This window comes from Bufo bufo, chromosome 6 (genome assembly GCF_905171765.1).
Source record: "Bufo bufo chromosome 6, aBufBuf1.1, whole genome shotgun sequence".
Classification (NCBI taxonomy): Eukaryota; Metazoa; Chordata; class Amphibia; order Anura; family Bufonidae; genus Bufo; species Bufo bufo.
Window position 1 is genome coordinate 425,770,005 of NC_053394.1, and position 72,089 is coordinate 425,842,093.

Here is a 72,089-nt window from a genome sequence, read left to right on the forward strand (position 1 = left end):
AAGGCCTCGATGGTAAGGTGGGTCTTTTTGCTGATGACACAAAGATTTGTAACAGGGTTGATGTTCCTGGAGGGATACACCAAATGGAAAACAATTTAGGAAAACTAAAGGAATGGTCAAAAATCTGGCAACTAAAATTTTATGTTGATAAGTGCAAGATAATGCACCTGGGGTGTAAAAACCCAAGAGCAGAATATAAAATCAGTGATACAGTCCTAACCTCAGTATCTGAGGAAAGGGATTTAGGGGTCATCATTTCAGAAGACTTTAAGGTAGGCAGACCATGTCATAGAGCAGCAGGAAATGCTAGCAGAAGGCATTACCAGTAGAAAGAGGGAGGTGCTCATGCCGCTCTACAGAGCACTAGTGAGACCTCATTTGGAGTATTGTGCTCAGTACTGGAGACCATATCTCCAGAAGGATATTGATACTTTGGAGAGAGGTCAGAGAAGAGCTACTAAACTGGTACATGGATTGTAGGATAAAACTTACCAGGAAAGATTAAAGGACCTTAACATGTATAGCTTGGAAGAAAGACGAGACAGAGGGGATATGATAGAAACTTTTAAATGCATAAAGGGAATCAACATGGTAAAAGAAGAAAAACTGCTACAAGAGGACATCGTTTTTAAATTAGAGGGGCAAAGGTTTAAAAGTAATATCAGGAAGTATTACTTTACTGAGAGAGTAGTGGATGCATGGAATAGCCTTCCTGCAGAAGTGGTAGCTGCAAATACAGTGAAGGAGTTTAAGCATGCATGGGATAGGCATAAGGCCATCCTTCATATAAGATAGGGCCAAGAGCTATTCATAGTATTCAGTATATTGGGCAGACTAGATGGGCCAAATGGTTCTTATCTGCCGACACATTCTATGTTTCTATGTTTTCCCACGAGGTGGATGCTTGTCTTGTCCGGTAGGTGAAGGAAGATGTCCTCTGGCTCCTGATGCAGACGATTGATGGTCCAAATGTGTGGTCTTTACCTCGCTCTCTCAGGTATGCAGCTGCAAAACTTCACTTTAGAGTTCCCTGTAACTCTGTGTCAGGAACAGTCAGTGTTCAGAGCATAATCAGCCAGGCTCTGTGTCTCCTCACCAGTCTCTGCTTGCCCTTCTCACATGGCAAACAGACCCTCTCTCCTTCTCAGGGGACACACACGTGCTGTCTCTGGAGATTCCTGCCCCCCTCCTTCTTCTGAAAAACCAAGAAGACTTTCAGCTGCTTTTGCCAAAGACACAGCAACATCTGGTGGCTGGAAGTAGTTATCACAGTCCATGAAACCTTATTATTGCAAATGTCTGTGAAATGAAAAGTATTCTAGGGGCTGGTCCTTACACAGTTACCATTTGCAGAGGCAATAATTCACTGGATCACAAGTTTTTTTTTAGGAGCCGTTCTATTGCTATGTACACAAAGCAGTTATTGTGCACACTTACCAGTTTGCATTAGAATTGGAGCCATTATTTCAAAGAAGAGGGAAAAATACATGTATTTATTTAAGTATTAAATGAAAGACAAGATACAGGTAGGTCAGACAGGAAAGAATAGAAAGGCAGGAGTGACAAAAGAAAAAAGAGAAAGGAAAAAAAAAGGAGACAACAAAAAAGAGGAGGGTGGAGGAGATAGAAAAAAAGAAAGGCGGGAGAGACAAGAAATAAAGAGAAGGTCAGGGGAGACACGGCAAAAAAAAGAATGGCGGAGGAGATAGGAAAATAGAAAGGCAGGATAGACATGAAAAAAGCGAAAGGTAGGGGAGACCAGAAAAATAGAGAAAGGCAGGGGAGACCAAAGAAACAACAGAAAGGCAGGAAAGACAAGGAAAAAAAAGAGAAAGGCAGGGGAGACAAGAAAAGCGGAAAGACAAGGAGTTATAAAAAAGAGAAGGGAAGGGGTGGCAGGAATGAAAGTGGCAGCAGAGGTAGAAAAAAAGGGAAAGACCTGGAAGACGAGAAAAAAAGAGGAAGGTAGAGGGTTTAGGATAAAGAGAAAGACAGGAGAGATAGGAAGACAAGAAAAAATGCAGGAGAGACAAAAAATGAAGGCAAGGAGACAGAAAAAAAGAGAAAGGCTAGATAGACAAGAAAAAAATCATGAGGCAGAAGAGACAAGAAAAAAAGAAAGACAGGGCCTAGTGGAGAAAATACAAATGTAGGGGAGATGAGTACAGTGATTTGGCCAAGGGGCAAAGAGGAAATGAAAATAGGGCAGGGCTGACAGGAACACAGAAAGGTGAAGGCAAAAAAGGGCTACAGATAGAAGATCGGGGGATACAGCACTATCAATATACAGAAAACACATGACAGGGATATATGGAGGACATCAGAGGGTTAGAAAGTGGATGTAAATATGCTATGTCTACTGAACAGATTTGACTTGGGGCTACTCTTAAAAGAGTTCTTTGGGTTCAGAGCCTGGATATAACCTCTTCTTTACTCATTTACTTTGTATGAGAGGAGCATTTCCTTGCTCCGATGCTCCCCCTTGCCTTTCGATGAATTGCGCAGTGCAAGGTCTTTTTACAGCCGGTGACGTACCAGGCTTCATATCACTATACTCGGCGGAGACTTCAACTGTAGAGCTGCCCTAGGCTGTTTTAGAGGTGGGTACCACTAGTATACAGTAAAATAGCCCTCCCATGCCTCCCTGCATTCCCTGTGCTTACCGCTCACACAGGAATCGCTGCTAGCGGCTGGTTCATTACTTGGCATGCCGGGAGCAGAGGGGGAGAGCTCACTGACAGCGCTGACAATATTTATTTCTATATTTCATCTCTTATAACTGTATTGGCCCCACTATATGAGGGAGCAGTGAGGACAGACGCCCGCCAGCTCACAGCCTGTCTTCCTAGTCAGTGCAGCACTGCAGGATGTCCCTTAGGAGCGGCTGTGAAATCGCTGCTAAGGGACATTTCAGCCAAAGTTTTCTATGAATAAACGTTTTCCCTAAATAAAGTATATTAGAAAAATGTTCCTTATCCCTGTCACACAGTTACAGTTTAAGGGCGTTATCTAAGTTGCTCCGTGGTCTTCGCCCTTCAGCACTTATCTGTCTCATATCTATTATCTATCTATCTATCTAAAATAGCAAAAAGGCAGCACTCATATATCTATCTATACAAAAAAGAAATGAAAGCAGCACAGCAGAAAAAAAAGGTAGATGGTGTGCCAGCGGCTATGGAAACAGTCCTATATCCAAAGACTACGTATAAATAGAAATTCCACGGCACTCCCACAGATTGTAGTTTAAAAAAAGTGTTCTTTAATCACCAACGCGACGTTTCAGTCCTCTCACTGGGACTTTTCTCAAGCAGTGATACATACAAATGGTGCTGGGTACATATATATACAGTGCCTTGCAAAAGTATTCACCCCCTTTTTTCGTATTTTGTTACATTACAGCCTTAAGTTCAATGTTTTGTTAATCTGAATTTTATGTGATGGATCAGAACACAATAGTCTAAGGTGGTGAAGTGAAATGAGAGAAATATATAAATAAAACTATTGTTTAGAAATAGAAAACAGAAAATTGGCATGTGCGTATGTATTCACCCCCTTTGATAGGAAGCCCATAAAAAGCTCTGGTGCAACCAATTACCTTCAGAAGTCACATAATTAGTGAAATGATGTCCACCTATGTGCAATCTAAGTGTCACATGATCTGTCATTACATATACACAGCAGAGGCTGCAACACCTAAGCAAGAGGCATCACTGACCAAACACTGCCATGAAGACCAAGGAACTCTCCAAACAAGTAAGGGACAATGTTGTTGAGAAGTATAAGTCAGGGTTAGGTTATAGAAAAATATCCAAATCTTTGATGATCTGCAGGAGCACCATCTAATCTATCATAACCAAATGGAAAGAACATGGCACAACAGCAAACCTGCCAAGAGACGGCCGCCCACCAAAACTCACGGACCAGGCAAGGAGGGCATTAATCGGAGAGGCAGCACAGAGACCTAAGGTAACCCTGGAGGAGCTGCAGAGTTCCACAGCAGAGACTGGAGGATCTGTACATAGGACGACAATAAGCCGTACGCTCCATAGAGTTGGGCTTTATGGCAGAGTGGCCAGAAGAAAGCCATTACTTTAAGCTAAAAACAAAAAGGCACGTTGTGAGTTTGCGAAAAGGCATGTGGGAGACTCCCAAATGTATGGAGGAAGGTGCTCTGGTCTGATGAGACTAAAATTAAATTTTTCGGCTATCAAAGAAAACGCTATGTCTGGTGCAAACCCAACACATCACATCACCCAAAGAACACCATCCCCACAGTGAGACATGGTGGTGGCAGCATCATGCTGGGGGGACTGGGGAACTGGTCAGAGATGAGGGAAAGATGGATGGTGCTAAATACAAGGATATTCTTGAGCAAAACCTATACCACTCTGTGCGTGATCTGAGGCTAGGACGGAGGTTCACCTTCCAGCAGGACAATGACCCCAAACACACTGCTAAAGCAACACCTGAGTTGTGTAAGGGGAAACATGTAAATGTGTTGGAATGGCCGAGTCAAAGCCCAGATCTGAATCCAATAGAAAATCTGTGGTCAAACTTAAAGATTGCTGTTCACAAGCGCAAACCATCCAACTGGAAGGAGCTGGAGCAGTTTTGCAAGCAGGAATGGGCAAAAATCTACGTGGCATTGATTCCACAAGGTGCTGATAGCATTCTTTAGAAATGTTGGCCCATATTGATAGGATAGCATCTTGCAGTTGATGGAGATTTGAGGGATGCACATCCAGGGCACGAAGCTCCCGTTCCACCACATCCCAAGATGCTCTATTGGGTTGAGATCTGGTGACTGTGGGGGCCATTTTAGTACAGTGAACTCATTGTCATGTTCAAGAAACCAATTTAAAATGATTTGATCTTTGTGACATGGTGCATTATCCTGCTGGAAGTAGCCATCAGAGGATGGATACATGTTCTCATTCTGTTTACGCCAAATTCGGACTCTACCATTTGAATGTCTCAACAGAAATCGAGACTCATCAGACCAGGCAACATTTTTCCAGTCTTTAACAGTCCAATTTTGGTGAGCTCGTGCAAATTGTAGCCTCTTTTTCCTAATTGCAGTGGAGATGAGTGGTACCCGGTGGGGTCTTCTGCTGTTGTAGCCCATCCGCCTCTAGGTTGTGCGTGTTGTGGCTTCACAAATGCTTTGCTGCATACCTCGGTTGTAACGAGTGGTTATTTCAGTCAACGTTGCTCTTCTATCAGCTTGAATCAGTCGGCCCATTCTCCTCTGACCTCTAGCATCCACAAGGCATTTTCGCCCACAGGACTGCCGCATACTGGATGTTTTTCCCTTTTCACACCATTCTTTGTAAACCCTAGAAATGGTTGTGCGTGAAAATCCCAGTAACTGAGCAGATTGTGAAATACTCAGACCGGCCCGTCTGGCACCAACAACCATGCCACGCTCAAAATTGCTTAAATCACCTTTCTTTCCCATTCTGACATTCAGTTTGGAGTTCAGGAGATTGTCTTGACCAGGACCACACCCCTAAATGCATTGAAGCAACTGCCGTGTGATTGGTTGACTAGATAATTGCATTAATGAGAAATAGAACAGGTGTTCCTAATAATTCTTTAGGTGAGTGTATACATATCAATCATCTATCTAATTATCTATCTATCTCATATCTCATATCTATCTCCTATCAATCTATCTATCTATCTATCTATCTATCTATCTATCTATCCATCAATCATCTATCTCTCTATCTATTTATCTACTGTACCTATCTATCTATCTATAGGCCCCTTTGAGCAGACGATTATTGGGAAGGAAGCGTTCCTTTTCCAGCAATCGCCTGCTCGTCAGTGGAGGAGATTGCTGCTATTACACGCAGTGATCTCCTCCATAGTAAGGGGAGCAGTGATCGCTAATGCCATCACCTGTGTCCATACAGAATCATTGTTTGCCGGCAGCAGAGGTTGGTTAGACCGCACAATCTGCTGTCAGCAAACGATTTAGGTGACCGCATGAGCGTTTTGCTCGTTGATCGGGTAATCAGCGGCCCCTTTACTCCATCAGATTGTCACTAAGAGCGTTCCTAGGAATGATCTGCCCGGCCACTGTAAAGGGGCCTTATCTATTGCATATCTATCTATCTACTCATTCTCCATTCACCACCGCCACCTGTATGTAAGCTGCAGGCCCTGTACTTAGTAAACTGCCTGTGACATCACAGTGAGTCAGCTGCTGCTCTACTACGGTACTTACAGCGCTTGCTCGGGCAGGGTGCCTATTGTAGGATAATTGCAGTATACTCGCTGTTTCCTTGGAGACATCAACAATAGGAGGAACTTTCTGCAAACAGCAGCTGCCCTGAGATTGAATCTGTCGCTGATTTATTGAGCAGAATGGGCATCAATCAGTTCCTGGCCATGCGATAATAAATGCCATTCAAAATTTTATTTTTTACTTAAATTCTCGAGCACCTTTTGATCCTTTGGATGGAACATGGAAACCATGGAGATATCAGAGTTCAAGCTGCAATGTGCCCCAGATCTCCGCTGTGAGAACCAGTCCTCACGAATGCCCCTCTGCCATGTGTGTGAGAGGTGTGTGTTGGCCACCAAGCTCGCTGTCACCAAAGAACGGTTTATAAGAGCCGGGCACAGCTCCCAAAGAAAGTTCCTATTTGGGGTCATCCGGAGGTTCAGGAGCCTGGAGCTGCTGCTTTATATGGAGAAAGTGCTGGAGCCTGCTCTGGGCAAGGACTTCACTTACAGCCGGTCCCGGATCAACCCCAGCCTGGCACAGGACTTCAGTACCAGCAGCTCGGATCGGGCACTCAACAAGCACCTGCTGCGCCAGTTTATGACGGAAACCTGGGAATGGTTCAGGAGCGGATCTTATTGGACCAAAGCGAACTATGCCCTGCTTCTGCTGCAGATGTGCGGCTCCCACCTCCTGCAAAGTGCTGCCAACTTAATCCATGTTCTCATTGCCCAGGAGGGGCAGCAAGCAGGTAATTAGCAGGTGCATCTCCTAGAACTGGCATTATACGTTTTCCTATAGGATAGGTCTCACTGTGCGCTACCTGCATGCAAAGATGTAAATGTACGTCCTGTTTTCTGGACTACTTACCACCCATCTCACCCTACGGCTGCATTCACATTGTGTTTTTGCTATACATTTAGCATGCACTTGAGGAAAGCTGCCAAGGTCCATTAGTCAAACAGAATCCAAAGTGTGTCTGTTTTTTGTTCGCTAGGTGTAAGTCTATGGGAATGACTGTACAGACGTGCAATTGTTTGTACTGGCTTTTTTATTCCCACTTGCAGTGGGTCCATGTCTTTTTATTTGCAGTTTTTTTTTTAATCACAGCACGCTCTCGCTATGGAGGCTTTTCACTCATTTGCTAGCGTTTTTGTGCCAAAGATATCCTTTTTTTTTTGTTTGTTTTTTGCCCATGCTTGCAAAAATGCACGTGTCCATACATGTTACACTTTTACATTGTGTTGTTTTGCCAATAGCTTTTTTAAAAATAGAGATCCACGGGGAAATGATATCAGAGGAGGGTACATACTTTCCTTTTAATTTTTTTTTAAATACTAGCTTTTGTAAGTGACTCCTGTAATCGTTATTTTTTTTTTTTAGGCAGTTTTTGCACTTAAATTTATTTATTTATTTGTTTTGGCTGTGTGACAAAATTGTGCTATGTCATCGCATCCTAAATCTTCAATAAGTGTTTCCCACCTCTGGAACCTGCTCATATCTCAAGAATGGGGCCCCAAATTAAATGGAGAGTAAGGCCTCATGCACACGGCCGTTGTTTTGGTCCGCATCCGAGCCGCAGTTTTTGCGGCTTGGATGCGGACCCATTCACTTCAATGGGGTCGCAAAAGATGCGGACAGCACTCCGTGCGCTGTCCGCATCCGTTGCTCCGTTCCGTGGCCCCGCAAAAAAAAAATACAACATGTCCTATTCTTGTCCGCGCTTTGCGCGGACAAGAATAGGCAGTTATAGTAAAGGCTGTCTGTGCCGTTCCGCAAATTGTGGAACGCGCACGGACGCCATCCGTGTTTTGCGGATCCGCGATTTGTGGACTGCAAAAAACGGAAAGGTTGTGTGCATGTAGCCTAAACTGCACATGTGTGGCTTCCTACATTCACTGCTATTAGACTTCCAAAAACAGCAGAGCGCACTCTTAAGTCATAGCAGGGACCTGTTCTTGAGATAAGAGCGGGTTCCAAAGCTGCATCTCCCAGCATGCCCTGACGGCTGCAGTCATGCTGCTAGCTGTACTTTTGCTAAAGCTGGAGAGCCCCATGTTGGAGACCACTTGTGTAGGATACAAGGAGGATACTGAAAAACTTAAAGGGGTATTCCGGTTGTTAAGTTATCCCCTATTAACTGGATGGTTTATAACTATTAGATCGATGGGGGTCCTACTGCTGGGACCTCTACTGATCACAAGAACGGGGACCCCATACCTCTTGGAGCCCTCTGAAATGAACAAAACTGTGGGTTGGGCGCTCCATTCAGCTCAGTGGTAATTCCCGAGACAGCCAAGTACAGCACTCTTTTATTTCTGGGACTGGAGCGGCAATTCACATGCGTGTCCTGCCGCTCTGTTCATTTCAGGGGGCTCCTAGGGGTAAGTGGTCCCCATTCTCCAAAGATGTTATAGCCTGTAACAACCAGAATACCCATGACGAGGGTATTGGTTATCTCCGTTCGTCCCCTGTATACTTCTTTTCCCCTTATTAACCCCTTACCCCCCAATAGATTTCCAACCCGGCGTTCTACCCCCCATCCATCCGTTAAAATTATATAAATAACCATAACCACTTAGTTATCAAAACATAAACATAACCATTACTTCCGGGGAAGGTCCTTGAAGCCCCAAAACTGAGTTGCCCCACCCGGTGAGCCATCTTGCCTCCAGCCGTTGCCCGCCAGCTCGGAGGCACCACTGAATGGCTGACTTTACTTCCGCCACAACTGCTTGCCCACCATGGGAGTCCAGCCCCAACCGTGGAACCCTCCCAATATCCTCACCTGCGAATATCACCAACTTCAAGGACCCACCACCGCCATAGCCGCCGCGACAAAAACTCCCATCTCCCTTGCACCCTGTTTCCACCAACCCCCGATACCAACCCCCTGTATGAAATATACTGGGACTTTCCGATAACTTGAATATTCCCAATAATAGGGTGGGTGGGTGGGAGCTCTCTAACTTCTCCTAAAATGGCTACCTTCTTCCCCACTTTCCCCCTTTTTACCCCTAAATCTCCACCCCTACACTCAAACTGGCCAATCCTACCCCTCCCATGAATTACCTAGCCTATCCCTTCCAACCCCACTGACCTATCCCTACCCCCCCGGGGTCTCACTAAACCAAACCCCCCGTCATGTGGCCTCCGCCAAGGGCTCTGACCACCCCCCCAGTCCGGCCATTACTTTTAATGAGCTGTGTGTTTTCTTACCAATTAAAAAAATGCAGCAAACATGGCACAACTTTATTTGCTTCATAATGCAAACTGTGAACGCAGCCATAGTAGTCGACATGGGAACCCAAAAGGAACTTGATCTAATAGCATGAAATGTGATCAGTCTCCCTACCTGGAAACCATGAGTTTATGCTGCTGTCAGTGCTTGTGGAAATGGCTTTATAAATCTTTAATGTGTTGCTCGGTGAAAACCTTTCCCTTGAGAGACCTGGTCTCACTTGACTTTCACTTGGCTCGACAAGTGTCAAAAATATTAAAGATCCTAGGGGGAGCACCTTACACATATTTATACAGGTAATACTGAGTTCAAAGGGGCTGTATAAATCAGTATGCAGTGAGCTCCCCCTAGTGGCTGCCTGTATTTTATCATGTAACTGTATGGCTGTATGTAAAAGGGATTGGGAGCTCTGTATCCGAAAAAGTCATATCATGAAATTAATCAGACCAGATTTTATTAATTATTTTTGGATTTTTTTTTATTAATTATTAACCCATGCCCTTCCAAGCTGAGCCTTTTCCATATTTGCTCTTCTAGGCACTCAAGAATGGCATGAGGATAAGCTGAAGGAATCCGGTAAAACACGGGACTGCACTCAAGAAGACGACCCATCTCTTATGGTGGTGCCTACTTCCTTCCAGTCAACATCCGGCGTCAGGAAATACAAGGACTTCATTCGCTGCCTACCGGTGCATCTCTCCAAAAAAATTCTAGGTATTTTATGTAATCCAGCAAAAGTAGCACTTCTTCTCCAACACAGGATCGGTTGCCTCCATTACTCCAAGCAGTGAAGTTGCTAGAAATGACTGGGCTCCACAGCAAATTTTTTAATGGGGCCACCCTCCCCCAGGAATTTTTTTTAGCGACCCCTTCCTTTCATGCCGCCCTAGTAAAGATCGCTCTCTCAGACCAGGCCCGGCAGCTGTTCCATCCGTCTATACTGCCACTGTATATAATTTCATTGTGTAATACTGTTGAGGGGGCCCTGACAAAATCTTTTAGTCCTCCTCCTCCTCCTGGATGGGCCCCTTCTGGGTCAGGGCCCCGAAGCAGCCACTTCCCCTATATCTACGCCCCGACTCCAAGATGTTCTGCCTCTTTCCTTCTAGGATACTTGAAGAAGAAGGAACTCTTTAGCTGTGTTTTTGTGTCTCATCACTGGTGCTACCTGACCAAGGACCTTCTCCAGGACCTGGATGCTGAGACACTTGTCAGGAACGAAGCTATGATCCTGCAGGTACGAGAACTACAACCAAGGATGTCTGGGAACTGGAAATCCAATCTTGTTTGATATGTTTGATGATCACTTCTACCGTTTCCTCTAAGCTTCTATTCTCTTGACAACAGGAGATGACAGAGAACATAGTTGTCAGACTTAATATTCTAATCTGGCTGACACCCTATGTGACAGTAGCCAACCCTATTTGCAAGACACTATTTGCTATTGTCCAAATATGTCTGCTTAGGGTCTGTTCACACAGGCCTCTGATATATACCTCCGCCATACAGTGACATATGCTGCCCACAGGCTCCCATGTTGAAAAAACGAATACCGCGCAGTATACATTTTTCGCTGGATGCCTCTGCCTGGCGGATTGGGCAGAAAAAAAAACGCACACAACATATACTAAGCACTCTTGGCCTCCATGAACACATTAGATGTATGTGTCGGCTGCTTTCCTGGCACATATGGTAAAAGGACATTCCAGTGTGAATGTCGCCTAGAGTCTCGTGGGGCCTATGTCATTGTGGCAGGGTCCGGAGATGATTTTATTCTATAGAAGATGCTTTTAGTGATTACATTCCTACTTCTGTAAATTAATAGTTTATTCTTTTCCATTATTATTTTATTTAATACTATTTTTTTCCGACAGGGAACCTCATATAAGGGGGTCAGCATTTCATATGCCAAAATCCAACCAGTTCCGGTACCGAAAGTTGGTGAAGATGGCAGCACTTTACCAAGACTTGAGAAGTACTACCAAGGGACAAAGGTGGGAATGCCTGGGAGGAGGTGGGAACGACGATTAAAAAAGGATGGTCTCTCAGTAGTGTTGAGAGAACTTCTGTTTTAAGTTCGGTGTCTAAAGTTCGGCTTCCGGTTAGCGGAGAATCCCGATATGGATTCCGAATTCCGTTGTGGTCCGTGGTAGCGGAATCAATAATGGCCGATTATTGATTCCGCTACCACGGACCACAACGGAATTCGGAATCCATATCGGGATTCTCCGCTAACCGGAAGCCGAACTTTAGACGCCGAACTTAAAACAGAAGTTCGCTCAACACTATCTCTCAGCAGCACAGAGGATTTTAGGAGAGAGGTGTGGGGGCCAGTTACAGGGGTGCAGAAAAGAAACAGACAGTTGAAGGAGCAGGATCTTGCAGCAGAACAGAGTGGTTCAGGAGAAGAGCCTACTGATCTTGTGCGAGCTGACAGACAGTGGAAGGAATGTTTGTTCACAGAAGTACAGAATATTTCAGGACAGGAACGTCCTAATCTTGTGGAAGGAGCTTTTCCTCGTAGCAGAACAGAGTATTTCAGGAGAGAAATATGCTCAGTTTGTGGAAGGTAACCGTAAGTGGAAGGAGCTTTTGCTCACAGTAGTACAGAGTATTTCAGGAGAGGAATGTGCTGATCCTGTATGGAAGGTAATCGCCAGTGGAATGAGCGTTTGTTCACAGCAGCACAGAGGATTTCAGGAGAGAAAAGTGCTGCTTTTGTGGTAGGGGACAGAGAGTTATGTAGTGGAAGGAGCCAGGGGCGTAACTACCATAGCGGCAGACCACGCGACTGCTATGGGGCCCAGGGCAAGTGGGGGCCCAGTCTTAGTTGGGATTATCTCCTCTTCTACTGGGAAAACTTGGTCAGGACTCTACCCTCTAAAGGAACAACTTTTACCAAATGAAGCAGTGGAAAAATGGCCCAACGGTCATTGAAAAGGGTTTAGGCAGAAACCCATCAGTCCTGTGTGGGGGGCCTGGTTTGATCCTTGCTATGGGGCCCTTACTTCTCTGTAAGGAGCTTTTGTTTACAGAAGTACAGAGTATTTCAGGAGAGGAGTGTGCTGATCTTGTGGGAGGAGACATACTGTGGATGGAGCTTATGTTCCCAGCAGCACAGAGTATTTCAGGAGAGGAGTGTACTGATCTTGTGAGAGATGACAGACAGCGGAAGGAGCTTTTGTTCACAGCAGTACAGAGTATTTCAGGAGAGGAGTGTGCTGACCCTGTGGGAGGCGATACAGTGGATGGAGCTTTTGTTCCCAGCAGCACAGAGTATTTCAGGAGAGGAGTGTGCTGATCTTGTGTGAGGAGACATACTGTGGATGGAGCTTATGTTCCCAGCAGCACAGAGTATTTTTAGGAGAGGAGTGTACTGATCTTGTGAGAGGAGACAGACTGTGGATGGAATTCAGGGGGGGATATACAGCTATATGTTCCTAGAATCCCATTTGATCTCCTGCAGGCCGGAGATTGTCTGGAGGCAGTGTACGCAGAGGTGGAGACCGAAGCCGTGTCCCTGGAGGAGAGGAACCTGTTCTGTGGATCCTACAATGTCCTCATTCTCACAGGACAGTAAGTGGACATATAGATTAGCCCTGGGGTGGGGCAGTATATTTTCTACTACCCTACATTTTTTCTCTACCCTTTAGAGGTGACCCCCACAGAGTGATCCATTTTGATGGGGGGCGGTTGGTGGCTGTTGGCTCGAGAGATCGCAAGGTTAAGCTATACGACATGGCAGACATGGCGCAGATCCCACCGCTGATTCAAGGGCACGCCGGGAGCATCCGTGTGGTGCGGCTGTGTGAGGAAAGAGGCTTCGTTTTCAGCGGAGGGTTTGATCTAAGTATAAGGTATGACAGAGGAACAGAATGACAGCTGTGAGATGCGGCCATGTTGTCCCTAGGCCAATAAGCTGAGAGGGTTGCACGCCATGGATGGTGTTTCTTAGGGAATTTCATAGCTGGTTTGTCATCATAACAGATTCCCTATGAGCCACTAACCACTGGTTTATGCTCCCCGGCCATTTATTCAGTATGAGATCTCCCATCTGTCTCAGAGACACAGGTTGCTGCTGTGTGCCCATGCTTTACACTGCATGTCTGCTCCATCAGACCAAAGCTATAATTGTGACTCCAGCTTAGACTCTGTTTCCATCTTGTCCCTGGCTACATGAGAGGTACACATCGGGGGTATTCCCTTGGCTAACATCAGCCATTGACTACCATTGTATAAAAACCACTACAGGTGGGAGCTCCCCGTACACATCAGACTGCCGTCCGCACCCCGTACACATCAGACTGCCGTCCGCACCCCGTACACATCAGACTGCCGTCCGCACCCTGTACACATCAGACTGCCGTCCGCACCCTGTACACATCAGACTGCCGTCCGCACCCTCCGTCCTCGGCAGGTTCAGCCGACAATGCACTAACGTGTAGGACGGCCTTTAGCTGCATTGTCTTTAAGAGTCTGGGACTAAAATCCTTTAAAACGAAAGAAAGATTCACATCTCCGTAAAAGGACATCTGTTCTGGCAGACTACCGGAGCATAGCCGGATACCACCAGCGGTGTGCGGCGGTATCCGGCTATGCAAGCTACAGTAAGCTCCAATAGTCTCTCCGCTCTCCGCAGATGTGAACATAGGCTTAAAGGGGTTGTCTCACGTGGCATTTATCATGTAGATGCAGTTAACACAAGGCACTTACTAATGTATTGTGATTGTCCATATTGCTTCCATTGCTGGCTGGATTCATATTTCCATCACATTATACACTGCTGGTTTCCATGGCAACGACCACCCTGCAATCCAGCAGTAGTGGTTGTGCTTGCACACAATAGGAAAAGGCGTCAGCCTCTCTGGTGGCCCGGACAGTGAGGGCGCACATAGGCTGGTGCTTTTTCCTATAGTGCGCAAGCACGACCACCGCTGCTGGATTGCGAGCAGTGTATAATGTGATGGAAATATGAATCCAGCCAGCAATGGAAGCAATATGGACAATCACAATACATTAGTAAGTGCCATGTGTTAACTTTCTCTACATAACAAATGTGCTTTGCTAAAATGAACAAACCCCTTTAAAGGGGTTGTCCAGGAATAGAAAAACGTGGCAGCTTTCTTCCAAAAACAGCACCCCTCCTGGTATTGCAGCACAGCTCCATTGGACTCAATGGGTCAGAGCTGCAATACCACAAACAACCTGTTGACAGGGGTGGTGCTGTTTTCGCATGAAAGCAGTCATGTTTTTCTAATCCTGGACAATCTCTTTACCTGCTCCTCTGTCCTTTTCCTATTCTTTACACTGCAGCGCTGCCTGTTCAGATAGAAGCATATGCTCAGCAGGAAGTCCGCATGTTTAGGGCTGATTCCTCTTACAGCAAGTGCAGGGTGATTGTAAAGAATGAGTTAATCAACTTGTTATACTGTCGTTGGCGCTCGTTTGGGCAAGGCATCGGCTCATGTAAAAGGACCCTGGCATATGGGCGCTGTAGTGTGTGCCATGTGAATCCACACCAGTATAGCCCTGTCTGGTGTCTTTCACTTACCTGTGGTCTGACGGGGGATCTGTAGTGACGACGTCTATACTTCTCTGTCTTGCAGGCAGTGGGATCTGCACAGCGGAGTGTGCCTCAGGATCTATCACGGACACATGAAGACCATAACATGCCTGGACGTACAAGACGACGTGCTGGTTTCTGGAGCTAAAGACGGACTGGTAAAAGGTCAGACGGGACCTGGAGTAAAATAATAGCACAAATGAAAATGAGCTTCGGGCGAATAAAATAATACATAATAATAATCATGGGGCATGTCCTCCTCCGATGCATCTAAAACATAAAAAAAACAAAGCAAATTGTCTTGATTCAAAAAAATATAAACTCCTTCCGTTTTGCGTTCACAGCTCCTATGCAGACTTAGGGCTTATGCACACAGCCATTGCCGTTTTTGCAGTCCGCAAAAAACCACGGATGACGTCTGCGTGCATTCCGCATTTTGCGGAGCGGAAGGGCCTGCCCCTAATAGCACAGTCCTAACCTTGTCCGTAATGCGGACAATAATGGGACGTGTTCTGTTTTTTTGTGGAAAGGCCATGCGTACCTACGGACACAGAATACACAAGGGTTGATTTCCGTTTAATTGCGGACCTATTGAAGTGAAAAAAACGGAATGGACACGGAAAAAATGTGTTTGTGTGCATGAGCCCTTATGTGTCCATGGTTACTGACTACAAAGAAGCCCTGTGTGGTCTGACCCTGCCGTCATCTCTACTCCCAACATGAAGACGGCAGAGGGGGTAGACGAAGGGTGAAATCACACTGCATGGAAAATCTGCATGCTGAAGATTTCAAAATTCGCCACTGATTTCACCCCTTCAATGTATAGGGCGAAATCCACACGTAAGATGTGTACATTTTCCTGCAAACCCATAATGGAAAAAGTCTGCCACATGTGGACACATATCTGCTGTCATTAAGGGGTAAAAATCAGCTTGAAAACTGCACGTCAGCGCCATTTTCATCCACATCACTGCATGTGGCCGTGCCCCGCATAGGAGCTGCCGACTCAAAGCAGCAGATTTCTTTTGGTTGCAAAAGTCTACATACCCTTTACATAGTCAGGAGGTATTCGCCTCAGGTCGGCACATCCTTCTGCTGACTGTGGCTTCTTCCGATTTCGCCCACTGATTGATTCCTTTCTTCCTTCTAGTGTGGGACATCACTACCGGGAAATGTCTGCGGACATTTAAACATAAGGAACCGGTTCTGGCTGTAAAAATGAGGGGCCAGTTAGTGGTGAGCGGCTGTGAGAAGGGTCTGGTCAAAATCTGGCACACCGAATCTGCTGCATTACTCAAGGTGGGTGAGAAGATGGTACTCACCCGTCATAACTTCACGCAATAAATTTTTTGCGGATCAGATGCGGACCCATTCATTTTAATGGGGCCGCAAAAGATGTAGACAGCCCACTGTGTCCTGTCCGTATCCGCACGAACATGTCCTATTCTTGTCCGTTTTGCAGACAAGGATAGGACATTTCTAGTTTAAAAATTCAGCAATGACTTTTCTGTTCTGTCTGTAAAGCATCATATAATGCAAAGCTCTGCAACTTTCTAATATACTTTATGTTTCATTCTCAAGATCTCTGTTTGCTGTGAGTGAATGCAGATGTATACTCGTTTACATCGCTGTGGTGTACATTAATTGGGGGCAGACCACGCCGGGGGGAAGAGGGGACCAGCACTGAACTCCTTCCCTTACTGATGTGGAAATCCTGCATTTTCATGCAGCCACCACTAGAGGGAGCTCAAACAAATGATTACAGCTTCTAATTTAGTTAACTGTAACTGCATAAACACCTATACACTAGGCTCCCCCTAGTGGTGGCCTAAGGCAGCCAGCTTTCTAACAGAAGAGAAGCAGATTTATCAGTGTGTTTATGGCAGTTGTCTGCTGAGAAATATGGTGGTCTGAATGAGCGCTATGTACATGAAGCACCTGTTCCACTTTTTCTGACATATAAGGCAGGGTAGGGTAAGGCCAGGTGTGAATTACAATTTTTTTTAATTAAAATTTCTTCTGCTTAAAGGAGTTATGCCATGACTGATGTAAAAAAAAATGAATATCAGACTGTTACGACCTCTGTTGTGTGCGCCGTGACACGGTTGCCGTGCATGCTGTTGTTGCAGCATGTAGGTGGCTCCTCCTTTCCCCTGGGTCCTTCCCTGTCTGGTGCGGAGAGGTTAATTATCTGGCTGGTGTGGATTTAGGTGTGACCTCTTGGCTCTTTATATGTCAGTTGCCCCTCAGCCTTTGTGAGAGCTGGAGTGCTGCTTCTATCCTGGATATACTCTGTCCAGTAGGAGGGCCTCCTAGCTAGACATCAATGTCACCATGATGTCTCCCCTTTGTTCCCTCTGTCCCCTCTGTCCTTTTCCCATCCTCACTTGTTGTATTGTTTGGTGTGGTTGGTGTTTTGGGTGTGTGTTTATGTCTAGTTCGGTGTTCCATGTCTGGTATGTTTGGTGTTGAAATCCAGCATGGTTGCTAGACATTTTCACTGTCTATCTGTCGTCCCTCCGGAAGGGGGTTTCTGGGTTCCCCAGAGGGGGAATCATAAGTCAGTGAGCAGCTCTGCCTGAGGCCGCCATGCTTCCTATCTGCATGGGGGTCCGGTGGTTGTAGTGGCCGGGGCAGGTAAGTGCATGTTGTTTCTGGGTTCTTACCTGCCGATTCACTGGCTGTCCCTTTCCTTGTAGCTAGGTCAGTGGAGAATCCTGTTCATCTGCGTCTGGGATGAACAGGTCGTCTCCTGCCCCTAACCTCATTGCAGGGATCTTCAGGGCGACTCAGGGTCCGAGGTTCCTGTGTATGAGCCCACCTACCATCTGGGTCTGCTCATACGGTTAGGAGTCAGGGCCGGGATAAGTGCGGCATTATAAAGTGACCTGCTCCCTTTTCCTGGTGTCCAGGCTTAGCTGCTTCCCCGTTTTCCTACGCTATACGGTGGGGAATTTTCCCCCACTCCCCACCGTGACACAGACATCATATAGTACATGACAATTTTTTTCTAACAAAGCTAGAACCAGCCCTGTACCTCACATGGATCCAGAGATCTCCACATTCATTGCTCCACTTATTCTAGTAGATTTAGTTCAGGCTGACAGTTCATGGACGTGTCCTCTCTCAGGGGGCATGTCCTTTCTGCTGCAGCTCTTTTCATGTAACTGTCACAGATTTAAACTGAGCATGCGTGCCCACCTCAGTGAGATAGAAAAGAACAAACAGCAGGTGGCGCTATACAGATACATTTTATTGAATAGCTCACAGGCTATACAAAATTTTTAATTACATGCAATTACAAAAGTATTCAGATCCAGGTGCTGGTTTGAAAAATAAGGATTTTTTTTTGGGCACAACCCCTTTAATGACAAAAAATTTTTTTTTATTGCCTAGGACTGATTGACGGACGTTTAGTGGGGAACTGGGTGGGCCCATACTAAGCTTTGCTATGGGGCCCTATGAGATCTATATACATCCAGTGTCTGAACACCTGTCTGGTACGTCCACATGTGACACCCTTATGGATTGCAGTGGGTGAAATCCACAGTGAAAATGCAAAGCATGTGGATGAGATATGTCAAAATCTGATCCCCTATGCTGATGCTGCGGATTTCAGACTGTGTATTGGAGCCCCTTTTGTTTTTGCAATGGACCATGCACTTGTTAAAGCACAACTTAGGTCAGGATGGATGTTTACATTTACTGACAGAAAGCAGAGATCTTACAACAGCTGATGGATTTTTCTACAAAAGTATAAAGAAAGTTGCAGGATTTCCAGTGATTAGAGGTATGTTATGAGTATTTGTCCTTCGTGCCCTCATATTCTGCACTTTTCTATTGATTAGACGTTACCAGGGCACCAGGCAGCTATAAAATGCCTGTCTTTTGACCGGTGGCACTTGGTATCAGGGAGTTCAGATGGATACGCCATTGCCTGGAGCATGATGGGAACGTTTCAGAAACGATTAATGACCTTCAGGCATCCAAAGTAAGTTCGTCTGAGGGTACAAATATTTATCAGAGGGGAAATGCCCACAGCAGCCAGCAGAAAGCGTTCAATTTCCCTACAGCGCCACCATAGGGGAAAAGAAGCATTACACACTTTCAGCTGGCTGTGACTATGGGCTACACATGGTATACAGATGGGGTTACGATACATGCTGTCACAATGTAGACTGGTTCTTGACTGTATTCTTGCAGGGAGGTGATGTGTCTGGAGCTGCTCTACCTCAGGGTCATTACAGGATGCGCTGACGGCAAAATCCGGGTATTTAATTTCCTGAATGGAGACTGCCTCCGAGTGATGAGAGCCAATAGCCGGGCCGACCCGGTGGCTGCACTGTGTATTCATGACAACAGGTAACAACAATGTTCCAGAACAAGGCTAACCTTAACCCTTAGGATACCGGAGGTTTTTTTGTTTTTGCGTTTTTATTTTTCTTCACATTTTATTAAACTTTTTGGGGTAAGAGAAGCAATGAAAAAATGGCAAATTGGCCATGCTGACCCTTTTTTCCATTATGCCATTCGCTGTATTGGAAAAATATTTTTATATTTTAAGTATGGGCAGTTTTTGGATGCGGTGATGCCAATGATGTTTATATTTTTTGTTATTTATATATTCATTTTTTTATTCTACGGAAAGGGGGATGATTAAAACTTTTTTATATATTTTTTTTATATATCTTTTATTTTTTTTTACTTTTTTTATAATTAAGAAGCTCGTATTTGAGCCTACAATTTTTTTTATTTTTTTTATTCTGAACAATCATGGATCTTTTAGATCCATTATTTGTGCAGAATTGCTAATTTCTTATGTTAGCCTCCCACCTGCTGGCCAAAATAAGAATTGCAGCTTCAATACCCTGGGTCTCTTCACAGAGACCCAGCGCATTGAATTCAATTACCGACATCCTCATTGGCCGCAGAGTATGCCGGTAAGAAGCTCGAGCGTCCAGGTTTTTCACCCTTTAGATGCCGTGATCTTACTTGATCACGGCATCTAAAGGCTTTAATGACCGCGATAGGCATCATTGCCGATCACAGTCATTAACCGTGGGTCTCTGCAGTTTGAAACAGCGGAGACCCACCGGCCATGACGCCCACTGCACACACGGGTGGGAACTATGTTTGCACTTCGCTTCTGGTAGCGAAGGAGGGAGTTAAAGGGGCTGCACAGGATTAGGGCTCATGCACACTGCCGTACTTTCTGTCTGCATTAGTTCCACATTTTTTGCGGATCGGATGTGGACCCATTCATTTTAATGGGGCCGCAAAAGATATAGACAGCCCACTGTGTCCTGTCTGTATCCGCACGAACATGTCCTATTCTTGTCCGTTTTGCAAACAAGCATAGGAAATTTCTAGTTTAAAAATAAATGGCGGCATGCACTCGGCCGGGATCCGTGTTTTATGGATCCGCAATTTGGGGACTGCAAAACACTTACGGCCGTGTGCATGAGCCCTTAAACATGGCTGCTTTCTTCCAGAAACAGCACCATACTTGTCCACTGGTCATGCATTGAATTGCAGCTCAGCCCTATCCAATTCAATGGAACTGAGATGCAATACCAGACACAACCCATAGGCTGTATGGCACTGTTTCTGAAAAGAATAAAATAAAATAGCCATGTTTTTGTAATCATGTAAAATCCCTTTAAGATACACACATTAGACCCCGCCCCCCCAGCGGGTTCAGCTGACCAGCTCACATGTATGCGGTTGTGTTGAAGGGTTGGGAATGTTGTATTTCCGCATTCCTGATCCTTTGTTCCCATTTTCCTCTCGCCACTGAAAACACATGCACACTCGGTAGCTCTACACATGCATATAGGAGGTGTATGGCTAACTTTACACATGTTAATCTCTGACCATTTCAAGATCTCTGCTTGCTATTAGTGAATTGCAGCCACTGGCACACTTACCATGAGCATGTCACTGCTGCTATGGGGTAAGAGGGATACAGACATATAAAGGCCACTGTTACAGGGCTGAGATTTAAATTAGACACATGGTTGAGTGAGTAACATCACACTGCCATGTGGTTCCATAGTCTTTCTGTGCTTACATCACAGGTACAATGAATTTGGGGTAGGCAGGTGTTAATATAGTCAATACACTTAGCCACTGGGGCATTCCTCACCCAGACCAGAGCCCTGTAACAGGCACGGTGTAAGTTCACATTCTTAGTACTGTCTTGCAATAAACGCTCATGTAGAGAGGGGAAATGTAGCTTTAAATAAATGAATAAAATGTAACCTTCATTTATTATATAGTAAATTAAAAGCCTATGCAGAAATAAAAGTATCAACAAGGCCTCATGCACACAACCGTATGTATTTTGCTGTCTCTAAATTGCAGATACACAAAATATGGACATCGTCCATGTTGCAACCGCGTTTTCTGCAGACCCACTGACTTCAATGGGTCTGTGGTCTGAATTTTGTGGCCAAGTATAGAACAAGTTTAGCTGTTTGTGGAACGTACACATGGATGCAGAAATCATCCATGGCGGTGTGCAACTAGTCCTATGCTGGATGCTAAATGGAGCACCCACCCTGATAAGGGTGAACTCTGGACCCGATACTGGAACTTCTCCCTTCTCTAACTAGCAAAGCCCTCAACACTATTTTCCTGCTCATTCACGTTTCACCAGTGAACACATCATGGCTGCTTGTATCTAAAGGGAAAAGGCAGTGGCGGTATGCACCGATCACGGCGGTTTTTTAATATCTTCTGTTTCCGCCTCCCATCAGGAAGGTCACACCTACTATCCAATCAGGGGGGAGAATGCACTACAGAAGACAAATAACACCTCCAATTGGTTTGTCTCGAGTGACCTTTCAGAGGGCTAGAGTTGTAATACTATGGAGACCAAGTGCGCGTCTCCTCACCGTTCGCTTTCTTACAGTGTTATTTATGAAACCATCGGAGCCAATGGATCTGCACAAGGTAAGTATCACGAGTTACAACAAAATGCCCACACTGATCGAAGCAGATCCCGATTCAGGGTAGGATACAAATACATATCCTGGTCTGCCCAAATCATTTCTATAGCATTCAATTGTCAGTCCAGGCTGGAGTTGTCACCTGGCTTATACTCCACCGGCATTTTATTTTTTTATTTTACCAGACCATTGACCTGCCATATTTTCTCTGCGCTGCTTGAGAGTCCCTGCTCTGACTCCATACATGGCTTAGGAGTCCCTGCTCTGACTCCATACATGGCTTAGGAGTCCCTGCTCTGACTCCATACATGGCTTAGGAGTCCCTGCTCTGACTCCATACATGGCTTAGGAGTCCCTGCTCTGACTCCATACATGGCTTAGGAGTCCCTGCTCTGACTCCATACAGTATATGGCTTAGGAGTCCCTGCTCTGACTCCATACATGGCTTAGGAGTCCATGCTCTGACTCCATACATGGCTTAGGAGTCCCTGCTCTGACTCCATACATGGCTTAGGAGTCCATGCTCTGACTCCATACATGGCTTAGGAGTCCCTGCTCTGACTCCATACATGGCTTAGGAGTCCCTGCTCTGACTCCATACAGTATATGGCTTAGGAGTCCCTGCTCTGACTCCATACATGGCTTAGGAGTCCATGCTCTGACTCCATACATGGCTTAGGAGTCCCTGCTCTGACTCCATACATGGCTTAGGAGTCCATGCTCTGACTCCATACATGGCTTAGGAGTCCCTGCTCTGACTCCATACATGGCTTAGGAGTCCCTGCTCTGACTCCATACATGGCTTAGGAGTCCCTGCTCTGACTCCATACATGGCTTAGGAGTCCCTGCTCTGACTCCATACATGGCTTAGGAGTCCATGCTCTGACTCCATACATGGCTTAGGAGTCCCTGCTCTGACTCCATACATGGCTTAGGAGTCCCTGCTCTGACTCCATACATGGCTTAGGAGTCCCTGCTCTGACTCCATACATGGCTTAGGAGTCCCTGATATGACTCCATACATAGCTTAGGAGTCCCTGCTCTGACTCCATACATGGCTTAGGAGTCCCTGATCTGACTCCATACATGGCTTAGGAGTCCCTGATCTGACTCCATACATAGCTTAGGAGTCCCTGCTCTGATTACATACATGGCTTAGGAGTCCCTGCTCTGACTCCATACATGGCTTAGGAGTCCCTGATCTGACTCCATACATAGCTTAGGAGTCCCTGCTCTGACTCCATACATGGCTTAGGAGTCCCTGCTCTGACTCCATACATGGCTTAGAAGTCCCTGCTCTGACTCCATACATGGCTTAGGAGTCCCTGCTCTGACTCCATACATGGCTTAGGAATCCCTGCTCTGACTCCATACAGTATATGGCTTAGGAATCCCTGCTCTGACTCCATACAGTATATGGCTTAGGAGTCCCTGCTCTGACTCCATACAGTATATGGCTTTGGAGTCCCTGCTCTGTGTCCATATATGAAGTCAGTACATCTGGGAGTCCTATTTGTAGAAACACTTGTTCGCGATAATCTGCCCAAACGTCGGGCAGTCTAAAAGGGCTTTTAGTCAGTATTTAGCCTGTAACAGGATATGTATTCAAATTAGCTCAACTGCATTCTACAGCGACCCCCCAACCCTATCTAAAGGGCTTTAAAGGTTACAATTGATATATTTATTTAGAGCTACAGTTCTCCTCTTTCTCAATAAATGAGCCTGTGCTAATCTGGGGGGTGGGCGTGGGGCAGGGGGGATGTTGGCTAATGCTGAACTTATTCTTCTCTTTCCTAACATATTCCTGCAGCTACCACTAGAGGGAGCTCAGTGCAAAGAGATGATACTGCTTCCTTTGAATTCAGTGGTAACTGTATAAATTCCTATGCACTGAGCTCCCCCTAGTTTGATGGGAAGCAGGAGACCTGGAGATGCATGGGGGAGATTTATCAATGTTGTCTGGTGTAAATACATTGACAAACATTGTTCAGAGTGAGCCACATATTTTTAAAGTACCTATAACACTTTTTCCAACATAGACATAGGGGAAAGCGGGCAAAAGTGTGACCATTTAAACAAATGAATACTCCTTGAACACAAATCTCCGACAATATCTGTGTTCGCCCCTGACTGCAGCTTTCTGGTTGACACAATCTCTGACTATCTGTCTGGTTCTGGCATCTGACTGTGATGTCTCTACTGTATTATTGACAGACATGTGTCTTCAACACGTTCAAAGATCCAACCTGTCTCCCTAAACTCTAGGATGGTGATCAATGTACTGACGAGCATCATGATCTTCCAGTTTGAGGAGGTCTCATGGGATTACTCACAAGCTTCAGAACGAGTGCATGTCCTGAAAGAAAGGCAGCGGTTCCAAGAAGCCCCCTTCAGGGTGAGACCGTACAGCTACGTGCGTGCTCAGAGAATGAAACGCGTTGGTTCCAGCAATAGGAAAATCTACCAGCAGGAAGAAGATGACAATGATCAGAGGACAAAGAGCCAGCTGTCCCACCATGCTCGAAGCCTGTCTGCAAGAAGTATGAAGAGAGCACATGGTAAGAGAAGAGCTGTACTTCTTATACTGATGTATAAACTAATATATAAAAAACACACATCTATGTCTAATACACATACACCAGCCGTAACCGCCTCCACACAAATCAGTACGTGAATGACGCATACCATTTTTAGTAATCATACTCTACTCTATTCCAGATTTACATATGGACTCCTTAAAACCAGCTACTTGGCCAGAATTAAGAAATTATCGCAGAAGCTTTGCATACATTGATCTGCAACCGGAATTTTACAAAAAGCCTCCATCTGCATGCAGACCCCGCACAACGAGTCCAGAGCTACGTAGTAGAACAGGTTCTGCCTTAAAGAAAAAGGATGATTCTGGTACCTAAAATATTATTATATTTACTCATTCAGATCCACTGGCTTATCCACAGGGGGCAGTATTATAGTAGTTATATTCTTGCACATAGGAGCAGTATTATAGTAGTTATATTCTTGTACATAGGAGCAGTATTATAGTAGTTATATTCGTGTACATAGGAGGCTGTATTATAGTAGTTATATTCTTGTACATAGGAGGCAGTATTATAGTAGTTATATTCTTGTACATAGGAGGCAGTATTATAGTAGTTATATTCTTGTACATAGGAGGCAGTATTATAGTAGTTATATTCTTGTACATAGGAGGCAGTATTATAGTAGTTATATTCTTGTACATAGGAGGCAGTATTATAGTAGTTATATTCTTGTACATAGGATCAGTATTATAGTAGTTATATTCCTGTACATAGGAGCAGTATTATAGTAGTTATATTCTTGTACATGGGAGCAGTATTATAGTAGTTATATTCTTGTACATAGGAGGCAGTATTATAGTAGTTATATCCTTGTATATAGGAGGCAGTATTATAGTAGATATATTCTTGTACATAGGAGCAGTATTATAGTAGTTATATTCTTGTACATAGGAGCAGTATTATAGTAGTTATATTCTTGTACATAGGAGACAGTATTATAGTAGTTATATTCTTGTACATAGGAGCAGTATTATAGTAGTTATATTCTTGTACATAGGAGGCAGTATTATAGTAGTTATATTCTTAATCAATTTTCTTTTTATTGAAGAAAACGCAAATAGTCATGTGACAATTCAATCACTTAAATACCAGGCGCAGCTGGACAAATGCTTATTCACTAAGCGCATCAATTCAAGTGCAGTGGCAACATGACTCAAAAACACAATAACATGTGCATAAAAGTAATTTATATGGAAAAGTAGAGACAAGACATGGGAAGAGGGGAGGGGGAGAGAAGGTAAGGGGGGGGATAATAGATGTCTATCGTATGTTTCGTGTGAATCTAGAAGTTGCGATAAAGCTTCCAAGGGGACCATGTTTTGATAAACTTTGCTCTAGAGTGAGTCTCCCAGTGTGCAAGCTCTTCAAACCGGTAAAGCTGATCCACCTTCTCGGTCCACATCAAGAGGGATGGAGGAGAATCATTTCTCCATAACAATGGAATCAATAGGCGAGCTGCTGTTATGAGCATAGTCGGTAGATTTGACCTTGAGGGGGTCAGCGTGTCATTAGGACACCATAACATTAGGAGTTTTGCGTCTATTCTAACCTGGTTTTTACAGGTCTTATTTATAATAGTTTCGATCTCTATCCAGAAAGGCCGGATCTTTTCACAATTCCACCATATATGAGAAAGAGAACCAACATCTCCTCCGCACCTCCAGCAACGGTCGGGGATATCAGAATTGATCTTATGTAGATATTCTGGTGTTTTATACCATCTTGTGAGCAATTTGTAGGAGTTAGCTTGTATCTTAATGCAACGGTTGAATCCGTGTGAGTGTGTGAGGATAAAAGCTTTCTCAGGTTCTGACAAAGTTATGGATAACTCCTTCTCCCAAGCTGAGAGAAACCATAGATCTGGAGGGGCGGAGGAGAGCAGCTCCTTGTATAATGTGGAGAGAGGCTTCCGCGGGCGTTGGCCTACTGAAATCTTCCCCTCCATCCATGAGGGATCATTTGTGGGTCGTGGGACCTTTGCAATAAGCTTTAGGTCCTTTTTAAAGGCCATTACTGCCAAAAAGGAAGCCTTTTGGACCTTTGGAAGAGCGAAAACATCACTCCAATTTAAAGCACCAGACTCAGATATAATATCTTGTAACCTTAAGCTAGATAGTAGGGCCCAAATTCCTGATGGTGCAGTGGTGGCGGGATGAATATGGGCCTGAAGCAGGTGCAGGGGGATATTCATACTAGGGAACTTAAGGACTGAGGCCTGATATAGTTTGGACCACTCTAACAGTAAGCCCTTCCACAAAGGCGAGGCATAAATGTTATTAGCAGTACTTTTCCGCAAACCCCATAAGACCAGCTTATCTTTATAGGTGTGCATATCACACTCCAATTGGGAGGCAAGATTGAGAGGGCGCCAGGAGAGGAGGCTTAGAGCTCTGCTTAGCATTGACGCTTTATAATAAAGGTATATGTCTGGCAGGCCGAAACCTCCCAATCTTTTCTCCCGAGTGAGGGTGGTGTATGCTATTCTGGGGGACTTACCCGACCATACAAATGCTGAGAAGATTCTGCGGACCTCCACAAAGAAGGAATGGGGTAGCCAAATAGGTAGTGTTTGAATGAAGTAAAGTAGTCTAGGGACAATGAAGGCTTTAATATAATTCTTCCTTCCAATCCACGAAATGAACGGGAGTTTTAGGGATTGCAGGTGTGCTCTAATGGATCTAAGTAAAGGGGCTTGATTAGGCTCGTAAAGGTCCTCAGGATTCGCTGATATATGGGTGCCCAAAAATGGGATTGACTTGGGGGCCCACGTAAATGCCGTGGAGCGTTTGATCATTTCTATGGAAGTGGCTGAGCAGGAAATATTTAGGGCCTGTGACTTACCATAATTGATCTTGAAATTAGAGACCAAACCATATTCCTCAAAAAGAGCTTGGAGCCTGGGAAATGAGGTCGTGGGATTGGACGTGATGACTAAGAGATCGTCTGCGAAGGCAGCTGTCAAGTGAGTATGAGATCCCAAGGTGATCCCTTGTATGTCCGGATCTTGCCTAATTTTAGCCAGCAGTGTCTCCATAACAATAACAAAGAGGGCCGGTGATAGTGGGCAGCCTTGTCTCGTCCCATTGGTAATGGGGAAAGTTGGAATGAGTGTGCCATTGATCCGAATCCTGGCAGAGGGGAGCGAATAGAGTGAGAAGATGGACTGGATGAACTGGTCCGGAAAGCCAAATTTTGACAGTGCCCGAGACATAAAATGCCAGTTGATCCTGTCAAAGGCCTTCTCTGCATCTGTACTGAGAAGGGCTAGCGGTATAGAATTCCGCCGAGCATGTGTGATTAAGTGTATGACGCGGACCGTGTTTTCACTCCCCTGTCTGCCAGTGACGAATCCCACCTGTTCCCTATTAATAATGTCAGGGAGAACCGACTGGATCCGATGGGCCAAAATCTTAGCCCACCATTTCACATCAGTGTTCAAAAGCGAAATAGGGCGGTAGCTCCCGCAGTTTAGGGGGTCCTTATTTTCTTTGTGAATTACTGTGATATGGGCCGATAGCGATTGTGGGGGGAGGGAACCTCCTTGGAGCAAGTAATTACATAGGATGTTAAAATGTGGGATCAGGATGTGCTTAAAGGTTTTGTAGTAGGAGATGGTAAAGCCGTCAGGGCCTGGGCTTTTCCCGGAAGGTATGGAGGAGAGGACCTTGCTGATTTCAGAGTCTGTGATAGGGGACAAGAGTTGGGCCGACTGTGATGGGGTGATAGTAGGCAGCTGGAGGGAGGAGAGAAACTTCTCAGTCGCTTCCCCTATTTGGGCTGGCGAGAGTTGGTTTGGTGGCTCTAAGTTATATAGGTCCCTATAGAAGGCACAAAAGGAATCTGCTATGTCTGGGGTGCTTTTATGTAACGTACCTTTGGCATCCTTTACAGCTGCGATAAAGGAATCGGCTTTCTGTTTTTTAACTAAGGCTGACATTAGCCTATTCCCCTTATCTCCATGGGCATATGACCGAAATTTGGCCCGTAAAAGTAGTTTGGCTGACGTGACATTCAGCAAATTCTTAAGCTTTGTGCGAGCCTCCGACAGGTCCGAGGCACATCTAAGGGCCTGCGAGTTTTTGTGCGTTATTTCTAGCGCTTGTATCTGGGAGAGGAGGGCCGCTACTGCTTGGTTCCGCTGCTTTTTAATATGAGCACCTAGAGCTATCAGCTCACCTCTCAGAACCGCCTTGTGGGTCTCCCAAGTGATGGAGGGGGAGGGCGCGTCCGGGCCTAGGGGGTTAAGTGTGAAAAATTCTGTTATGGTAGAGGACAATTTATGGGAGGGGTCAGAGATAATGGTGTCGTTAATACGCCAATTCCATTCCCTCTTTGGGAGGTCCTGCAGAGAAACACTCAGGAATACCGGGGCATGGTCAGACAGGGTGATGTTTCCTATGTGGGATCGGGTAGCCCTATTAGCATGGGTTTTAGACAGGAATAGATAGTCGAGTCTATGGTAGGAGGATTTAGCAGCTGAGTAGAAGGTGTAATCCTTACTAGAGGGGTTTGTGGTGCGCCAAATATCTATTACACCTAGCCTATGTAAGGCGAGTTTGAGACGTCGTAGCTTCACATGTGTAATGGCGGACTTCCCATTTGAGGAATCTATGGAAGGCTCCAGGGTGACATTGAAGTCGCCGCCTAGAATCACCATACCTTCCTTAAAGGTGGATAACAAGCCAAGGGTCTGAACGAGCCAAGCAACCTGCCCTCTGTTGGGAGCATATACAGTTGCCAGGGTAACAGGTGTGTCAGCGATAGTGCCCTTAACAAACAGGTAACGACCCTCAGGGTCCGAGGAGACGGCAGAGTGCTTGAAGGGGAGCTGTTTGTGGATCGCTATGCTGACACCCCTGCTAGCCGAACTATACGTGCTGTGGAACCATTGGGAAAACCTTTTGGGGGGCAATTTGGGGGTCTTACCCTCTCTGAAGTGGGTTTCCTGGAAGAATGCTATAGACACTTTATCCCTCTGTAAAAGGGCCAGGATTTGGGACCGCTTGCAAGGCTCGTTCATTCCCCGGGCGTTCAGGGAGGATATCACAACGGACGACATTCTGTAAGTGAGAGACAATAATCAGCATCTACATAGACTCTATATGACATCTGACTACAATGGGGAGGGTGAGACACAAGAGGGAAGGAGGGGAGACAAACGGTTAATGAACAAAACAATAGTGCAAACAAAGCTTGTAACAGAAGCTCCACTGAGCACCTGACTGTGAGGCGACCCTTTCTCATCACGGCTACCAGCCGGGGTCTGTCAGGTGGGGGGTCCCGCAGAGCTAAAGAGGGCCAATGACTGACCATCAAAAGGGGAAGGGTGACCCGTAGGTAAAGCCGGGTTAACCCCTGCAAACTAAGGTGAGAGCAGGGAGTGGGAAATGACCAGACCATGGTAATAACCATAAAAGCCTGGAAGAAGAGGGATCAATTACTAAACAATAAACAGACAATAAGGCACAGAGTCCCGTATACTTAGAGTGGAACTGGAACAGAAAACGCAGAGAACCTCTTCACGGTCCTATATTCAGGTCGGAGCTTGAGCAGAATTTTCAGCCCTGGTTTTGGGCCCTTTTCTTGTGCGGACGGAGCGCCATTCACCCGCATGGGGTGGCGGTAAAGGTGGGTCTTCTAGATCCGCCGGCATCCACGAGGGTATCTTGATAGGGGTTAACCCAAGCTGGGACCAGCTAGCCTGTAGATCCGATGGTGAACGGATAGTGATTTGGCGTCCGTTTTTAAGGACTGCAATGCCAAAAGGGTACAGCCATCTGAATGGGGTGGCAGCAGCTTTAAGGGCGTCCAGGAGTGGGCGAAGAATACGCCTTTTAGCCAGTGTGGATGGGGCCAAATCTTGGAAAAACAGGACTGGCGTACCTTCATGCTGTAGCTGCTCCGCTTCTCTGCCGGCTCTCATCAGTGCGGCTGTATCGACATAGCTGAGGAGGCCGCAAATTACATCGCGAGGAGGATCTGTAGCTTTCGGTTTGGGCCTAAGCGCTCGATGTATGCGCTCGATTATTATCCGATCCGATTTTTCGGCACCCAGAATATTCGCAAATATTTCGCGAGCAACTTTATCAAGCGCCTCACTGGCAATCGATTCCGGGAGGCCGCGAATCCTCAGGTTCTTCCTGCGGCTGCGGTTCTCCTGATCCTCAATTCTTAGGAGAGCTTCATTTAGCAGGTCGGTGTGGGATCGGATTACATTGTATGACTTCTCCTCTCTCTGCAGAGCAGCTTCCTGTGTGCTCTCCAGGTCAGACACCCGACACCCCATATTCCTCAGGTCTTCCTTGATTTCAGACAGATCCTTTTTTATAGGGGCTAGTGCTGAATTAAGCACTTCAAGAAGTGCAGCTTTAGTGAAGGATCTTCCCTGTCTGCGCGATTTGCAGGTAGAAGCATCAGAGACACTCCCGGCATCTGAATCCTCCTCCATGTCAGATAGCTGAGCCGGGGCCATCTTAGGTGTCTCAGCCGACCGGAGCTTCGGTTGTTTTCTTAGAAATTGGTCCATATCTGGTTGTCTGGACCGAACTGGAGTGGGATCTGCTGGATCCTTGGATCTATCTTTACCCACTTTGCCCATTAGAGCGGTGCTGTAAGCCGATTATAGGGGTTAAAACACCGGCAAGGTTGAGGAGCTCAGAAACTAGCAGCCATTCAGCTACACAGCCAGGCTCCGCCCCCTAGTAGTTATATTCTTGTACATAGGAGCAGTACTATAGTAGTTATATCCTTGTACATAGGAGCAGTATTATAGTAGTTATATTCTTGTACATAGAAGGCAGTATTATAGTAGTTATAGTCTTGTACATACGAGGTAGTATTATAGTAGTTATATTCTTGTACATAGGAAGCAGTATTATAGTAGTTATATTCTTGTACATAGGAGGTAGTATTATAGTAGTTATATTCTTGTACATAGGAGGCAGTATTATAGTAGTTATATTCTTGTACATAGGAGCAGTATTATAGTAGTTATATTCTTGTACATAGGAGCTGTATTATAGTAGTTATATCCTTGTATATAGGAGGCAGTATTATAGTAGATATATTCTTGTACATAGGAGCAGTATTATAGTAGTTATATTCTTGTACATAGGAGGCAGTATTATAGTAGTTATATTCCTGTACATAGGAGCAGTATTATAGTAGTTATATTCTTGTCCATAGGAGCAGTATTATAGTAGTTATGTTCTTGTATATAGGAGCAGTATTATAGTAGTTATATTCTTGTACATAGGAGCAGTATTATAGCAGTTATATTCTTGTACATAGGAGCAGTATTATAGTAGTTATATTATTGTACATAGGAGGCAGTATTATAGTAGTTATATTCTTGTACATAGGAGGCAGTATTATAGTAGTTATATTCCTGTACATAGGAGGCAGTATTATAGTAGTTATATTCTTGCACATAGGAGCAGTATTATAATAGTTATATTCTTGTACATAGGAGCAGTATTATAGTAGTTATATTCTTGTACATAGGAGGCAGTATTATAGTAGTTATATTCTTGTACACAGGAGGCAGTATTATAGTAGTCATATTCTTGTACATAGGAGCAGTATTATAGTAGTTACATTCTTGTACATAGGAGGCAGTATTATAGTAGTTATATTCTTGTACATAGGAGGCAGTATTATAGTAGTTATATTCTTGTACACAGGAGGCAGTATTATAGTAGTTATATTCCTGTACATAGGAGCAGTATTATAGTAGTTATATTCTTGTCCATAGGAGCAGTATTATAGTAGTTATATTCTTGCACATAGGAGCAGTATTATAATAGTTATATTCTTGTACATAGGAGCAGTATTATAGTAGTTATATTCTTGTACATAGGAGGCAGTATTATAGTAGTTATATTCTTGTACACAGGAGGCAGTATTATAGTAGTTATATTCTTGTACATAGGAGCTGTATTATAGTAGTTATATCCTTGTATATAGGAGGCAGTATTATAGTAGATATATTCTTGTACATAGGAGCAGTATTATAGTAGTTATATTCTTGTACATAGGAGGCAGTATTATAGTAGTTATATTCCTGTACATAGGAGCAGTATTATAGTAGTTATATTCTTGTCCATAGGAGCAGTATTATAGTAGTTATGTTCTTGTATATAGGAGCAGTATTATAGTAGTTATATTCTTGTACATAGGAGCAGTATTATAGCAGTTATATTCTTGTACATAGGAGCAGTATTATAGTAGTTATATTATTGTACATAGGAGGCAGTATTATAGTAGTTATATTCTTGTACATAGGAGGCAGTATTATAGTAGTTATATTCCTGTACATAGGAGGCAGTATTATAGTAGTTATATTCTTGCACATAGGAGCAGTATTATAATAGTTATATTCTTGTACATAGGAGCAGTATTATAGTAGTTATATTCTTGTACATAGGAGGCAGTATTATAGTAGTTATATTCTTGTACACAGGAGGCAGTATTATAGTAGTCATATTCTTGTACATAGGAGCAGTATTATAGTAGTTACATTCTTGTACATAGGAGGCAGTATTATAGTAGTTATATTCTTGTACATAGGAGGCAGTATTATAGTAGTTATATTCTTGTACACAGGAGGCAGTATTATAGTAGTCATATTCTTGTACATAGGAGCAGTATTATAGTAGTTACATTCTTGTACATAGGAGGCAGTATTATAGTAGTTATATTCTTGTACATAGGAGCAGTATTATAGTAGTTACATTCTTGTACATAGGAGGCAGTATTATAGTAGTTATATTCTTGTACATAGGAGGCAGTATTATAGTAGTTATATTCTTGTACACAGGAGGCAGTATTATAGTAGTTATATTCCTGTACATAGGAGCAGTATTATAGTAGTTATATTCTTGTCCATAGGAGCAGTATTATAGTAGTTATATTCTTGCACATAGGAGCAGTATTATAATAGTTATATTCTTGTACATAGGAGCAGTATTATAGTAGTTATATTCTTGTACATAGGAGGCAGTATTATAGTAGTTATATTCTTGTACACAGGAGGCAGTATTATAGTAGTTATATTCTTGTACATAGGAGCTGTATTATAGTAGTTATATCCTTGTATATAGGAGGCAGTATTATAGTAGATATATTCTTGTACATAGGAGCAGTATTATAGTAGTTATATTCTTGTACATAGGAGGCAGTATTATAGTAGTTATATTCCTGTACATAGGAGCAGTATTATAGTAGTTATATTCTTGTCCATAGGAGCAGTATTATAGTAGTTATGTTCTTGTATATAGGAGCAGTATTATAGTAGTTATATTCTTGTACATAGGAGCAGTATTATAGCAGTTATATTCTTGTACATAGGAGCAGTATTATAGTAGTTATATTATTGTACATAGGAGGCAGTATTATAGTAGTTATATTCTTGTACATAGGAGGCAGTATTATAGTAGTTATATTCCTGTACATAGGAGGCAGTATTATAGTAGTTATATTCTTGCACATAGGAGCAGTATTATAATAGTTATATTCTTGTACATAGGAGCAGTATTATAGTAGTTATATTCTTGTACATAGGAGGCAGTATTATAGTAGTTATATTCTTGTACACAGGAGGCAGTATTATAGTAGTCATATTCTTGTACATAGGAGCAGTATTATAGTAGTTACATTCTTGTACATAGGAGGCAGTATTATAGTAGTTATATTCTTGTACATAGGAGGCAGTATTATAGTAGTTATATTCTTGTACACAGGAGGCAGTATTATAGTAGTCATATTCTTGTACATAGGAGCAGTATTATAGTAGTTACATTCTTGTACATAGGAGGCAGTATTATAGTAGTTATATTCTTGTACATAGGAGGCAGTATTATAGTAGTTATATTCTTGTACACAGGAGCAGTATTATAGTAGTTATATTATTGTACATAGGAGGCAGTATTATAGTAGTTATATTCTTGTACACAGGAGGCAGTATTATAGTAGTCATATTCTTGTACATAGGAGCAGTATTATAGTAGTTACATTCTTGTACATAGGAGGCAGTATTATAGTAGTTATATTCTTGTACATAGGAGGCAGTATTATAGTAGTTATATTCTTGTACATAGGAGGGAGTATTATAGTAGTTATATTCTTGTACACAGGAGCAGTATTATAGTAGTTATATTCTTGTACATAGGAGGCAGTATTATAGTAGTTATATTCTTGTACATAGGAGGCAGTATTATAGTAGTTATATTTTTGTACATAGGAGGCAGTATTATAATAGCTGTGTTCTTTTACATAAGGGCAGTATTCTAATTGGAAAAGTCTGTTAAGCAAATGATCCCCATTAGGCCGGTTTAAGATGGCTGTTTGTGGTCCAGGAAAATAGTTCATGTGGCGGCTGTCTTTTCCGTGCTAACTGAGGCTTGTTTGAGTGAAAGTCACTGCATCATAGTGATCTATAATGCTGTGAGTTTCACCCTTATTCGGGTCTAATTCCCTTTTTTTGTTTGTTTTAATAGATTTAATACAGAGCAGATACAGAAGGGTTTTGTGTACCTTGTGAGGACTCCTGTGGTCAGTCAGTGGCGTCGCCAGGGGGGGGCCAGAGGGGGCCACGGCCCCCCCTACATCATGCTGTGCCCCCCCATGTGCCCCCCCAACTAAAATGACCCCCCCCCCCCCCCCCAAGTGAGCAGCCGCCGCTGGGCACAGGGAGATGAGCGCTTCCATTGCGCTCATCTCCATTGTAAACTGCCTATGCCAGCGGAGGTGCAGGGGAGGGAGAGGCGTGTCCCTTCCCTTTCCTCTGATAGGCTGCAGGCAGGCACCGAAGTGGAGGAGAGGCCCCGCCCCCTAATTACTCCTGTTTACCTTTCTAAAGCTAAAGGACCTTTGATGATGTCATCACAGGTCCTGTAAGGGAACTGCACAGTGTAAAGTGTAGTTCCCAGGTTAGAACAGTGCATCTGCCAGGACCTGTGATGACATCATCTTCAACATCACAGGTCCTGCAGAATCTAGCAAAGGAACTGCACCAAAAATGGTGTAGTTCCTAGGTTTCAAAGGTACATCTGCCAGGACCTGTGATGACATCATCACAGGTCCTTCAACCCCTAACAGCAAGTATTAAAAGTTCACAAGCAGCTCTGCATTGATCCATACAGACTGGAATGGAGAGGTAAGAGGAGGTCCTCCACTTTTCATCATTTACCTCCCCTCCATGCCCTGTTTTTACTCATTGCTCACTCATGTATACTACTTCAGACAGTTACCACTACCTCATGTACCTCACAGTGACTATAATGCATAACTGACCACATATTTCTATAAACACTGCATCTACAGTATTATACCTTCTATGTGTCACATCAATACACTGCTCTGTATATATATATATATATATATATATATAGATACACACACATACATGCACACACACTGCATATATTACACAGTATTATCCATGCAATATGTACAGATATATAGTATATACCGCAGTGCACTGATATGTGAGGTACAAGGTATAATAGATGCTGTGTGTACAGATATCAGTACACTTCTGTATATACTATATATGTGAGGTACGAGGTATAATAGATGCAGTGTGTACAGATATATAGTATATACAGCGGTGTACTGATATCTGAGGTACGAGGTGTCAATACACTGCTGTATTTACTATATATCTGTACACACTGCATCTATTATACCTCGTACGTCACATATTACACTACTGTATATACTGTATACACTGCATATATTATACCCCGTACCTCACATATCAGTACACTGCTGTATATACTATATACCTGTACACACTGCATCTATTATACCCTGTACCTCACATATCAGAACACTAGGGAATATACTATATACCTGTACACACTGCATCTATTATACCGCGTACCAAACATAACTGTACACTGCTGTATATAATATACATCTGCATCTATTATACCTCTTTTGTGTGCCAGGGCTGTTTTGTAATCCCATTCCGGCCCTGATGGCATAAATTATAAAACGCAGCAGCAAGAATAGTTCATGGAACAAAGGGAGGGGCTATAAAAGGGGAATAGGGGCCCAATTTAGATTCCTGCTATGGGGCCCAGTGATTTTTATGTACGCCCCTGCCTGCAGGCACTAGGCCGGCAGCCTATCAGAGGCCGGCGCAATGACGTCATCGTGACGCCTGAGCCTTACATTAAAGCGTGGGACACAGTAAGAGGCTGCATCGCATCGCTGACACTTAGGTAAGTATAAGTGTTTTTTTTTGTTTGTTTTTTACAATAGTGTTACTGGCACATTGGGGGGGCTTATTACAAAACTGGCACATGATGATGGGGGGGACTTTATACTGGCACATGATGATGGGGGGGGACTTTATACTGGCACATGATGATGGGGGGGAACTTTATACTGGCACATGATGATGGGGGGACTTTATACTGGCACATGATGATGGGGGGACTTTATACTGGCACATGATGATGGGGGGACTTAATACTGGCACATGATGGGGGGGACTTAATACTGGCACATGATGGGGGGGACTTAATACTGGCACATGATGGGGGGGACTTAATACTGGCACATGATGGGGGGACTTAATACTGGCACATGATGATGGGGGGGACTTAATACTGGCACATGATGATGGGGGGAGACTTAATACTGGCACATGATGATGGGGGGGGACTTAATACTGGCACATGATGATGGGGGGACTTAATACTGGCACATGATGATGGGGGACTTAATACTGGCACATGATGATGGGGGGACTTAATACTCGCACATGATGATGGGGGGACTTAATACTGGAACATGGGGGGGCTTAATACTGGCACGTGATGGGGGGCTTATTACTGGCACGTGATGGGGGGCTTATTACTGGCACGTGATGGGGGGCTTATTACTGGCACGTGATGGGGGGCTCATTACTGCCACGTGATGGGGGCTCTTGTTACTGCCACGTGATGGGGCTTATTACTGGCACATTGGGGGGCTCTTGTTACTGGCACGTTATTGAGGGCACTTATTACTGGCACATTATTGGTGGGCACTATAGGGGCATCTACTGAGGCCACAAAGAAGGGGTGTTTTATATGGGGGGCTCTGTACAGTAGCATTTTATACTGGGACACATTATGGTGGGTACTATGGAGAAGGGGAGAGAGGAGTACTATGGAGTCATCTACGGGGGGCACTAAGAAGGGGTATTTTATACTTGCAAATTATGGGGGACACTGAGGGCATCTACTGGGGCACGATATATGGGACATTTTATACTGGTACATTATGGGGGGCACTAGCAGGAAGGGGGGAGAGGAGCACTATGGAGGCATTTACTGGTGCACTATATAGGGGTATTTTATACTGGCACATTATGGGGGAAATTAGCTCAACTGGGGGCATAAGGGGGTATGTTTTGCACATTATAAGGAGAATTATTTCTACTGGGGGGCATTATGGTGGGTTTTATTACTCCCCCATGGTATGACCCCCTAGTAGCAGCACCAGCCTCTCCCTGCTCTGCTATCTCTCTGCCCCTTCTCCAAATCCTTATTATGAAATCTTTCTCATTAGGATAAAACACAACATCAGCTCCGCCGAGCCCCCGGCCAAGTGTTGAAGTGGTGTCCGAGATCCCCAAGGGCCAAGCCAAGTAACTGTACGTTTTCATGTGAAATATGTTTATTTTATATATGTGCACTCCTGTGAGAGGCAGGGAGGGAGATCTGTGGATGACACTGTTATAGGGAGGGAGATCTGTGGATGACGCTGTTATGGAGGGGGAAATGGGGATGACACTGTCATGGGGTGGATCTGTGGATGACACATATAGCATAAGATGCTATATACGGTATGTGGCATCCACAGATCCCCCCCATAACAGTGTCATCCACAGATCCCCCTCTCTATAAAAGTGTCATCCACAGACAGCTGGACTTTTCTTCCCTGTTGCGGTTTTAGGTATTGGGTAAAGTATTGCAGCATTTCTAAGCGTACTTGTGTAAATGTATCGTTGTTATAGCTGCCCCCCCTACTTTTGTCCTGGCCCCCAGTGTGCCCCCCCAAAATTTGAAAGCTAGAGACGCCACTGGGTCAGTGGTACTTTCTCCAGTGGTTTTGCTTGATGTTATCATATTCCCAGGTGTACAGTAGCTCAATACAATATAAGCAGCAAGCACCATGTCAATGCATACTTGTTATAGTATTGATCGTGACCTTGGCAAAGGGAAGCAAAAATTCCATTTGGAGTGAAGTTACATTTGACGAGCTAGTTGGGCAGTTGTTCGAACTTAACATCCAGGAGGTGCTTCTCTGCCAAGGGAACTATCTTGTCTGCCATTTTTTCCTCCGGAATGACACTTATGTGCAGGAATGAAAAAACAAGAGTACTTTTCTCTACCCAAATCAGGCAGTGAATTTGGCCCAGACGGGCTGTGGTCGGTCCGGTAAATGCAGTCGTCCCATGAAGCACATTCCTAAACTGTGCACCGCAGTCTGAAACCGCTCTTAATATTAGTTATGACTCGAAGTCTCCTTTAACTGCTAGAGGGCATAAATGACACTATGTTTTGGGTAACAAAGGGTCATATAATATACAGATATATGTATGTGTGCTTCACTAGTAAAATGCATATGATAATTTCTTGATTACTTGTATTATAACTGCAGATGACGAATCAGGCTACGGATCTCCAGGTCGAAAATCTGCTCTTTCCATAAGTGAGAGCACAGCACTGCAACGGATGAAGCAGCGTGGACCCCACACACCCATGAGCCCCAATCAAATCCTTCTAAAAGTCAGTACTATCCAGAATTTACAGAAGGCAGATGTAATTAGATCGAATATGGAGTACAACTCCAGGATCCGTGACACATGGGGGGTTACACTAGCTGGTGATGAACAAAAGACATTCATCTCGCCTTTCCTCCAAACGGAAAGCCAGAACCTTGACCCTGTGACTCTTCTCCAGCACTTAAAGTCTTCTGCTGTTCCTGTAGACATGAGGACAGTCTTAACGGCCTTCCAGATAAGAAAAGTGGGGCTGAAGATGAAGGAGTCATTGCACAGTCCAAAGGTTCATTCCACTATCCCATGTCCTATTATTATTCGCCCACAGACAAGCTGTGATTACCGGAAGAAAGAAAAACACAATGGCGTCCTTAGAAGATCGACATCGGCCCTTGATGCCGGCGTGAAGCAGATTGGCCTCTACTCAAGCTGCCAGTCGGTTCAGCCCATGCGGATGATCATGGGACAAAATATCAAAATAAGTATCCCAAAATGGAAGGCGCCAGAGCAGGTTGTGAACATCGACCCCTACAGAGAACGCAGCTCCTTCCAACTCCTTACCATGAAGCAACTGAAGGAATTTCAAATGCAAAAGACGACACAGCAGAAAGAAGAGGACGCTCATGTGCAGGCCACAAAGAGCAAAGAAAGCAAGAAGGCATGGCTGAAGAAGATTAAAGGGAAAAATATAGATGATTTCACCAAAGCTGGAAAGATTGCTGCGCCGGAGTTCGGGCCGGATGTGTTTCTATAATCAGGGATCAATAAGCAAATCCACTGCACAGTACAAACCAAAGCCCACTATTGTTTTGTGAAGGAAACTTTAATTATTTTACTGCATACATGATAACATAAACTTTGCTGAGGATTTCTTGTGGACTTGGTTTTATTTGCAGATTTAACCACATGCAATATAAAGGGTAAAATCCACAGTGGATATCAACAGCAGGTCAATTTATGCTGCAGATTATTTCACTCTCATTCTCATCCACTTTGCTGGTACCGTAAAATGCTGCAGGTTCGGCAAATGCAAATCCGCAGGGTTAATCCATGTTTGAACGTACCTTTAGGGGCTAAGTTTGTTGCGAATTTGAGCTACTGCATAGCAAAGGTGGAAATTCACAGTATATACTGGCATGTTACAGTTTTAAAATCCGCTCCGCAGGTCGATCTGTGCTGCCGCCCGCAAGTCCACGGCTGCTGCAATCCACGTTTCCTTCCCATGGGACAGCATTTAACAAATGTCAAAGCAAGGCAGAAAGAATCAAAGCAAAGTGACGGCAGCAGGTTTTCAATTAGTATCCAAGGCTTTGGTCTTTTATCTAAGAGGTTCTCAACCTTTAGGCCTCTTGCACACGAACGTTGTGCATCCGTCACGTGCATTGGGGACCGAAATTTGCGGTCCCCAATGCACGGACAACGTCCGTGCGGCGGTCAGGTTGGATCAGGACCCATTCAACTTGAATTGGTCCGTGATCCGTCCGCACCGCAAAAAAATAGAACAAATTCTATTTTTTTGCGGTGCGGAGGCAAGAACAGAAACACGAAACAGTTCCAATCCATGCTTCTGTTCAGCATCTCCGTGATCGAGGACCCATTCAAGTGACCCATTCGGTGCAATACGGCCACGGGCACACAACGTTCGTGTGCAAGAGGCCTTACAAGAACATTTTTGATCCCTCTCTAGGAGCTGCCAGGTCCAATTCAATTCAGACTAATGAAATTTTTCAGAGCACTAAAGCAAGCAATAATAATTAATGTATAAGAAGAGCATTGTATGTAAGGTATTTAAGAGATCATGAACCCACTAGACTATTGAAGAACACTACAGTCTGCCTCTTCCTAGACCAAGATGGCTAATAGCAGGGAACACTACATTTTATCTACCACTTTATTGTGGTCACTATATTGTCCTTCCAGGGTGCCCATAACAGTAGCGGTAGTGCACCACATGGCAAGACAGCATTCAAAAAGTGCATGGCACTGGCGCTGGCTTCTCGCTCTCAGAGATACCACCATTCAGTGCTCCAGTGGTCTGCTAGATTTATATCAAGCTGGCAGCTCAGGTGGCATGCCCTTTCTGCTGCAGCTCTCTCTATATCACAGCTCAGGGGGCAGCTAAAGGATGGAAGTGAGCATGTGTGTCCACCTCAGCAAGGTGAATAGAGAAATAAGAAAAAGAATAAACAGCAGGTGGCGCTATACAGATACATTTTATTGAATAACTCAGTGGCTATAATACATTTTTAAATACATGCAATTACAAAAGTATTCATATCCAGATGCTGGTTTGAAAACTGCTGAATATTTATTTTTTTGGTGGGAAAACTCCCTTAATCCATTACATTGAAATCTTACATACTCCAAGCTGGAAAATGAGCAGATTAGAGATGATGGCCATTATCCATCTAACCTCCACTTCATTGTGGCCTCCCTTGCATGCCGTCACCTGTGGAATACTCATGCCTCAGTTTTAATATAATGGATCACAATACTGTAGGATAAGGATTGGTGAGGGACACATCATTTATTGGATATTCTAGAAATGCAGGATGTTATTTCATGCATGGTCAGTTCGAATAAAGATAAAATGTGAGTCTATTGAAATTTTTATGTGGTCTTTTATATGAAATGTTGTTAATTATAAATATTATAAATGTCTAATTTAAAAAAGACAAATATAATGAACGATTTATGATTAAGTAATTTAGTTCTGTTGTTTCTATTAAAAGTATATGATTCCCATTTAACAGCACTTGACAATTTCTATATACTGTCTGTAGATTATCTGCTTCAATAGTTAAAAAGGCTTTCTAGTGACTAGAAGTTGAGGATCCATCCTGCAAACAAGTCATCAATATCGGATTGGTGGGGATCTGACACCCGAAGCCCACTGATCTGCTATTGTCACCGCCGGCTCTGGGAGAGATCTTAGGCTACTTTCACACTGCCGTTTCAGGGTCCGCCTGTGAGATCCGTTTCAAGGCTCTCACAAGCGGCCCCAAACGGATCAGTTTGGCCCCAATGCATTCTGAATAGATGCGGATCCATTCAGAATGCATCAGTTTGGCTCCGCTCTGCCTCCATTCCGCTCTGGAGGGGGACACCAAAACGCAGCTTGCAGCGTTTCGGTGTCCGTCTGGCGGTGCGGAGCCAAACGGATCCATCCTGACCTACAATAAAAGTCAATGGGGACGGATCCGTTTACATTGACACAAATATGGTGCAATTGTAAACGGATCTGTCCCCCATTGACTTTCAATGTAAAGTCAGGACGGATCCGTTTGACTTCACTTAGACTTAGACTTTTTTTGACTAAGTGTATGCAGACGGATCCGTACTGAACGGATACCATCGTTTGCATTTATAGGTGCGGATCCGTCTGTGCAGATACCAGACGGATCCGCACCTAGCGCAGGTGTGAAAGTAGCCTCAGAAGTTCAGATAGACGGAAGACTCAGGAGTCTATCTGACAGATCTCTCTTGTTTTCATTGTTGCTAACAGGTTTCCACCCCTTCGCAGATGCTGCTCATTATCAGTCAGGTGGCTCTTTATATGTTCCCCCTCTCACTTGTTTCCCTGTGGCTGCTAGTTCTTCTGTGGAGTGCTCTGCTTGTGTGGTGGTTCTCCTGTTCCAGTTACATCTCAAGCTAAGTTATTTTCCCTTTTCTTAGTGTGTCTGTTCTGACTAGGCCTCAGGGAGACACTAGCTCCTTCAGTTTGGAAATAGGCGGTTGCCTCTTTCCCTGTTCCCTAAGCTGAGGGTTTGGTGCGGTGTTTCAGCAGTCTTAGGTTCCTGTGCATGTGCATTTCTACCTTTGAGATTTGCACATGTTGTTAGCAGCTTAGGGAGAGTATCAGGGATTGCTAGGAGGTGACCTCTTTGTTCACTAGGTTTGGGGCCTAGTCTGTTGTTTAGTTGTGGTTCCCTTTGGTTGTCTTTCCTTCCCCGTACTTTCCGTGACAGCTATTTTCATTAGCCGCTCGAAACAACACAGTGGATGGAGCCAAAGGTAGGAAACTCCGTCCTCATTCTACTGCCAGCATGACGGAAGTGCTGGTTTGTTGGACTCACACAGATCTGGTTGATAATCTGTGGAAAGGAAAGGTAATGAAAACCTAGACACAGAAAACATTCCTTTATATCACCTTGTAAATACATCAATTAACCTGTACTGATCCTAAGTTACATCCTGTATTATACTCCAGAGCTGCACTCACTATTCTGCTGGTGCAGTCACTGTGTACATACATTACACATTCTGTACTGATCCTAAGTTACATCCTGTATTATACTCCAGAGCTGCACTCACTATTATGCTGGCGGAGTCACTGTGTACATACATTACTTATTGTAACGGATCCTGGGTGTGGACCCACCGGACTGAGCTTATGATGGTATGGAGCTAACCCTTGGAGAGGGCCCTGAGATGTCAAATGCTGATCCCAGAGGTTAGTGCAAATACCAAGGCAATAAGTCCGTATAACGTGATCCAAGGTCAGGGCAGGCGCTAATACAGAGGATGAGGTCTATAACAAGCGAGGTTCGGTACACAGAGAATAGAAGGACGAGGCACCTTCACACAGGGCTAGACTAGCTCTGAACCTTTTTGTTCAGGCACTTTCCAAGTGGGGAAGGCACCTTATAAACACAGTGACCCCCAGCCTATGGCTGGGAAAGACTACGATAAGAGAGAGGGAGCGTGTATGCGCGATAGCCCATAAGAGAGAGGGAGCACATGCGCACGCACCTTAAACACAGTGCTGGAAGACTGGCGCTGGGAGCGCGAGCTCTGACTAGAGCAGGAGTAGGATGCCGGTGGCAGAAGCCGCCGCCAGCAAAGCAGCAGATGTGAGTAACCCAGCGTCTGGCTCACAGGTGGAAGTGGAGAAGTGGGCACATAACGCCGGGCAGTGGCGTGTGTAGAGAAGTAAGGACCCCATAGCAAGCATCAAACCAGACCCCCCACACAGGACAGAATAGTTTCTGCCTAAAAGCTTTTCAATGACCCTTGGGCCATTTTTCCACTGCCTCAGTTTCTAAAATTTTTTATCTCCAGTATAAGAGGAGATAATCCCAACTAAGACTGGGCTCCCTTTTGCCCTGGGCCCGATAGCAGTCGCATGGTCTGCCGCTATGGAAGTTACGCCCCTGACGCCGGGCTTACAGTACCCCCTTCCTCTAAGCTGGTCTTTGAAAAAAAAGAATTCTGAAGAAGGGGAGCATTGATGTTCTCCATTGGTTACCACGATCTCTCCTCAGGGCCATATCCCTTTCAATCCACTAGGAACAAGTTCTTGCCTCTACTTTTCTTTATGCCCAGAATACCTTTGACCTCGTAGATGTCCTCAGAACTGATAGGAGTAGGGGCTGGAATGGGTTTCTTGAAGAAGCGATTAATTATGACAAACTTAAGCAAGGCGACATGGAAAGAATTTGGAATCCGAAGTGAGGCAGGCAACTTTAACTTGTAGGACACAGAATTAATTCTCAAAATAACTTCAAATGGACCAAGGAAACGTGGGCCCAATTTACAAGAAGGCACCTTGAGCCTAATATACAGGATGTAACTGAGGAGAACTTCTGCATCTCTTATGTGCAAACTTTTTCATCCATACAGATGCTTTCTTCAAGGCATTCTTGGTTTCCTTCCAGATTTTGGAGAAATCTCTAGTGACCGCATCAGCCACAGGAATACTGGAAGTAGATGACACTGGGAGTGGGATATTAAGTTGCTTGCCATAAACAATAAGGAAGGGTGATTTCTTGGAAGCTTCACTGACGTGGTTGTTGAAAATTCTGCCCAAAGCAGAATTGACCTAGTCGTCATGATGTAGGTTAGTGAAATGACGCGAAAAAATTTGTAAGGAGCTGGTTGACAAGCTCTAATTGACCATTAGACTATGGATGATATGCCGAAGAGAACTGTTCAGTAACTTACAGAGAGCCCTCCAGAACTTTGATCTGAACTGAACGCCTCTATCAGAGACAATACGAAGAGGAAATTGCTAAGACAAAGGAGCATCCCTCGGCGCAAAACACCAACCAGAAGATCCAATATACGTAAGTTCTTAATATTTAATGTGCAGATACATATAACGCGTTTTGGAGAGTTTGCTCCCCTTCTTTAGATAAAAACTGCATATACACACAACATAACACATCATACATACAGTATATATATACGTATATATATGTACACACACACACACACACATCAGTTTACTTCAAATGTCAAGAAAACGCCAAAAGCGGGGTCAGAGGGTAAAAGGGGCAGTCTCTGTGTCCCTCTGTGTATCCTCAAATAGAACCAGCCAAGTAGAAATCAAAATAAATAAATTGGGTTATTGGTGTTTTAGATAATGATAGACATTGATGATTCAGTGGGTTACAACTTAAAAATAATAATCAGGGGCATGATTATTTAAAATGGATGGCCAGCAGCGATGTGCGGGGAGCCGGAACGATCGCTAGACGACTAGACATCCAACACTATGGATTACGCTGTTAACTGGCTCAAGCAGCGGGAACGTCTTATCACACAATGCATCCAAATGCAAAGTGCATCAAATCCGGATATGACTTTAAAACTGGTGGGTCATTCTCACAGACTTCGCTACGGACACCAGATTGAAGTCCAAACGATGCTTTATTTTCCAAGCACAAAACAGCAACCAAAACATAAATCAAAAACATAAATCCTCAGCCGCCTGGCCACTGACTAAACAGTCTTTTCCTCTCTATCGGGATCTGGGTCTACCACCGAGCTCCCCAAAACACATCACCAGTGCTTACCCCACACACAGGGTTAGATGGTCCCAGCTCCCACAGGCCTCGACACAGCCTTCTCCTTTCCCAGACTGGGAGCCACACCCAAGTCCAGCAACAGGATTAAATAGCATCCCTGGACATGGGCATATTCCAAAATCCCGGACTGGAGCATGGGGAACAGGCACACACCCAACACATTGCCTGTTCCCAGTCAAAGCCTGCCCGGACTAGCTGGAGCCAGCTAAGCTAACTATCTTGGTGTCCACCAACTAACTTGGTGGCCACCTATATCTAGGGCCTTTACTCCACCATGGCCGGGCCCCTTGGTGACACGCTCTTGGTGCAAACAACACCCCTTTTTCATGCTTCTCCGGGACTTTACTGCACCCGTCACTATTCACATTGCCACACTGGACAAACCTTATGAAGGTATTGACGAAAAATTACTAGCCTTATTGTTTTATGATCTAGAAAAATATATGATCAGTGAAATAATCACCAATTGGATGCAAAATTCTTGGAAATATACCTTGCAGAAGGCCTGGTCCCTAGGGGCCTGCGCCTAAATTTTAAACACTCTTTTGAGGACGACATTGATTTCTGCAGGGATTGGGATGAGTACCTTCTAGACTGTGCCAGGGGACTTATGTCCAGACTGCTGATCAAAAGGAAATCCCTGACATCAGATTTGCCATAAAGACCACCAGTCTAACCCCAAACAAGACCATATGGTCACATCACGTGTGATCTCACATGAAAAAGAGACCTTGAATAAAAAAGTTGGCAAACTTACTCGGGATAGGACAGATTTTAAGACCAATAACATAAAATTTTGGCTCAAAGATCATGTAACAACTGAACTTGTACACATAGAAAATGCGCCCACTATGGAGACCCAACCTGGACAGCGGTCCACCACACAGGTCCACAAAGCCATACAACATAAGTCACAAACTTCACAGGCCAAACCCAAAAAGATGGTCACCTTTACGAACAGTAAGAGACGCAGCACTCATAATAACAACCAACACAAACCCAAACCTTGCCCATCTCAAACACCCAAGTCCCATTTACCCCACTCTATTCCTAATCATAGTTGTCATCTTTCCATTCTACACACTCCCACCATCCAGCCATCCCCCGACGTCTCTTTTTTCACACCATTAGCAACTATTCAGTCCCCTGCACCCACATCTCCTAAACTCATTTTGGATGCTGGCAACATCCGTTCATCTGAAACCTTCACCCTCGATTTATTTGGTCAAGACGTCCTTCCCAATTGTGCCCCTTTGAACCTTCCACCTACCTCGTTTTCATTGTCCAAACCCCTACCTCCTCCAAACACATCGGTATCATCTCCATCTACCCCAACAGACTTGGAATTGGACTCGCTTATCACCCTTCATGCTGCATCCTCCTGCCAATTGCCCACCACACCTAGCTGTCATACAAATAAGGATACTGACCTAGGCCATTTGGACTTGTCAAACACCATCTCACTCTCAAATTTGGGTCCGACTTCTTTTTTTATCTCTATCACCCATCCTCACTCCAACCCCAGTTTATCCCATCCTAAAAAGTCCTAACACAGTAACAATCACCAATTATTTTCATCGGTTAGGTACCAGACCAGTGAAAAGAAAAAATGTAGGGGTTGTAGAGGAGGTCAAGGCAAAACGAAGAATCTAATGCCAACTAATCTGCACAACCAAGAAATCTAAATTTTTTACTTATTCACATATTTGCTCAGCCCGGAGGAAACTTCGCTACTCTCTAAAGGTCTATCTTTCTGCCCCTCTTCTAATACAAATGGGTTTGACCTTTTCCTAGATCTACAGTCGTGGCCAAAAGTTTTGAGAATGACAAAAATATTCGTAATATTTTCACAAAATTTGCTGCTAAACTGCTTTTAGATCTTTGTTTCAGTTGTTTCTGTGATGTAGTGAAATATAATTACACGCACTTCATACGTTTCAAAGGCTTTTATCGACAATTACATTACATTTATGCAAAGAGTCAGTATTTGCAGTGTTGGCCCTTCTTTTTCAGGACCTCTGCAATTCGACTGGGCATGCTCTCAATCAACTTGTGGGCCAATTCCTGACTGATAGCAACCCATTCTTTCATAATCACTTCTTAGAGTTTGTCAGAATTAGTGGGTTTTTGTTTGTCCACCCGCCTCTTGAGGATTGACCATAAGTTCTCAATGGGATTAAGATCTGGGGAGTTTCCAGGCCATGGACCCAAAATGTCAACGTTTTGGTCCCCGAGCCACTTAGTTATCACTTTTGCCTTATGGCACGGTGCTCCATCATGCTGGAAAATGCATTGTTCTTCACCAAACTGTTGTTGGATTGTTGGAAGAAGTTGCTGTTGGAGGGTGTTTTGGTACCATTCTTTATTCATGGCTGTGTTTTTGGGCAAAATTGTGAGTGAGCCCACTCCCTTGGATGAGTTTTTTTTGTAGAGAAGTGGCTTCTTTGTTGGCCTTCTTGACACCAGGCCATCTTCCAAAAGTCTTCGCCTCACTGTGCGTGCAGATGCGCTCACACCTGCCTGCTGCCATTCCTGAGCAAGCTCTGCACTGGTGGCACTCCGATCCCGCAGCTGAATCCTCTTTAGGAGACGATCCTGGCGCTTGCTGGACTTTCTTGGAAGCCCTGAAGCCTTCTGTAACAATAATTGAACCTCTTTCCTTGAAGTTCTTAATGATCCTATAAATTGTTGATTGAGGTGCAATCTTAGTAGCCACAATATCCTTGCCTGTGAAGCCATTTTTATGCAACGCAATGATGGCTGCACGCGTCTCTTAGCAGGTCACCATGGTTAACAATGGAAGAACAATGATTTCAAGCATCACCCTCCTTTTAACATGTCAAGTCTGCCATTTTAACCCAATCAGCATAATGATCATAATGATCTCCAGCCTTGTGCTCCTCAACAATCTCACCTGAGTTAACAAGACAATTACTGAAATGATCTCAGCAGGTCCTTTAATGACAGCAATGAAATGCAGTGGAAAGGTTTTTTGGGGATTAAGTTAATTTTCATGGCAAAGAAGGACTATGCAATTCATCTGATCACTCTTCATAACATTCTGGAGTATATGCAAATTGCTAACATAAAAACTTAAGCAGCAACTTTTCCAATTTCCAATATTTATGTAATTCTCCAAACTTTTGGCCACGACTGTACATAAATTCGTTAGAAAACTAACACTGAAAAGACATTTTAGTATTGTAGAGAACTCCAATAGAGGGGCAACTCCCTCCACTTCCGAAGCTTCTTCTGCCTCTGGTACCACCCCTACTCCTGAAATATCACACTATATTAATACTAATTTGAGACCTCCATGTAATTTTTACCCCATTCATCACAAGCGCAATTTTATAGACACATTTTACGATCTAGTAATGGATTATTTTCGAACCATCCATCAGAAACCTATTCTGAATCATAATCTCAGTACAAAAGAAAAGAGAGCAATAAAACAGATGCAGGAAAACACTAACATAGTAATCCGTAGTGCAGACAAAGGAAGTGGGATAGTCATCCAAAATAGAAAAGACTATGTTAAGGAAGCTCTGGGTATTTGATCAGACACTGACTATTATCTTCCCCTTGCAGATAATCCGATGACGGATCATATTTCAGCATTTAAAACCTTTATCGGCTCTGTAACGCATATACTTAGTAAAAAAGAACAGGAATATATCCTAATCACAGATCCGACAATAGCTACTTTTTATCATTTGCCCAAGATTCATAAAGATACCATAAATCCACCTGGTCAACCAATCATTTCAGGGATATCGTCCCTGACATGTAACTTATCCCATTTTGTTGATACATTCCTGCAAAAATATGTCATGAGACTACCCTCCTACCTTAGGGACTCCACTTCCCTTATTCAGTCTTTGAAAGACATTAAATGGAAGGATACGTACTACTGGATGACTTTGGATGTTACGGCCTTGTATTCAAACATCCAACATGATCGGGGCATTGAGTGTACAAAACTATTTTTAGACAATGATCCTGTGATACCAGATAAACAGAAAACTTTTATTGTGGACTGTATTAGATTCATTCTCACACATAACGTGTTCAGTTTTGAAGACGCCCTTTACCTGCAGACAAAAGGGACCGCAATGGGCACGAAATTGGCGCCCAGTTTGCTAACTTATTTATGGGGTCTTTGAAGATATTTTTATCTACTGGTCGCCTTTTCGGACTGATAATATTATTTTTTATCGTCGTTAGATAGACGACTTAATTTTTATATGGAATGGTGATACGCCCTCTATTGATAACTTTATCAAATATCTCAATTCCACAAACTGGGGAATCACCCTATCAGGAGTCCATGACCGCTTGAAGATTGAATATTTAGATTTGGAACTTAATACAAATAAGGATGAAATAGTAATCCGTACTTTTTTCAAGAGGATTGACTGCAATAGTTATTTGGATTTCTCCAGTTTCCACTATAAGAAGTGGAAAACTAACATTCCCTTCAGTCAGTTCAGACGAATAAGACGAAACTGTACCCTAGAAAGTAACTACATTTCCCAAAGTGAGGTGATCTGCACAAGATTCCTCCAGAAAGGGTATCCCCCTGGCATTATAGAAGCAACCTTTGTTAGAGCCAAGTCTCTTTCATATAAACACAAAAATACAACCTGTGTGGGATCATATCATATATATATATATAAACATATATAGACCACAAAGTAAGACCCATTGCAAAGATAGTAAAAACCAAACAATTGATGTCATGTAAGCGAGAGTAACTAACCACTCTAGGGAAGACCAAAAGCCCGATGTGCACGCCCCCCGGAAGAAGCGCACCAGCGAAACGTACGTCGGGCTTTTGGCCTTCCCTAGAGTGGTTAGTTACTCTCGCTTATATGAGATTGTTTAGTTTTTACTATCTTTGCAATGGGTCTTACTTTGTGGTCTATATTCATGTTTATCTACTCTTAGTAACATAATAGCCACTGTAGGCTTGTGTTCATTATTGTAATGATGGTCAACCAGATCCCCTTGTTTTGACCATTTGATCTCCTTGACTTCTTGTCACTCCATATCATTGGCAATGGTTACTTTGTAGGATTATATTATCCACAATTATTATATATATATTTGTGTATACCTTCGTTAGTATTATTTGATTGCCCATAAAATAGATTGCTAACGATTTGGGAGATCACATGGGACATAGGGGTGTTGTTCCATTTATTTATTTATTTAGATAATTACCACCATATATGTGGTTTAATCTCTTTACTAATGACTAATAACATATTGGCTCCAAGCAAATTGCAATCGCATACACAAAGCAGTGTGTCTCCATCCGATAGAAAATTGCTTGAACCTTCTGGCAGTTTCAAGTGCAAACAGCCTAAGTGCCTTTGTTGCAACTCCATATGTACATCCGATACGTTTTGTAGTAATTACAATGGGGAAAATTTTCCAATTAAGAGACATTTGAACTGTGGTTCAACCAAGGTTATCTATCTATTGGAGTGTCCGTGTGGTCTGCAATATAAGGGCGCACCATCCAGACACTGCGGAATAGACTTAATAAACATAGGTCCAATATCAAGAAAAAATATTTACAGCATAGTGTTTCACGACACGCGGCGGACCATCATCAAGGTATGTTTTCTGGTTTTAAAATAATGCCAATTGAACAAGCTAACCCTTATAGCTGGAACGTCATCCAAACGTTAAGGAGACGAGAGATGTTTTGGATGTATAAGCTCAATTGCCTAAATCCAAATGGTTTAAACGAGGCTTTCAAAATTACCATGTGCCAAAATCATGGTGACCAGCACATTGCAGGAGCTTTAAAGAGGACCTTTCACCACTCCTGACATGTCTGTTTTAATAGCTACATACATTCCCCGAGTAAGAACACTCCTGGAGCATCTATTCTTATGTCTCTATGTTGTCCCATTCCTGTTATTTCTACTAGAAGTTATGAATGAATTGCATTAGCTTTCAGTAAGGGTACAGAGGGGAGGTAACCAGTTGGTAAGCCAGCCACCTAGAAGGAAGTGTGGGGCGGGGAGTGGGTATAAAGCACTCTGGAGCAGGCAGCGGCAGTGAAACATTCAGCTGAATACCACCAGGCTGCACGTCCTTTATCTGCAGCCGGGGTCCGTTCCAGAGGAGGAGGAGAGACGAGAACAATTTTCCTTCTCCCCTGTACTGCCGCCCTGCATGTCACGCTGATTGGTGGTGAGCGCCGGCGGGAACTGCTTCTCTGCCGCCTTCACCAATCAGCTTACTCCCTCCTGGCTATGTGCGGCGCTGCTATTATGAAGCAAGAAGAGAGGAACTCATACTGGCCTTCCGTCGTCCCTGAATGCTCTGCTGTCCATTGGCCCGTCTCCAACTCAAGTTCCTGGGTGAGTGAAAGCCAGGATATGAAGGGGCACTCAGGGGTAGACCTGAACATTAAATATGACTATAACCCCCCTCATCCATAGGAATGCAAACACTGTTGATGGACTGTACCGTAATTGGTGTTTAATGGTAAGTGTTTATATTAAATGTGACAATAGCCCCCTCATCCTTAAGAATATATTCATGTACTGCATGGCCAGGATGCATTTTTAAGGATGAGGGGAGGTATAGTCCCATAACATAACAGTGTGTTAACTGTAGATCCCCCCATAATAGTGTCATCCACAGATCCCCCCATAACAGTGCGTCATCTGCCAAACCCCCATAACAGTGCTTGCGTCTTCCGCAGATTCCCCGACAATAGTGTGTCTTCCGCAGATCCCTCCATATCAGTGCGTCAGTACCAGATTCCCCCATAACAGTGTGAAATATTCTGTTATTTTATTACATTTTTTAGCACACCTATTTTCCGCCTCTAAAATCTAGGTGCGTCATGATCAGGTGCGTCTTATAAAGCGAAAAATACGGTAATCTTTAATGTTTATAGTACTTTGTTGAACTTAAGCTACTTTTTATCTTTTATTTGCAATAATGGTTTTCGGTCGCTTTTTACGTCTTTATGTACCCTTTATATTAATATTATTTTCACAGAGGAGGTCCATTTTCATATTTTATATTTATTTTAGTCATACATATCTATTTTTAATTATTCTTCAGCAATCGAAATCATTTTTTATTAATTTTAATTGTATTTATTGATATATTTCTCTTCTTCGTTTATATGTATCTATATGTTTACTTTAAGGTGTGTATATATTTAACATGCAGTCCCGGGGGTCCATATCACAGTTCTATATGTAGGGCCATTTTTGGATTCTTATGTGTGTATTGTGACAACCCGGGGTTCACTTAGCTTTCCAGGATCGCCGTTTTCTCCGCTTAGACGGTTGGCACACCTCAAGAAGCCACTCCAACAATGCAGATTTGGGTGCAAACTGGCCACGGCCAGCTTTATTATCACTTTTACAGCAGACCAAAACATAAAGCATAAACATAAAACCTTGGCCGTCTGGCCACTGACTATACAGAAGCTCTCCCTCTCTATCGGGATCTAGGTCTACCACCCAGCTCCCCAAAACACCGCAGTGCTTACCCTACACAGGGTTAGAGGGTCCCGGCTCCCACAGGCCTTGGCGCAGCCTGCTCCTTCCTCAGACAGGTAGCCCTGATTAAGGAGCTCAGCCCACATTTATCTGAGCTCCTCAGCTGGCTGCTAATTACATTCATTACCAGCCTAGCTCCTGCAGACAGTGGGAAAAACCAATTTTTCCAGCCTTTCTTTTTCTCACCCAGCTTCATCTGGGTGATATACACCATTTTAATGGCCCTCATGTGGCCCTCTGGCAGCTCTACTGCCACAGTATACTGCTATATACAGTCCCCATAATAATATTAATTCTTAATTTTTGTTTTCCCTCCCCCCGTTCACCTCCTTGTTCTTTCCCTCCGCCCATTCTTTCTTTCAGCTCCGTTTTTGGTTCTCCCCTGTATCGTCCTGACGTATTTCTCCTATCAGGCGATACATTCTATCTTCTAGCTTCCGGCCCTAGCGTCTGTTCCCTCAACGACGTGCAATCACGTTACAGCAAACAGTGGTCACGTGATCGCGGCACCTCGCTCCAGCAGGAGCTCAGACTGGCCAATACATTCTTCCGATCAGCCCAGTTTTAGCGACCTATTACTATAGTTACTGGCCGTCACGTGACCCTGCCCGAGGACACGTGACGGTCATATGACCACAATTTACACAGCGTTCGGCCATCCATTTTAAATAATCATGCCCCCGGTTATTATTTTTAAGTTGTAACCCACTGAACCACCAATGTTTATCATTATCTAAAACACCAATAACCCAATTTATTTATTTTGATTTCTACTTGGCTGGTTCTATTTGAGGATACACAGAGGGCAGGGCCGTCTTTAACACGGGGCAAAAGGGGCAGCTGCCCCAGGCCCAGTTGCTCCTGGGGGGCCTGCGACCTGTCTGGAAGGACAAGGGAACGACATCCAGGTTTGGGACTCTTTATGCGGTACCCGCAGCATTGTGTGAAGTGAACACCAGGACTTGACCTTCTATTGCGGTACCTGCAGCAAGGTGTGAATGGAACACCAGGATTTAAACCAAGGTGACTTTGTTTATATTTTCTTTTCTGCCTTTTTGTGTGAATAAACACGGAACTTTTGCTTTTCAACCGTGGTCTTGCCTCTGTATTGCGTCCGCTTACCCTGCCTACCAGAGCAAATCCCTACAGGGTCTATGGGGAACATAATTACTAGCATGGGCACTATGGGAGCATTATTACTTCTGGGGCACAGTGGGGACATGTTGGGGGCACTGTAAGAGCACTATTACTACCATGTGTGCTCTAGCAGAGAATCATTCCTATTGGTGGGACTTTTGGAAACACTATTACTGTGGGGGCACCTTGGCACAGTATCAGCTTACCATAATTATGTTTTGGGGAATGTTATGTTTACACTATTAGTGTCAGGGGCGCAGTTATTTTAGGGCACTGTGTGCCAATAATTATTAAAAGTGGCACTATCTGCATGGTACTATTATTATCAGGGGGTTTACCTGTTTCTGCAGTATAGTATTGGAGAGCACAGCAGCACAGTATTGGGGGTGGTAGGATGATTTGTCCAGAAGATGGGAGGATGATGGAAAAGTAGTAAACTAAGATTTTTTTTTTGTCAAACTGCAGAGACGAGAAATGGCTGAAAAATGGTCGTCTGGTCTGAAGGTCTGAAAGGAGAAGATGAGGAAAGAGAACATCTACATCAAAGAGACATCACTGGATGTAAGAGGAGGAAAATAAGAAAAAAAATATTTTGAACCAAAAGGTGTGCTTTTGGTGGGTTTTGAACTAAACACTATTATGGGGGATCTTTGGATGACACTGCTATGGGGGGGATCTGTGGATGACACTGCTATGGGGGGATCTGTGGATGACACTGCTATGGGGGGATCTGTGGATGACACTGTTATGGGGGGATCTGTGGATGACACTGTTATGGGGGATCTGTGGATAACACTGCTATGGGGGGATCTGTGGATGACACTGTTATGGGGGGATCTGTGGATGACACTGCTAACGGGGGATCTGTGGATGACACTGCTATGGGGGGATCTGTGGATGACACTGCTATGGGGGGATCTGTGGATGACACATATATAGCATCTTATGCTATATATGGGTCATCCACAGTTTCCCCCCCCCCCCCCTTATAACAGTGTCCCTGTGTAAATAGTGAATGACCCCCAATACAGGGAGTATGGGCCGGCAACTGGTGTTGGAATGGCAGCGGGGCCCGATGCAGTCACTGTATTCTATTACACCGGGCCCCGCTAACTGTAGTATTCATATGTAATGTGTAGGCATGGGAGCTTTGTTAAACTATAGAAATCTTCTGCAGCAGTAGCGAAATCCACATAGTACTCACTTGAAACTCCCGTAGCAGGCAGGCCGGGCGTCAGCGTAACGTCACTCACTACGTCACGCGCCTGCTCCGCCTGCTTCATTCATAAAGTGGGAGGAGCAGGCGTGTGATGTAGTGAGTGATATTACGCTGCCGCCCGGCCTGCCTGCTATGGGAGTTTCAAGTGAGTACTATGTGGATTTCGCTACTGCTGCAGAGGATTTCTATAGTTTAACAAAGCTCCCATGCCTACACGTTACATATGAATACTACAGTGAGCGGGGCCCGGTGTAATAGAATACAGTGATTGCATCGGGCCCCACTGCCATTGCAACACCAGTTGCCGGCCCCCAGCCCCTCCTCCGTCCCCGCTGATACATCGCCGGCCGCGCTGTGCAGCATCGCGGCCGGCGATGTATCAGTGTTAAATGGCAGCATTCGCCCCATAAGACACACAGCCATTCCCCGGAGTGTGTCTTATAGGGCAAAAAATACGGTATGTGGCGCTGTATTACCCTGTATGTAGGGATGGAGGGGTGGATTGAGGTGTTAGTAGTACAGTACTATCTGCACATTGTAAAAAAAAAAAAAAAGTGATCTGCAAAATACTATATATTTGTGTCAGAAGTTGTGCTTTTTTAATTTTTAGAATACAGCCATTTTATTTGATACTTTTGTGCTGATTCTTTTTTTCTTCTCTATATTAAGGGACACTATAGTCACCAGAACCACAACAGCTAAACGTAGTAGTTCTGGTGTCTGTAGCATGTCTCTGCAAGCTTTTTAATGTAAACCCTGCCTTTTCAGAAAGAAAAGGCAGCATTTACATTACTGCCAAGGAACACCTCTAGTGGCCACTCATCATTATTAAAGTTTACTACTCTACGAGGTGTGTGGATTTTTTTTTGTGTGTGTGTTGTGGTGGAGGGCGTGATTGCATGCTAGGGTGTGGAAAGGCGGGATCCAGGGGGCCCAAGTAATTTCTTGCCCAGGGTCCAATCAATATTAAAGATGGCCCTGACAGAGGGACACAGAGACCGCCCCTTTTACCCTCTGACCCCACTTTTGGCTTTTTTTGGCATTTGTTTGAAGTATATATATATATATGTTGTGTGTATATGCAGTTTTTATCTGATGAAGGGGAGCAAACTCCCCGAAACGCGTTATATGTATCTGCACATTAAATATTGAGAACCTACGTGTATTGGATATTCTGGTTGGTGTTTTGCACTAAGGCATGCTCCTTTGTCTTGAAAATTCCAAATCTTCTTGGGGAATCAGGCATCTCCGATAAGAAGAATTCCATCCATGGCTGCAGACCAACTGATCCTGGGATCTATATTGGATCTGATAAGCTTCTTCTAGAGTTGTGCCTAGGGTTAGCACAACTCCAAAAGGTGAGCCTCCTATTTGGAGTAAAATATTTACCCTATCTATACGATATTACCCTATGGTGCACCTAGTGGCGTAGCGTGGGTTGCCAGCACCCGGGGCAAGCCAAGAATTGCGCTCCCTCCATCTGTGGCCACGCCTCTTTTTTTTACAGATAATGTAATAGATATCACTTGCAGTTATACGTAACACCACAGATAACACAGTGATAACTCTCTGAGTACAGATAATGTAGTAGATGGATGTGAGCCCCCAGAATTCAGAACACGCACAGTGTGACCTGAAGTCTGGGGCCCGGATGCGGCAGGGTGGGCCTGATTCTAATTCCACCCTCCCATCACTATAGAACATACAAGGTAATACAGCGCCCCATACCTCTTACATCCAGTAACGTCTCCTTTGATGTAGATGTTCTCTTTCCTCATCTTCTGCTTTCAAACCTTCACACCAGACCACCATTTTCCAGCCATTTCTCGTCTCTGCAGTTTGACAAAAAAAAAAATATCTTAGTTTACTACTTTTCCAGCATTCTCCCATCTTCTGGACAAATCATACTATCACCCCCAATACTGTGCCGCTGTGCTCCCCAATACTATACTGCACAAACAGATAAACCCCCTGATAATACTAGTACCATGCAGATAGTGCCCCCTTCAATAATTATTGGCACACAGTGCCCATAAATAAAAGCGTCCAGCAATAGTGCCCCTGATACCAATACTGTAAACATAACGTCCCCCAAAAATAATTGTGGTAAGCTGATACTGTGCCATGGTGCCCCCACAGTAATAGTGTTCCCAAAGTCCCACCAATAGTAATAATTCTCTGCTAGAGCACACATGGTAGTCATAGTGCTCCTACAGTGCCCTCAACATGTCCCCACTGTGCACCAGAAGTAATAATGCTCTCATAGTGCCCATACTAGTAATCATGTTCCCCAAAGACCCACAGTAGTAATAAAGCCCACCATAATACCCCCAGTAGTAATAATTCTCCTTATAATGTAACAGTATAAAAATTCCACCTTATAATGTGTGCCAGTGCAAAAATACCCCCTTTTAATACCCCAGTTGAGCTAATGTCCCCATAGTGCCCCCATAATGTGCCAGTATAAAATACCCCTATATAGTTCCCCCAGTAAATGCTCCCATAGTGCTCCTCTCCCCCCTACCTCCTAGTGCCCCCCATAATGTACTAGTATAAAATGCCTCATATATAGTGCCCCAGTAGATGTCCTCAGTATCCCCCATAATTTGCAAGTATAAAATACCCTTCTTAGTGCCCCCATAGTACTCCTCTCCCCCCTTCCCCATAGTACCCACCATAATGTGTCCCAGTATAAAATGCCCCTATACAGAGCCCCCATATAAAATACCTCTTCTTTGTGGCCTCAGTAGATGCCCCCAATCATGTGCCAGTAACAAGTGCCCCATAGATGCCCCCCAATCACGTTCCAGTAACAAGTGCCCCCCAATCACGTGCCAGTAACAAGTGCCCCCCCAATCATGTGCCAGTATCGAGTATTGTACCATATAAAAAAATAAACACTTATACTTACCTCCATCAGGCTGGCAGCAATGCGATGCAGGCCTCATCCGGCTTGTGTCCTGCACTGTACGGCTCAGGTGGCACAATGACATCATCGTGCCGCCTGCAGCGGCCTCTGATAGGCTGCAGATACTAGGCCTGCAGTCTATCAGAGGAACGGGGAAGGGAGACGCCTCTCCCCTGCCCCGCAGCATCCATCTGTATCACTGTACTGAGGACGGCCATACAGATGACTATGGAGATGAGCACTTACACAATGGAAGCGCTCATCTCCCTGTGCCCTGCTGGCGCCCCCTGAAATTTTGCACCTGGAACAACGCCTCCCCCACACACACGCTACGCCACTGGGTGCACATTTCTTTTACCAGCAGACATTGCCTGTATTACTAATACGAAGAGGAAAGCCAGGGAGACGGAATTTCTTAGCAAGTTGAGTAGCTGATGGAAGACCCAACAGAGGGGTGAACTGCGCCATTTTAGAGAAGCGGTCCACGACTATCCAAATGATGGAGCAACCATAAGTAGGTAAATCCGTAATAAAGTCCATGGCTATCTGTTGCCAGGGAGCCTCAGTAACAGGGAGAAGAAGCAGAAGACCAGCTGAACGATGCTTAGACAGCTTAATCTGTTCAAACGAAGGAAAAGCAGTGACAAATTCTTGAATATCCTTCCATATGGAGGACCACCAGTAATGTTAGGCAATGAATCTGAATGGCTTTCACTGCCCGCCATGACCAGCCAATTTAAAAGAGTGAGGAGTGACCTCTGACCAAGATGCGCTTCCTGACGGACTCTGGAAGTCCTTCCTGTTGGGATCTCAGATAGCTTGACAGGACAAGCAATAATTTTGGCGGGATCAATGATATTTTCGGGCTTCTTCTCCTGGTCGGTAGAATCAAAGGATCGAGAGAGAGCATCTGCCTCGTTGTTCTTGTGTGCAGCACAAAAGTAGAGAACAAAATCAAAAGGGGCAAAGAACAGGGACCATCTGGCTTGTCGATGATTAAGCCTCTGTGCAGACTGCAGATAGGTGCGGTTCTTATGGTCGGTATAAATCACAACTCGATAAACTGCTCCCTGAAGAAGGTATCGCCAGTCCTCCAGAGCCATTTTAATTGCCAATCCAGGTAGATTTGCTCACTGGCATCTGATCAATGAAGTACTGGAGCAAAGGATAAGGCCTGTTTCAAAGAATTGAATGCAGTTTCAGCTGTCCAGTTCTTGGGATTTGCTCCTTTATGAGTCATGGCACAGATGGGAGCAGTCAAGGAAGAGAAGTGTGGGATAAATTGGTGGTAGTAATTTGCGAACCCCAAAAAACGTTGAATCGCCTTCAGACCAGACAATTTTTCGGGATCCATTTGAAGACCAGTATCAGATACTATATATCCTAAGAAAGGAAGTGAGGATTGTTCGAAGATGCATTTCTTGAGTTTGGCGTACAGATGATTTGCTCTTAATCTTTGCAAGACCAGGCGGACCTGTTTCTGGTGGGAGGCCAGATTTGAGGAAAAGATCAGAATATCATCAAGGTAAACAACTACATAGGAATAGTGGAGGTCTCTGAAAATGCAATAGACGAATTCTTGAAACACGGCAGGGGCATTGCTTAGCCCGAAGGGCATCACTCGGTACTCGTAGTGACCGTCACAGGTGTTAAATGCGGTCTTCCATTCATCTCCTTGACGAATACGGATGAAGTTGTTCGCCCCGTGTAGGTCCAATTTGGAGAAGATTTTATCCCCCTCTTAGACGAACAAACAGCTCCGGGATAAGTGTTAGAGGGTATTTGTTCTTGACCATGATTTTGTTAAGACCCCTATAGTCAATAAAGTGATCCATATTATTTTTTTACAAAGATGAAGCCAGTGCGGGCCGGTGAGCATGATTTTCAGATGAATCTTATGTCCAGATTGTCCTTAACAAATTGAGACATAGCTTGTGTCTCTGCTGGTGACAAGGAATGAATACGACCACGAGGAGGTAAGGAAACAGGGACCAGGTCAATTGGGCAGTCACACGGCCTATGTGGAGGTAACGTCTTGGCCTCCTTTTTATCAAAGACGTCAGAATACAAGTGATAGGCTGCAGGCAAGCCCTGAAGATTTTGTGGTATATAAGGTGACCAAGCAGACTGAACAGAAGTAAGGCACCTTACAAAGCAGGACTGTCCCCAACGAAGCACCTCTCCAGACCTCCAATCCAGGACGGGTTAATGGATTCAGATCCATGGCAGTCCCAAAAGAAGAGGGTGAGACAGACCCGGGAGTATCAGAAACGAGATCTTATCGGAATGAAGAACTCCACAAGCTCTGTGGCAAATTGCACAGACTCAGACAAAGTCCTTCCATTGATGGATGACACCATCAACGGTTTCTAAAGGAGTCGGACTGGAAGTCAATGTCGATCCACAAGAAATTACCTGCCAATCCCAAATTTAGGAGTGCCGTCTCCATGAACCGAATATCTCCAAACGACAGAATTACTGTCAGAGGTAGAGAGGAATTATCTTCACCTTGGGTTGCCTCTCCAACAAGCCCTAGGCATGGAAGTTTCCCGGCTTCAGGAGACAAGAACGAAGGAGATGATCGGCACCATAATAGAAACAAAGTCCTTTAGCACGGCGGTGCACATGTTCCTGCTCTGTCATCCTGACTCGGTTGACCTGCATTGGCTCTGAGGCCGGAATATGACGAATATAACTAGTGGTTAAGGCTGCGTGCAGCCTGTATTTGTGGGCGGGGCCAGGTCCCCCTTTTTAAACCCCGCTCCTTGGCTATCCTCGCCACGTACGCCGTTTCTACTCCTCCCCGGCGGCTTACGTCACTTCCGGTAAGCATGCTGTCCAGGTAAGTTGTGGCGCACGGCATCCTAGGCGCCCGAGCGTTCCTCCCCCTCGTTCTCTCCCACGTCCAACTCACCCTCCCTCTCCTGGTTCCCCGAGGATTCGCGCTCCCTCCATCTCCGGTCGGTCCGCTGCAGCCTCCTGCGCATCCGTCCTCTCGCGAGAGGACGTTCACATGTTCACCGCCCTCGCTCCGGAGCTCGGCGGCTGCCATCGCGCGCCCTCCTTCACTTGGGAGAGGGGGTGGGTGCCCCACACCACGAGCGTGCCCTGCTGACTCAGTTCCCCCCCCCCCCTGTGCATGTAGCACGATATCTTTACGCCTCATACTGTCTCAGGGTGAAGGGCCAGACATGCTCCATTACTTTTAAATGTGTTTTTGCTATGTGTGTTAAACGGGGTCTTTATTCAGTTAAACACAATGCTAACAAGAGACTAGTGTACAACCCAGTTGTTCAGCTGTGAAATTGAATTAATTTAGTTACAGTGCCATGGATTGATCTGAGAGCAAACATATACAATGGTAAAAATAAACTGTGCAGACAAGTGTTTATTTGTAGTCACCTGCACATTATATGAATGTCCTTTAGTATGTTGTTATGTCTGTCATTTTCACAAAAAAAAAAGAAGGGAATGTACAGGTATCCACAGTTTTCTGCTTCCATTCAGATACTGGCCAGTGGGTCCTGCCAGCCACTCATTGTGGCGCAATCCTGTGGCCTGTTGGTCCTGGTTTAGCACAGCTGGTACCGGGCCATGCTGCATTCTGCAACTGACACCTTGCCTGCTTGTTCCCAGAGATCATACTTCGCCACCAGGCTCCATATTTCGCCTCGTCCAGGGAGCCCCCGGTCTCACTTAAGTTAATACCTCACATTTGTGTCTTTTCCTCAGGTTCCTTTAGCGGTCGTGGCTTCTGCCGTGTTGTGTTCTTGGCCTCCCGACATCTCAGGTTTAGGTATTGGGATGGGTTTCGTACGCCTATTGCTAATATTTAAAAAACAAAAACAAAAGAAAAACATCTTTTTCCAACAGGCACTTCTGAGGGTTCCTGCCAGTCAATCTAGTGGATCTCTTAGGCCTGAGTGGCTTCTCAGGTAGGTATTTAGTGCTGCACTCCGCATTTCCGCAGTTCCACCCGCTACACCAGGGTCCTGGGTGCGAGCTAGCTACCACCATCTAAACCTTCTGGTCCTTTGCACGTCTTTCTTTCACTACTGCTCTGTGGCCCACGGGCCTGGCCTCTATATAAAAAAAAATATAATAATTTCAGGTCGCACTGTGGTCTTCCTTACGTTCAGGTGATGTTTCTGTCAGTCTTTACCTGAAGCGTTCAGGTGTCTTCCCTGTCCGTCTTAGCCTGAAGCGTTCAGGTGTCTTCCCTGTCCGTCTTAGCCTGAAGCGTTCAGGTGTCTTCCTTGTCCGTCTTAGCCTGAAGCGTTCAGGTGTCTTCCCTGTCCATCTTAGCCTGAAGCGTTCAGATGTCTTCTCTGTCCATTTTAGCCTGAAGCGTTCAGGTGTCTTCCCTGTCCTTCTTAGCCTGGAGCATTCAGACGACGTTGCTATCTTTAGCCTGAAGCGTTCAGGTAACATAACTCATCCTCTCAACCTGAAGCGTTCAGGTCAAACCTCTCTACTCGGCCTGAAACGTCCAGGTCTCCTTCTCGCCGCTGTAACCATGACTCCTCCTCCTGGCACCCTAGACACGCTTCTGAACCTTACTTTCCTCCCTAGCTGTGTGTCCGCTCTGCTCACGGGAGCCTCTTCTGGGTTTCCTGCCTTACTCATCCAACGTCACTCTGCTTCTCATGTCAAACCAGCACGTCGGTGCGTCCATCCTCTCGTCCATCAACGCCTCAACTGGTTGTTATATCCTGCCCCGCATAACTCACTCACGTCGGCTCCTAACTTTTCCAGTCCCCAGGGCGAGTCGGGTCTCATCCGTCTAGCTTCAAGCTGTAAGGCAAGGGTATCGGGTCCACAGACACAGGTACGTTCTCAATTGCGATTGCTCATGGGCTTAGTAAATACGGAACACGGTTCTCGTGGCCTCTCCAGCTGCCATGTTTTGTCTTTAATTTCAGGTCTTACGAAGGGTCACTTCGAGGTCTTCCAAGCCATGTCGCAGGTATCGGACGTGGACGACGCATTGTCCCTCCCGGGTACCTCGGTCTCTGGTCAAGGCGGCCCAGAATCCCTCAGGAGGTGGACCGTACCAAGGCTCGTCGCGGAATTGAACAGAAGGGGCATCAGGCATCCAGCGTCAGCAAGAAAGGCCGAACTATACAGGCTGTTAATGTCGGAACCCAGTCCTTCAGAAGGGGAAGATTCATCCCCATCCATTCAGCAATCTCTGGTGCAGTTGCAGGCCACCATGGATTCCCTTGCCTCTTCCGTGGCTGACATCAGGGCCAGGGTGGTGGACTTGGAATCCAGAACCCTCTCGTCATCCCAGGCGGTGGTCCCACTCACCGACCCCTCTTCGTATCAGCTACCGGCACCAGGTACGGCTCCAGCAGTTCCAGTGGTAGCACTAGCACACTTCGTACCGGACAATATTAAAAAAGACATCTTGGCAGGAAAGGATGTGAACCTGGCTTCCATTCTTATAGCATCCCATGATGCTGCTGACAACAAGACCTTTGATTGCGGGGAAATATCGGTTGTTCTTAGGGCCAAGGATGCCCGTCTTAACCGCAAGCTCTCCGTCCCAGAGTTCATTTTGGCCTTTAGCCTGTATAGAGACGTGATCTGCTCCGCCTACCCATTCCGGAGGGAGGAGCTGGATACGTATCTATACAGAGTCACTGATCTTGGGCACAAGTACGGCGGTACGGCCTTCTACGATTACCACCGCTCCTTCTCAGCTAAGGCCGCCGCTGCGCTGACTCAATTTGTGTTTTCCGTTAACTGGGCCACTCTTGATATGGAGTTGTTCTGCCGGCATTTCGCCGGCCTCCGGGCTCCCTCCTGTTCGACTTGCCAGTCGATCTTTCATTCCACGGAGTGGTGCCCCCAAGCAGCCACGGCTCAACCAGACAGGGTCACCCCCGGCCCCTCCGGGGTCTCCCGCAGCCCCTCCTCCACAGACAAGTTAGGTAGACCCATTGTCTATCTTGGCAACAGCCAAGTCTGTAATAATTTTAACTTTGGCACTTGTCTCTTCAGTGGCTGCAGGGCCCTGCACATCTGCACCATTTGCTTCAGGGCCCACCCCAGGTCCACATGTCAGAAGAGGTTTTCCAAACAGCCGTGACTAGCCGACTGTAATATTGATCTCCTGGCTTTTCTGTTGCGGGAACATCCGGTTCCGGGATTTGTGGACTCCTTGATTTCCGGCCTCTGCTTTGGCTTTGACACTGGGATGGTGGCGCTCCCCCACTCTAACTGGGTGTGCGACAATCTTCAGTCGGCCAGGTCGGATCCCGCCGCTGTTCAGGAGCTCCTGAACTCGGAGGTTGAGAAAGGGTTCTTTTTGGGCCCTTTCAACCTGATTCCATTTTCTCGTTGGCGGATTAGCCCCATAGGAGTTGTATCAAAAAAAGAATCCAATAAAAAACGCTTGATCTATGACCTCTCAGCCCCTCATGATTCCGTCATCCCTAGTATCAACTCATTAATTCCATCCGAAGAGTTTGCCATGAGGTATGCGTCCATTGATGAGGCCATTGCTCTCGTCCTCAGGGCTGGGAAAGGCGTCTGGTTGTCTAAAACCGACATCGCAGACGCATTCAAGCTACTACCAATCGCACCACATTTATGGCAATTCTATGTCATACAATGGGAGAGCAGGTTTTATTTTGCTAATCGTTTGACCTTCGGCTCAAAAAGCAGCCCATGGTTGTTCGACCAACTGGCTCAGGCGTTACACTGGATTTTGATCCAACACGGCAGTACTCCATCGGTCATCCACTACTTGGACGACTTTCTCCTCATAGAACAACCACAATGCCACCCGTCAGGGCTTCACTCCCTCCTGGAGCTTTTTTCCTCCTTACGCATTCCTATATCGCAGGGCAAGACCTCTGGTCCTGCCACCTCCATCACCTTCCTGGGCATTATCCTGGATTCCGACAGGATGGAAGCCAGGCTACCGAAAGTCAAGTTGGCCCAAATCCGCGAAGTCGTTTCCGGGGCTCTAGCATCTTCCCAGTTGACCAAGGTAGAGTTACAGTCCCTCCTGGGTAGATTAAATTTCGCTTTAAGGGTGATGCCCCAGGGTAGGGCCTTCATTTCACGTCTGCTCTCGCTCCTCCCAGCAGCCCCAGAACCCCATAGCATTGTTCACTTAGACAGGGCAGCCATACGCATGTGGAACAACTTCCTTTCAGCATGGAACGGGGTTAGCCTGTTCGTCCCATTCTGGACCCAATCTTCAGCTAGGGTGTTTTCCGATGCCGCGGCTTCCCGGGGGTTCGCAGCAATCTTCGGGTCCCACTGGTTAGCTGGACCATGGCCGCCTCAGATCAGTACTGACCCTCAGTTCTTCCCCGTTTCTGGAATTTTATCCCATCGTGGCAGCAGCCACGACCTGGGGTCACCTATGGGCCAATTCCCGTGTCATGTTCATATCAGACAGTCAAGACTTGGTGGACATCATTACCAAGGGTCGAGCCAAGTCTTCAAAAATCATGTCCCTTCTGCGCAAACTGGTCTGGCTGTCCATGATTAACAACTTTCACTTTTCATGTTCCCACATTTCAGGTGTTAGCAACACTGCGGCCGATGCATTATCTCGCTTCAATTTTCACACGTTTTTTCAGGCTTGTCCAGAAGCCGACCAGACCGGGGCACGGATTCCCAGATTCAGCGACCTAATGTTGGATTAGGGTCACTACTGGCAACGGCCAAGGACCTCATTCACCGATCCCTCTCCGTCAACACGGCCCGCAATTATCGCACCGGTTGGAATCTTTTTTCAAAATTCACCATAGATCATCCCCAACGGGATACAGCTTTTACACCCTATATCATGGCTTTCATGGCCCATTGTCATGTCAATCTTAAACTGGCTCCCAACACCATCCGCTTGTACCTTGCCGGGGCGAAGCATTTCTTGGTACTACAGAATCCGGAACATCGCTCTGCGTTCACATCTCAAGCCATCAAAGCCACACTCAGGGGCATTGAGAAGAGCAGTAGGGACACGACTCCTTCTCGACGGCCGGTCTCTGGCGAACTTTTTAGGCAGCTATCAGCAATCCTAGATGGAAACCCTTTTGGCCCTTCCTTCAGTCTGGTTATCAAGGCCGCAATGTATTTAAGCTTCTACGGCTTCCTGCGCCCCGGAGAGTTCTCCGTTACTTCCCCAAGGGCGACCTTCCTGAAGAGGAAACAACTATCCTGGAACCAGAATCACCTCGTTTTAAGCCTTCCTTCCACGAAGACGTCTCAGACCGGACCCCCAACACAGATTCGCTTCTTTGAGTCCAAGAACGCCTGGTGTCCGGTTCTTGTACTCCGGCATTTCTTGAACACCATACTATCTCCGGAACCCGAATCACCTCTACTTCCGTTCCAAGGGAAACCCCTATCCACGCTGCAGTTCGTATCCCACATCAGATCCCTGGTCGCAGGGTTGGGGGCAGACCCCAAAACGATATCCGGTCATTCTTTCCGCATCGGAGCGGCATCTGCAGCCTCCAAGCACGGGACACCTCCGCACGTCATACGTCATATGGGTAGGTGGAGATCTGCCTGTTTTTCCCGGCACATTCCGGATCCGCAATCAGAAACCTGTGAAGTGTTCCGTTCTTTGGCTTTGTAAGGTATATTAAATGACTTTTGTTTTCCCTACTCAGTGTCTTTTTGGCCCTCTTTTAGGCCTGCCCACGTGCAGCCTGTATTTGTGGGCGGGGCCAGGTCACCCCTTTTAAACCCCGCTCCTTGGCTATCCTTGCCACGTACGCCGTTTCTACCCCCCCCTTTTTTCTTTCCTGTCCTTTTTACTCTACCTAGGGTGGGCCCTCTTTTTTTAGGCCTGCCCACGTGACGTGGCTCCTGGCACACATCAGATAAATCACAGACAAAATGCACCAAACGGATATGCCACTGACTATACTGGCTAGTCATAAATGCAGATATTAAAAGCTGAGACTTTCGCCAATATATTCCTGTCAGGAAAATATCGGAGCCCATCATTGCACCACGTCACGGTCACTCAGCATGGCAAAGGGTCCTACCACTACGCTACCTATGGTGTGAACACGGTCTGAAGGTGATGTAATCCAGCTCGCAGCCAGGCTTCCACACAAACGCCTAGCAGGACAACTAGTGCAATGTGAACAAAGCCAAAACTGCAAGCCACACCCATATCAGACCCTGTGATGGAGGTCACCAGGTGCAAAAGAGTGTTTGAATGCCAGGTAACGGCACATACACTACATATAAAACAAGACAAAAACACAGAAATATAGTGGCAATACTGGAGGAGCGGCTCAACCCCTAACACTGTAGCGTGTTTTACATTGGGGGAGCAGCCCCACCGCATGTGGACCGCAGCAAACGACTATCCCCAGCAAAAAATGCATACGGTGGAGGATGTCGGCACGGTCCACATGCACCACAAGGGCATCCTACACAAAACGTAGCATTGTGCGGATGTAAATACAATCAGATAAATCACAGACAAAATGCACCAAACGGATATGCCACTGACTATACTGGCTAGTCATAAATGCAGATATTAAAAGCTGAGACTTTCTTGTGGTGCATGTGGACCGCGCCGACATCCTCCACCGTATGCATTTTTTGCTGGGGATAGTCGTTTGCTGCGGTCCACATGCGGTGGGGCTGCTCCCCCAATGTAAAACACGCTACAGTGTTAGGGGTTGAGCCGCTCCTCCAGTATTGCCACTATATTTCTGTGTTTTTGTCTTGTTTTATATGTAGTGTATGTGCCGTTACCTGGCATTCAAACACTCTTTTGCACCTGGTGACCTCCATCACAGGGTCTGATATGGGCGTGGCTTGCAGTCTTGGCTTTGTTCACATTGCACTGGCTGTCCTGCTAGGCGGTTGTGTGGAAGCTTGGCTGCGAGCTGGATTACATCACCTTCAGACCGTGTTCACACCATAGTTAGCGTAGTGGTAGGACCCTTTGCCATGCTGAGTGACAGTGACGTGGTGCAATGATGGGCTCCGATATTTTCCTGACAGGAATATATTGGCGAAAGTCTCAGCTTTTAATATCTGCATTTATGACTAGCCAGTATAGTCAGTGGCATATCCGTTTGGTGCATTTTGTCTGTGATTTATATGATTGTATTTACATCCGCACAATGCTCCGTTTTGTGTAGGATGCCCTTGTGGTGCATGTGGACCGCGCCGACATCCTCCACCGTATGCATTTTTTGCTGGGGATAGTCGTTGCTGCGGTCCACATGCGGTGGGGCTGCGCCCCCAATGTAAAACACGCTACAGTGTTAGGGGTTGAGCAGCTCCTCCAGTATTGCCACTATATTTCTGTGTTTTTGTCCTGGCACACATCAGCCATTTTTAGGGTCTCTTCCCTTCATGCTACGGACCGTGGCCCCGGACACAACTACTACCATGCCTCCCAAGTGTCCCTCTTTTTGACCCAAGTCCCTCTTTGCTCCTTAAATGTCCCTCTTTTTGACCTGGGGAATTAATGCATAAATGTTCATTAATAAATTCACTAAATTGTTCCTTACTAAAGTGTTTGTATGGTTTCTACCTGTATATTAGACCAGAACTTCATTATTTTGTGCAATTTCTACCTTAAAATATTAATCTGATGATTTATGTGCTAAGATTTAAATGGATATTAAAGCACAAGAAAGAAATTGTCCTAGGTGCTCCACATGCTGTAACTTGCACTCACCTAACCGATCCCCAGCTACTGCAGTTGTGATGGGGGTCAGTAATTATGCTTTGGGTGGAGTTAGAGGCCTAGTATGAAAAACAAAGCTGCGATGCATGCCAGCATATATTGTCCCTCCTCGCGATTTTCAAAAGTTGGGAGGTATGTACTACTATTACTTATACTACCCTACCGCAGAACCCAAAAGAAAGGAGGCACCGCCACTAGCAGAATTTGCAAATTTCAGCTGAATCACATTATGTTTTCGAGGTGTTCTTAACAGTTGTAAAGGTATGCTGGGAGTTGTAGTGTTACACAATAGAATGCTACCACCCATCAGCACATTGCAGACCATACGAGTGACTACAGCATTCATCAGATGCAGTCAGTGGCTGAATAAACATTTACAGTTAGTAACTTACAGGTGACATCTCGGATTTCTTCACATGTAAATCAATGTTCTTCATGCCGGAGTTCTCCATGCTGTGCCCCCTATAATATCCCTTTCTCTTCTGAGCAGTTCTACTTCCGCTGAACTTTGCAGATGGTGCAATGATATCATTACGCCGCCTGCATCACAATTAGTGTGTCAGTGCTCCATGCTACGTGCCCCTAATAGTAGTGCTCCCTATAGAGATACATACTCTGTGCCTCCTATAGGGCTCCATGCACTGTGTCCCTATAGTGCCCCATGCTCTAAGCCCACTGTAGAGTTCCATGCTCTGCGCCCCCTATAGTGCCCCATGCTCTGTGCCCCATATAGTACTCCATGCTCTGAAACACTATAGTGCTCCATGCAGTGCCCCTATAGTGCCCAGTGCCCCCTATAGTGCTCCATGCTGTGCCCCTATAGAGTTCCATGCTCTGTGCCCCCTATAGAGTTCAATGCTCTGCACCAGTGCCCCCTATAGAGGTCCATGCTCTGCTGCCCCTATATTGCCCCATGCTCTGTGCCTCCTATAGTGCTCCATGCCCCCTATAGAGGTCCATGCTCTGCTGCCCCTATATTGCCCCATGCTCTGTGCCTCCTATAGTGCTCCATGCCCCCTATAGAGGTCCATGCTCTGCTGCCCCTATATTGCCCCATACTCTGTGCCTCCTATAGGGCTCCATGCCCCTTATAGAGTTTCATGCTCTGTGCTCCCTATAGGGCTCCATGCACTGTGCCCCTATAGTTCTCTATGCCCCTTATAGAGTTCCATGCTCTGTGCCCCATGCTCTAAGCCCACTGTAGAGTTCCATGCTCTGCGCCCCCTATAGTGCCCCATATAGTACTCCATGCTCTGAAACACTATAGTGCTCCATGCAGTGCCCCTATAGTGCTCCATGATGTGCCCCCTATAGAGTTCCATGCTGTGCACCAGTGCCCCCTATAGTGCTCTATGCCCCCTATAGAGGTCCATGCTATGTGCCCCCTATAGTGCTCCATGCTATGTGCCCCCTATAGTGCTCCATGCTGTGCCCCCTATAGTGCTCCATGCTCTGCACCCCCTATAGTGCTCCACGCTCTGTGCCCCCTATAGTGCTCCATGATCTGCACCCCCTATAGTGCTCCAGGCTTTGTGCCCCCTATAGTTCTCCTTTCTCTTCTGGGCAGGTCTACTCCCGCAGAACTTTGCAGATGGTGCAATGACGCCAATACGCCGCCTGCATCACAATTAGCGGATCAGGGTACATTCACATTTGCGGAGTTCTACGGATCCGGCATAGCCGGATAATGCTGCGCACCTCCGGACCTCTTAGACTATAAAAGAACGTTGCATGCTACGGATTTTGTCCATCCAAAATCCAACCGGATTCCATTATAGTGTATGGAAGGCGCAGCACTATTCGACTATGCCGGATCCGGAGATCTACGGCACGCTGTTTTCTGCCGGAACATCCCGATCCGGGATGCCGCAGATGTAAACGTCAGAAAACTACGGTTGGTTCCCTTTTCCCGCCAGCGCTGCCGGCTGCTCAACCATATGTGTCCTGTGGACGCAGACAGAATGGAGTACGGGGGGCCCGGAAACCGGGTAAAACAACCCCAAAACCTTGGTGAAATGCTTATGAGACTGACTACAGGTGTGTTCACACTGCGCTATTTACACGCCTAGAATTTCTGCGCCAAAACCCACACCCCAAGGTAATACGTGTCGCAGATTCTTTTTTCTGCACAGATTTGAAGAAGCGACATAAGTCTGTACACCGTGGATGGGCAGCCATCGGAAGTGATAAATCTCTCACAAAAAAACGGAATTTCATCATAAAAAACACTGGAATCTACTACTGCCCCCTACAGCTGTCTCTGGGACGTGCACCCACAGAAGAGTGCAGGTAGTACTGCCTCTGTCTCCTCATGTCTCTGACAGGAGGAGGAGCTTTCCCGCCTTTTCAGCCGCGGTCACGACGCATCGAGGACGCGCTCGTAGGGGATACCGGAAGTGAGCCGTGTACCGGAAGTGCGC

The 72,089-nt window shown here is 45.2% G+C and overlaps 2 protein-coding genes across 3 annotated transcripts in view; both read left to right on the plus strand.

Annotated features, from left to right (window-relative positions):
* Nucleotides 1–6,343: 6,343 nt before the first annotated feature.
* CDRT1 (CMT1A duplicated region transcript 1) lies at nucleotides 6,344–40,608 on the plus strand. Its single transcript, XM_040437541.1, has 13 exons — nucleotides 6,344–6,983; nucleotides 10,011–10,187; nucleotides 10,583–10,710; nucleotides 11,348–11,467; nucleotides 12,940–13,049; nucleotides 13,127–13,330; nucleotides 15,080–15,201; nucleotides 16,187–16,335; nucleotides 18,885–19,027; nucleotides 19,240–19,398; nucleotides 24,252–24,544; nucleotides 24,705–24,890; nucleotides 39,245–40,608. Exons 1-13 carry the CDS (start codon nucleotides 6,473–6,475, stop codon nucleotides 40,117–40,119), a joined length of 3,177 nt encoding a protein of 1,058 aa, XP_040293475.1. The 5' UTR covers nucleotides 6,344–6,472; the 3' UTR covers nucleotides 40,120–40,608.
* Nucleotides 40,609–72,031: 31,423 nt separating this feature from the next.
* Nucleotides 72,032–72,089, plus strand: part of LOC121005034 (Golgi apparatus membrane protein TVP23 homolog B-like) — a 13,559-nt gene continuing 13,501 nt past the window's right edge. For both annotated transcript variants that reach the window (XM_040437542.1, XM_040437543.1), the window contains exon 1: nucleotides 72,032–72,089. This exon is cut by the window's right edge and continues 59 nt beyond it. The gene's annotated coding sequence lies outside the window, so the exon portion shown is untranslated.

Coding starts and splice junctions, on each gene's coding strand:
- CDRT1 (XM_040437541.1), top strand. CDS start 6,473: ATGGAAACCATGGAGATATCAGAGTTCAAGCTGCAATGTGCCCCAGAT. Junction 13,331..15,079: donor GGGTTTGATCTAAGTATAAG/GTATGACAGAGG, acceptor TCTGTCTTGCAG/GCAGTGGGATCTGCACAGCG. Junction 24,545..24,704: donor AAGTATGAAGAGAGCACATG/GTAAGAGAAGAG, acceptor ACTCTATTCCAG/ATTTACATATGGACTCCTTA.